The sequence below is a fragment of the Marmota flaviventris genome, chromosome 2, assembly GCF_047511675.1.
Source record: "Marmota flaviventris isolate mMarFla1 chromosome 2, mMarFla1.hap1, whole genome shotgun sequence".
Classification (NCBI taxonomy): Eukaryota; Metazoa; Chordata; class Mammalia; order Rodentia; family Sciuridae; genus Marmota; species Marmota flaviventris.
Window position 1 is genome coordinate 72,280,876 of NC_092499.1, and position 61,347 is coordinate 72,342,222.

Here is a 61,347-nt window from a genome sequence, read left to right on the forward strand (position 1 = left end):
GTCAATTGCAGTGACATTGCATGAATGTTTGAGAGTTTTGATTTGAAAGGTGACCTTGCTCAGGGATTAGGGCGGATCCGGGTTTAGGGTGGATCCTGCTGGGAATAGGGCGTATCCTGCTGCCTCAGGCGCCTGCTCCTTGAGTTCCCGTTAAGTTCTCGAGGGATTCAGAGAGTATTTGGGATGCAGAGCCCGGTGGAGGTGTGGATTTTCCCCAGAACGTGCGTGTAGAGGGCCAGTGACAGTTCGGGAATAAAGAGCTGCTGTTTGAATCTACAAGGCTTTTGTGGTGGCTCCGTTATTTTGTGCCCAGCCAGACTGCGGCAGATAAGCTAATGTCATTTGTGAACAGAGATAATTTTACTTCTTCATTTCCAATTTGGATGCCTTTATTTTTTATTTTTTTCCTTGTCTAATTATCTGGCTCAGACTTACAATGCTATGTTAAATAGAGGTAGTGAAAGCAGGTATCTTTGACTTGTTCCTGATATTAGAGGAAAAGCTTTTAGTCTTTTGGCATTAATTATGATGTTACCTGCAGGATTTTTCACATATTTATTATGCTAAGGTAGTTTTATTCTAGCTCTAGTTTGTTGAATGCTTATTTTTTTTAAATCATGAAATGTTGAGTTTTTTAAAAAAGAAATTTTGTATTGAGATGATCTTCTGTTTATTTTGTTTGTTTGTTTTGTTTTTCATTCTGTTAATGTAGTATGTTACATTTATCAATGTCCATATATTGAACTGTCTTTGCATTCCAGGATTAAATCCCACCTGGTGATGGTGTATGATCCTTCCAAGGTGCTGTTAGATTTGATATGCTAATATTTTATTAAGGATTTTTGCATCAATATTTACTAGGGATATTGGTCTGTAGTTTACTTGTAGTGTCTTTGTCTGATGTCAGTGTAATGCTGACTTCATAGAGGAAGGAAGTGTTCCCTCCTCTTCAACTCTTTGAAACATATCAGAAGTTTAAATGTTAATTCTTTCTGAATGTAGAACAGAATTCTCTAGTAAAGCCATCTGGTCCTGAGGTTTTCTTTGGTGGCAAGCTTTTGATTATTGATTCTACCTCCTTACTAGTTATTGATCTTCTCAGATTATCTATTTCTTTTCTTTTTTTTTTTTTTTCACATCCAAGAACTTTATTGGACACAGCTGAGTGCCAGGGCCTGGTGGCTGGCATTCTGCCCCCAAGGGGACACCAGGCGCAAGGGGAGGTTCCATCCAAGAAGTCTCAGCAGGGGGGCCTCACAGGGCAACACGTTACCTAAAGAGTACTATATAATTGGGAGACAAGGGTTGCTCCACAGACACATGAACAGGTCAAATCTTTTATAAATAAACATCCAGTGAAGAGAAAAATGACAACTCTAATTCATCCTTATACACAGAGCACTCTGTGTATAAGGATGAATTAGGGCAGAAGGCGGGGGCCGGAGGCTGGCATGCTCACTGGTCCAGGGCCTGGATGGGAGATGAGTGGGCCCAATGTCCACAGCACGTGGAAGAAGGAGCCAGGCCGGGCAACAGAGATGGGCACTAGGACACTGCGCATTTACAAGACCAACTACGGAGGGAGTGGCTGCCCTAGCGTGTGCGTCTGGCTGTTCGTTCTGGAATGAGGAGGGGGTGGTCTTTACATCGTGTTCTGTGGCTGGTGAGCTTGAGGCACTACTTTGTGGAAAGTATGAAGGCCACCATGAGACCTTAGAGGCCAAGCACCTCAGCAAAGATGAGGATCAGGATCATGCCCACAAACAGGCAGGGCTGCTGGGCAGTGCCCCGAACACCGGCGTCCCTCACAATGCCAATGGCAAAGCCAGCTGCCAGACCACACAGGCCCACGCTCAAGCCTGCACCCAGCTGGAAGACACTCCTGTAGCGGTTAATACCATCATTCAGGGAGTTGGCGATGAGGACTGCCACCACCAGGCCGTAGATGGCGATGATCCCAGCATGACCACTGGGATGATGGACTTCATGATCAGGTCCGGCCTCATGACTGACATGGCTGCGATGCTGGTACCACTCTTGTCCGTGCCATAGGTGGCACCCAGGGCGCTGAAGATTATGGCAGATGAAGCGCCCATGACCGCCAAGGACAAAGCATACTCGGGGCTGTTCTTGGTCTCGGACGTGTCTGCGGCCGGGGTGGGGCGGGGCGAGCTCAGTGGGTCCCGACAAGGTGAAAACGGCAGGCTGAGGAGCGGGCGCAGAGGCGAGCCAAGGCCTCAGATTATCTATTTCTTTATGTCTCAGTTTTGGTAGATTGTATACCTCTATTCACCCCTTTCTAGGAACTGATCCATTTCATCTAGGTTATCTAATTTGTTGGCCTACAGTTGCTCATAGTATTGTATTATAATCCTTTTTATTTCTGTGGCATCAGGATCTCACTAAATTGCTGAGTTGCTGAGGCTGACCTGAAACCTGCAATTCTCTTGCCTCAGCCTCCTGAGTCAGAAAGATTACAGACATACACCACTGTGCCTGGCTTTGGTTTGTGGTTTCACAGACTTAAGTCCATGGTTGGCTGGCTCCATTTCTTTAGGCCTAAAGTGAGGCAGAACATTGTGGCAGAAGGGCATGGCAGAGGAATATTGCTCAGCTCATGGCAGCCAGAAAGCAGAAGAGAGAGGGAAAGCAGCCAGGGACAAGGTGAAGTACCCAAGGGTATGCCCCCATGACCCACTTCCTCTAACCACACCTCATTTGCCTACTATACCACCCAGTAGTCCATTCAAATATTAATGCATCAAGTAGATTAATCCACTGATGAGGTTATAGTCCTCATATCCAGTTGCTTCCTAAAAGTCCTACCTCTAGACATTGCTGCATTTCTCTTAACACATGAGCTTTTGGGAAACATTACAGATTCAAACAGCACTTTGTTTTTATACATTGTGGATTTTCTGCTCTCAAATTCTATTTTAATTCCATTGTGATTGGAAAAGATATTCTATATAATTTCAGACATCTTGAATTTTGAAAGATGTGGCTTAACATGAGATTTATCTTATAGTATCCTTTGTCTCTTGTAATATTTTTTTTACTTGAAGTCTATTCTTATATTAGTATAACAACCCTGATTACTTTATTTATTTATCCCCAGCACTATAAAAACAAAAAATGTGTAAAAATGGATGTTAGTAGCTATGCATTTTTATATTTGCCTGGAATCTATTTCTGTCCTTCCAACTTTCAGCCTATGTGTATCCTTAGATCTAAAGTGAGCTTTATAGATAGCATATAGTAAGATGTTGTTTTACTTTGCCCATTTAGCCAATCTTATATTGGGAAATAAATTCATTTGCATTTAAAGTAATTACTGATAGGGAAGGACTTACTGTTGGCACTTTGTTTATTGTTTTCTCTATGTCTTGTTTCTTTTTTGTCCCTTCTTTTCTTTTTGCCTTCTTGTGTTTCACTGATATTTTGTAGTGACAAGCTTTATTTTTCTTATTTCCTTTTGTGTGTGTGTGTGTATGTGTGTGTGTGTGTGTGTCTATCTCTGAGATATTCTTCTAGTTACTATTTTTCTTTAACTTTTGAAGGAGAGTTTTGTTGAACACTGCAAACTTTCTTGGTTGAAAGATTTTTGTTTTTCCCTTCAGGCCTTTGAATGTCTCGTACTATTATTCTGGCCTGCAAGGTCAGAAATCCCCTGATAATTTTATGGAAGTTCATATATATATATTCTTATATGTGTGTATTAAGATGTTGATGAACCTTTATTTATTTATTTATTTATTTATTTATATGGAGTGCTGAGAATCGAACCTAGTGCCTCACACATGCTAGGCAAGCGCTCTACCACTGAGCTACAGCCCCAGCTCCCCATTATATATTGATGAATTGCTTTTCTTTTGCTGTTTTCAAGAGTTTCTTTGTCTTTGACTTTAAACAGGTTACAATGTATCTTGATGTGATTTGGGGGGCTGTTTTATCCTCCTTGATGTTCTTTGAACTTCTTGAATTTGTTATGTGCTTTTCTTGGATTTTAGAAGTTTTGTTGGATGTGGTAGTACACACATATAATCCCAGCCTCTTGAGAAGCTGGGGCAGGAGGATCCCAAGTTCAAGGCCAGCTTAGGATACTTAGCAAGAGCTTGTCTCAAAATAAAAAATAAAAAGGGGCATCTGGGTGTTGGCACACACTGGTAATCCCAGGAGCTCAGGAGGCTGAGGCAGGAGGATTATAAATTCAAAGCCAGTCTCAGCAATTTACTAAGGACCTAAACAACTTAGTTAGATCCTGTTTCTAAATAAAAAATACAAAGGGCTGGGTATATGGCTCAGTCATTAAACACCCATGGGTTAATTTGTGAATACCAAAAAATAAAAATATAGCCAGGCACAGTGACACATACCTGTAATCCCAGCAGCTCGGGAGGATGAGGCAGGAGGATCCAGAGTTCAAAGGTAGCCTCAGCAAAAGCGAGGCACTAAACAACTCAGTGAGACCTGTCTCTAAAATACAAAATAGGGCTGAGGATGTGGCTCAGTGGTCAAGTGCCTCTGAGTTCAATCCCTAGTACCCCCCAAAATAAAACTATAAAAAATAAATTAAAAGGGCTGGGGATGTATCTCAGTTGTAGAGCACCCTTGAGTTCAATCCCCAGCACTATAAAAACAAAAAAAATGTGTAAAAATGGGTGTTAGTAGCTATGCATTTTTATATTATTGGTGTATTTTTCTGTGTATTTGGATTGTATTATAATAAAAATTACATTGAGAATACATGGGAGATTAGAATATAAAGATGTGGTATGCTGAGAACTCTAGAGAAGTTTTGCTATGTAGGAGAAGAAATGAAACAATAGCTAAGGAATGATATGGAGGCAAAGGTCTTTTCCCCCCTTTTTGCTTCTTGCTTTATTTATCTTTATTTTTAACCTTATTAATAATATGTTTTATTCTTTTTAGATATACATGACAGTAGAGTGTATTCATGTATGTACACGGGAAAGTTATGTCCAATACATTCTATTGTCTTTCTTATTCTTAGCACCCCTCCTTTCTCTTCATTCCCCTTTGTCCGATTCACTGAACTTTAGTTCTTCCCCTCCACCTCTTGTTGTGTGTTAACATTTGCATATCAGCCTTTGGTCTTTTGGGATTGTCTTATTTCACTTACACGATAGTCTATAGAGCCATCCATTTACTGGCATATATCATAAAGTCATTCTTTTTATGGCTGATTAATATTCCATTGTGTGTGTGTGTGTGTGTGTGTGTGTGTGTGTGTGTATCCATTCATCTGTTGAAGGGCACCTAGATTGGTTCCATAGCTCAGCTATTGTGAATTGAGCTGCTATAAACATTGATGTGGCTGTGTCACTGTCGTGTACTGATTTTAACTCCTTTGGATATAGACCAAGGAGTGGGATTACTGTGGTTATCAAATGGTGGTTCCATTCCTAGTTTTTTGAGAAATCTCCATACTGCCTTCCAGAGTGGTTACACCAATTTGCAGTCCCACCAGTAATGTATGAGTGTACCTTTTCCCCCATATCCTCGCCAATATTTATTGTTACTTGTATTCTTGATAATTGCCATTCTGATTGGAATGAGATAGAATCTCAGTTTAGTTTTAATTTGCATTTCTCTAATTGCTAGAAATGTTGAACATTTTTTCATATATTTGTTGACTATTCGTATTTCTTTTTCTGTGAAGTGCCTGTTCAGTTCCTTAGTCCTTTTATTGACTAAGTTTTGTTTTGTTTTTAATAAATAAACCCCAACCCAAACAAACAAACAAACAAAAAAACTCCAACATTTTCTTGACTCTTAGCCTTTGAAACTGTACTTTTAGGATTAAGACCCTTTTCCTAAAGTAAATAGCAGTCCCAGATTAGTATTGGTTTCCATTTTTGGTCAGTAAATTTCCATAATATGAAATCACATGTAATATGTTGTAGTATTAAAAGAACAGAAGCAATTTTGAAACATTTCCCTAAACTCTTCTTTAGCTTTTTGAGAGAGATTGGCTTACTTAAACTTAAGTCACAGTGATTTTTCAGGAACTTAAATGCAGCAATGAAAACTGGTCTTCAAAGCAATTTCTAAATTTTACCTCCTTTGTAACATTTTTTTCTGGATCAAACTAATCAGTAAAGAAAGTCTTTTGCTCAAAGGCAGATTTATGATGGAATTACTGAATCTTAAGTGTTCTTTGACCTTATTCAGGTGTATTCACAAAGTTATACTATTATAAAATTTGCAAGAATAAGATATATTAACTGCAGACAGTTAAAGTCAGTTGTATAAGGTTTTATTGGAGTGGCCAGTGGTACTTTGATGTGGACAGTTGAGTTTAGGCGCACATTTTCTCTGAGTTTAATGGGTTGTGTGGAAGTTACTTGCATCCCTATCTAAGGCATCTTCAGTGTGTTCCTGTGGCCCACTGTGCCTGCTCAGCCAGCAGTAAGACTGGAAGGTTCAAGACCAGAGTCCAGAGCACCATATGAAGGGGCTTTGAAGACAACTTCCATACCTTTCTCAAGGGTTCTACCTCCTGGTATTCATGCCCTGTGCAATTTGCTTCCCTTGAATTGGGATGCAGTACTCAGGGGTCCCTTCCAACTGAATAGGATGAGATGTCACTTTTGTGATTAGGTTACAAAAGAGACAGTGTCTTCATCTTTGTTACATATTCCCTCTTGCTTACATACTCTGATGAAGCAAGCTGTCATGTTGTGAGATGCTCAGGGAGAGGCCCATGTTAAAAGAAATTTTTTTAAAAAATAGTAATCATAAGAAATAGAATTTCTCAGATTTACCTGTGACCACAAACCTATAGGAAACTTAAAATGTTTAATATATCTCTTATAGCTGACATATGAAAGAAATTTGATGGAGGTTTTCTAAAATTTTCCTATAATAATGTAGCAGTAATATATTATAAAGGCATTTCAAGTAATTAATGAAAAAATTGTTTTCTAGACTTTGTAAATTTTGTGGTCTTAAAGCTTGTATTTTGTTGTTATTTATTTTCTTACTTTAAATATTAATTCTTACCTATTAAAAAAGTAAAATAAGAAAAACTTTACATTGCTGAGGAATTTTATTATTCAAGGTATTATGTTTAAAAGTGGAGTTATCACTTTTTAAGTGTTTTGAATGTTTGAGGGAAAATGTTATGAAAATAGCACATTTAATTTTTTTAAAAGAGGCCCAGGATAAAATATAACTAGGGGTATTCCTTTGTATATGTAGAAAGAGCTCAGATATCATCATTTAACTTGTCTGGCACATAAAATTTTCTTCACATTCATACATGCAGAAAAGAATGAGAGAATTACTCTACACGGGATCATGATCTGTCTTTCACTGCTACAGATGCATCCTCATTCATACCCTTTGTCCAAAATACTTAACACAGTACTCTGAGGCATAAACAAGAAAGAAAATTAAAGTCAAAAGGCACAATCTATTTATTTTAATCTAATCATCAGTATATAAGGTTTTCTGAAAATAGAAAGTCATTTTTGAAAAGTTACTAATCTCATAGCTGTAAAATAGCATCATACAAACAGAAGAAAAACAAACAGAATTTTATCTTTAAAAAAAAAAAAAAAAACTTTCCACAAGTAACATATTTGGCAAGTTCAATCAGACTTTAGTTTTTTTTTTTTTTCCAACCAAGAGATTTTATTGGGGGGGGGGGGCTGCCCAAAGGGGAATAAAAGAGAGGAAGAAAGCAAAAAAGGAGAGGAAGAGACCAGCAGAAAGGAGAGGAAGAGAGCAGAGAGCTCAGACGTTAGTTTTGATTAAATGCCAGCATTATGTATTCAGGGCTATAAAACAAATAGCTGTATCTTTCTATTTGTTGTAAAGCTGCATGATGTTCGTTAATGCTGTAGATACTCTTCTGAATTGGAATACCACTTGCCTAGAACAATTTATCCAATGATAAACATAATTTCCAAATACTTTTAGAATTATATTGATTTTTACCAAGATCCTAGTGTTGATGTTCATATTGTGAAATGAATATGAATATATTCCTTTTGAAACAGAAGGCCATTATAAGACCTCTCTTTCTTGCCTTTTTGTATCTAAATAATCTTTACCTACTAGACATGGAATCATAGTAAAACTAATAAATTTTAACATGAAACAGACATAAAATATAAGGAAAATAATAAGTTTTATTCAAAAACCCACAAATTTCTGAAAAAAGCTGCAAAAGAATGTTGCAGGAAAATGGTTAATAATTAGTTATGTTAGGTTTTTAGCAAATGCAAAAGGAATATTAATATAACTATTAGTACACAGCTCTCATTATGCATACTTATGTCAATTAGCAGAACTTATCAACTAAAAGGTGAAATTTTAGTAATAAATGATAGACTCTGCTGAAAAATCAAAGATAATGAGCTACCAAATATCAGATTTTATTAATGAGCTTTATTTGATGCTAATTTTCTCTAATTATATTAGAAAGAAAAAACTAATTTAGTAATGGCTCCTGGAACATAAATATAACTATTCATTATATTTCTTTAAAAAAAATGCATTAGGATGAAAAGGAAAGGTATGTAATTTCTATACTTTCAAGTTTAAATTTGAATTTTGAGCTTTTTATCTATTTTTAATGATAATAATTACCTAAATATTAGGGAGTAAGATTAAAATATTTTATTTCAGATATTTCAAAAATTTTAGTTATTTTTCCTAGAGGAAAAGCAATAGATATAAAGGCTCTAAATTTTCCTGATTTAATGCTGTTCCAACCTACTATGGATATATAGAAATTTAACTGATAGATTATCATTGCCAGTCTCACTTTACTCTATGATTTTTAGCCAATGGCAAATCAAATCTCTACATAGCCCACTGAAAAGCTGAGAATTTATTAAAAGGAGGGGCATAGGAATGAAAATGAGAAAATGAAAAGTTATACTAATCCTTCAAATTTAAAGAGTTAAATTATAATCATTTAAAGAAAAACAACTAGAAAAAATAGGTCATAGGAAACTAATAGTAGATACCTTCTGATTTTAATAGATTAAATAATTCATTCATTCTTTCACTAATTTATTGTTCAATAGTATGATGTGAACACTTCCTACTACTGTGCTAAATTCTGGGATTATAGTGATTATAGTGATCTCTGCCCTGGTAGAACTTCAGCCTCATGAGATGCTTTATCTGGAGCCTCGCAAACTGCAGTTCTAAAGAGTGCCTTATTATTTGTATTTGGAGACAAATATGATATAATTTTATAAGTTCAATAAAGGTCATCACTTAGTTTTTCTCAAAAAACGAAAGAAACAACCTATTATTCTAGTAGCCATACTTGAATTAGCAAAGAGAACTAGCAGGGAGACAGCATGAGTGTGGCCTAAATAAGGAAGATAGATCTGTACTTCATTGTATTCCTACCATAGACTGACCGAATCATCTCAGAAAGCAAAGAAAACAACCAGGCTTACATTTTCTCACTCATAAAGTGGTAGTTCTTTATTATTTATGAAGACTTTTAAGAAAAGTGAGATTATATATGATTGTCCAGTTGAGTCATCTACTTCAATCACTATTGTACAGCACATTTGTTTATCATTGCTGGTCAACAGGAAAGATAAGGAAGCAATATTCTGAAATAAACTCAAGCTCAATTTTTGTGTATGTAGGTTCAGGTGTTCTTCATAAAAAACTGGGGCTTTTAGCTCACTCTCAGACTACCAGATACAAAAGTTTTCTAGCTGCTCTGTTGTGTTTGGTGGTGGCACAGGACAACAGAGTGGGCCTTCTTTCCTCTACAATGTGATCTTATCTCCATCATCACATGCAGACTTGCAGGCAGCCACATTTCATAGACATGTATTAGAGAGAGTCAAAGGCAAAGAATTAACACCTGCAGAAAGGATGCAAACCAGGCCATCACATTAAAGAATATAAATTGATCAAATGAAAATGTAGTAAATGACATCCTAATGGTCCCTATTCTGGCTTCCTAATTCTCTGTGTGAAAGATGCTTTTATGCACCACTAAAGTAGAGCCATCACAACCTCCAAGTAGCCCCAGTTAGTTTAATTACAGCCTAATGCTCTCCAAATATACCTGGCATAAAAGCCTGTATAACTGCCTTTCCTTAATTTAGATGGGTCATATTGAGCACTTTTAAAAATCCAAACTTTAGTATAACTTTATAGTATACACAAAATATATATTCTTATCAAAACTGTGTACTCAAAGTATCCTTGGTATGATAACCAGATAATTTGCAATACTAAAGGAGTTTAAGGATTGAAATCATGTGACTAAACTGCTATAAAAACCCTAAATGCAAAACTATCTAATCTCTAATTATTTTTAATCACTGTGCAGTTTTGTCTTAAGACATGGAAAAAAATGAGTCAGGTGATTGTTTCATCTTTTTATCAATATAATAATAATAGCTAATAAGCACTAATTTCTCTACATATGACAACTCATTTAATTCTATAAAAAGACATATAATCATAATGAGACAGAGACTATTATCACTATTTTAAAGATGAGGAGACCAAAACATAGAGGGATTAATTAAATTACCTGATATCAAACAACATGTAAGTGGTATACTTGGGATTTGAACTTGAGCAGTCTGTCTCCAGGTCAGATATTTTTAACTACTACCTCAGACTGGCTGTACAAATATGTAAACACAAGTCAGGTCCTACTGTACCAGTAAGAATTCTTAGATTATGTATTAGCACACAAAATGTCCAGGAAGGTCAGAGAGCCAGGTATGGAGTCATTCATCCAGGAACAGTGTTGAAAAGCCTGACAAAGACCTGGTCCCTTAAAGTCACCTTACTTCTCCCTCTGGGTACAACATCACATGTAAACCACTGACATTAGCCAAACTGAATTCAGGCTGCTGCTGCTGGAATTGATTCTGCAAAATCCCTACTTATTTGCATTAAAGACTTGCATCTAAGTCCAATCTCCATAGCTGATAATGATCACAGAGAATATATCCTGCAAAGATATTGGAGGCAAAACATTTGTTTTAGATGAAACAATTATATAAACAATTATATTTTGTTTCTGAGAATGAAAGCAATTTTAAATTGTTTATATGTGTCACCACTGAGAGGAATTTAAAGTCACCAAGAACATTTTAATTAATTAGGCACAATCAAGTTGTAGAGATAATGGAAAACAAGAGTGTTTCCTCAAGGATGTATTTTCCATTCCGATTAGCAAAAGTATCTCTGAAAATCCCTACAGGAAGTGAGAGAATAGCTACTGGGTCTACATCTTTCTTTGCACGGCAGAACGTTTCACCTCATATGACGCTAATGGAGAAAAAATAGTTTGTTGTTTGAGTGTAAAGGCTAAATAATGATAAATTGGTTGCCTGAAGTGCAGTAAAGAAGAAACAAATGGATGTGTGGCATTAATAGAGTTAATTATAGATGCAGATTAAAAGGCAAGATTAAGTAGTGGAAGAAAAGCAGAGAGTCACCTTCGGCCTAGACCCGCCAAGCAGCAGCGGTCAGTCACCTAGCAACAAGTTTCCTATCCCCGCTGCGCTCTTTAATTCAGCAAATCTGCTCAGGATGGCGGGCTGTTCTCCTGACAAAACGCATTATGTAGGAGACGGAGGGATACAAAAATCCACTGTACACAGCACTCTGCTCCCTATTGACCACTGATCCTTTCTCTCAATCCACAAAAGAGGCTCACATAATGCCCTGAAAGGAGAAGAGTCTCCACAGAGAAAACATTTGCTTGTAATTGAGATTGACTACATAATGAAAATGATGTTCTTTTTAAAATTCTGCTTGTTGAGGCCACACTTTTTGTCTCCTGGCACTCAAAACACATCCCTGCTGGGAAAAGGGGCAAACATTGTAAAAACTCAAAACTGTGATTTTTTTTCTTGCATTGAAATAACCCATTCTGTAACAAAATGGCCAGGTCTCTCTCCTTAGAACTTAAACAAGTGATAAGAAGGTAAACAGGAAAACTTCTATTCAGAGTTGCTGTCACAAACACTTGCTTTGCTGAAGGCACACAGGCAATGCATGCTCATTGATTTGCACAACTGGACAAAAATGGCAGAGAATTTTGATTTCTTGATTGTGCCCTCTATGAAGAGACCAAAATTGCTAGTCAAAACTCAGTCATCATTTCAAATATGGGGATTTAAACACCCGTTAAAATTTTAATTAGGCTGAAAAGAGGGAAAAGAGGGCAAGATAGCTCATCTTCTTAATCTAGAGAGAAAGAGAGGGCAAGATAACTCATCTTCTTAATCTAGAAGACGCAATTAAAGTGACCTGTGTAGGGCTTAAGTTGATTTCCTATAAAAAGATTATGTAAGTGTCTTTATGAAGACTGATTCAGATCGATCACACTTCTTTTAAAACCAGATCACTATATTTATTCATTTAAAAAATGATGAAATTATTCTTAGATTAGCAAGCATTAATATATATTTCTGTTTTCCTACACTTCAAGGATTTTATCATACAAAATGACTTTCATAAAAAAATAAATGGTTTCATGCACATGAACAAAGTACAGTTACTGGAACATGCATTCAACAAACGTTCACCAGGCACCTACCTGTGCCACGCACTATCCTAGACGCCAGGGATCCAAAGACAGAAAATATATAGTCCTAGTCTCAAGAGAAACAGAAAAGCATTACACACTTACAGCGTGGACCAAAGGGTGCTGAGATAGAGTTTGGCACAGGGAACTAAGGGAACACCTAGAGTGATAATAGGGTCCAGAGTGCAGAGGAAGTGGCTACAAGATTCCAAAAAGAGAAAAAACATGGTGCCTGACTGAGAATAGTTCAAGATGATTGGGAGCTGAATGGTGGAGAGTTTTGTGAGCATAAGAGGATGCACAGCCTCAGAAGTCAGGCTAAGGGCTTTTCTTAATGGGAGATTGATCTACAACATTGGTAGATCTCAATCAAGGATATAAAGTTTGCAGTGACATTAACAGGTAGCTATTTGTGATTTTAATTTTCTTTTCCTGAAGAAACTCCTAGGTAAAAGGAAAAGTAAGCTTCCCACTATAGATCATCATTTAAATTAGATTATGGAGTTCAGATTTGACTGAAAACCCTGATGGGAAAACAGCATTGTTGATTTTATTGATTATTAAAGGGGAAAGATAATACTTCAATTTTCCAGGCATACTGAGTCTTAATATCACTGAGGCTACAGTACATTGGCAAACAGACTGATACAAGGCAGAAAATAGTTTAGGCATATGTACATCATGGTTTTGCTTATTAATAAAATTATGGTAAAGTCTGAATCTGAGCAACAGAATAAAATAAGTTATCTTCTGTCTTGACATGTCTTAAAAGTGAAAGTTGCTATGTCCTTATGATGAAAAACACTGATATTTGGTTGTGTTAACTATGTACCTCGGCAGAAAAATGCAAGAGTATATAGAATACAAAACAGACCTCAAAAAACCATTCTATCATCTACACAGAGACATGATTAAAAACACGTCAATACACAATATAGCAGTTCCCTAGAGTGTGTCATAGAAGGCAACAATATGTACCATCTGCAACCATGAGCACCTCCCTGCCCTTTTTATACCCCCATTCTATCTTCCCACATCCTCAGAGTACAGTTTTGTCTAGACAAAGCACATGAAAAATCAGAACCAAGGATGAGCCAGTTCTAAATAATGATTTTATTTCTCTGGTAGATACCACATGCCTCTATTTGCCACATTGCTGATGGCACCCAATAAAAGGCCCAGCACAATGCATTCTAGGTTTAGCACTTCTTGCTTGGATGGTTACCTATTGTTTTTTTTTTTTTTTTTTGTAGTTGTAGATGGACACAGTGCCTTTATTTTATTTGTTTATTATTATGTGGTGCTAAGGATCAAACCCAGTGCCTTACACATGCTAGGCAAGCACTCTGCTACTGAGCTACAGCCCCAGCCCCTGGTTACCTAATTTTTTGAATGGTATTTCAGTACTCAAGAGGCAAAAAGACTATGGGAAGTAACAATACTAAAATTCTCAGTATTATAAAGACAGGAGCTGCTTTATTAGCAGAAAGATACCTCTTCCAAAAGCAAAGCTGCTCTCTCCTTCCTTCACTTGAGGAGGTTTTTAAAATATATTTTGTGGTATCATTGGCCTAGAATCTTTCAAAAGGCCCTTCCACCATTATATTGCAGCAGAAAGTCCTTTGAGATTTAACAGTTTCATCAAAATAGAATTTATGTTCTAGGCTTTGTTCTTGTTCCTTTCCAGGGTTTGTTGGTTCTTTATTTTGTTATTGCAGTAGAAATAAGTGGTTTCGAATATCTCTTCACTTATTTAAACTAGAACTAGTTTCTTGGGCAAGGAGAGGTTCAATTTTTATCCTGTTGCAATAAGCAGTAGCTAAACTGATGCTGATAGGCTCAGCAAGCTGCAGCATTCTCTTTCTCTCCTTTCCCAAAGCATATCCTTGGAGAAGTTTCATGGTGGGTATTTCAAGGGCTACTCTACAGTGGCTTTCTTCTTTAGTAGGCAGAGTCATTGGGAAAACAGAGTCACAAAAATGCTGACCTAGGGGAATGGGCGGGGGAGATCAGCTCTCTGTAAAAGGTGAATTTAAACTTCCTAATGAAACTGGGCCATATCAAGTCCACATGATGAACCACAGAGAATTTATAAGAGAATTATGTATAGAGTTATGGGAATGCAAGAGGCAGGGAGTCTCACTCCAATAATTTCTTTCAGAGAGCGCACTTAATAATTTCACAAATATTATCTTCTCACATTTATATCTAATCAGTTAAGCCACATTATCCACCCTCTTAGCTCTCTCGAAGAAGATTATCTGACATGTAGCATTCACCAGTTTTTCTGAAAAGGTTAATAGTTCACCAGCCAAAGTTAGAACTAAACAGAGTTGATCATTCCTAAAACTCTTGGTTGAAATGTGAGGGCTTTGTGTTGACAGCCTACGGGTTGTAATGAGTCTCCAGTACATTCTTAAGGCCTGTTTCTTTTGCCTTGTGAATGGGGAGAATAAAATTATAGTCTCTAGGTGTTTTCCACGGTTCTTTCACATGCAGGCTTCCCAACACCAATTAAAGAGATTATGTCATCAAGTGAAAGGAAAGCTATAACTTGTATGTTAATGCTGTGATTACTTGAGACAGGGTCACAGGACCCAATAGCATAGCAGCTGACCTTAAAAAAATTAACTTTGAGCTCAATTCCTAATTAACCTTTTTCAATACAAGAAAGTGTAATTTCAGGCCATTGGTCCCCCAAAATACCCACTTTTTCTTGTACTATGAGTGTGTTACCAAAATCAATTAGTAATTGTCACAAGATGTTTTCCTTTAATGATGTTATCTGTTATCTTTGAGGATGAATTTTTATTTCCACACCAAATATATTCCCTGTGTTTTTGCAGTGAATGAATCTGCAGGAAATATACTTAAATCTTCATAATTTTTGAGCATACAAGTAAGCTCATGTTGACTTGCAAAAATATCCAGTAAGTACAGTCATCCCTTGGTATCCATGAAGGATAGGGGGAAATTGGTTCTAGGACTTCCCCAGTGTGGATTCCAAAATCTATGGATATTCTGGCCCCTATGTAAACTGATGTAGTGTTTCCATATAACCTGCACACATACTCTTGTATACTTTAAATCATCTCTAGATTATTCTTCATACCTAATACGTAATGTTAAATACATAAACACTGTATAAATAGTTATATTATTTAGGAAATAACAAAAAGAAATAATCTGTACATGTTCAGTACAAATGTAATTTCTCAATTATGTTCCACCTGTGACTGGTTGCAGATCCAAAACCTGCAGATATGGAAGGCCAACTACATTGTATTTTGCCATTGCATTCTTAACAATGTAGGATTATCAATCATATAGACATGAAAATATATGTAAATCTTTAAAGATAATGTTGAAATTAAAACTTTTCATGACTTGGAATTAATGTTCTCTGTAATTCTTAAAACTTGGCTCTGCTATATGAAGCATACTTTATTCCAGAAATTGCTCTCTGATAAAAGAGCTCTAATTATACTAGCTCTTAGGCCTGAAGTTAATAGCTGATGGACTCCACATTTCTTATCCTCTCTGGTGCCTCTGGCTGAACAAAAGAGCAAGTTACTTTCAAAGTAGTGCTGTATAATGTCTGAAGAGTTTTCTCCTGATGGTCACAGTTTGTCTCTGGAGATTATAAGGATTCTCTGAATAAGTGACTTTTACATCATTTAGTAATTACTCTCCTTTGACTGCTATATTAAAGCATTATTTTTCAAATTTTAAATCAAAATTTAGATTTAGAAAATAAATGTGACTTGAATGTAGATTCTACTAACTCATTCCTTTGACTACTTTGACAGCAGGTTGTAAATAACATGGGCCAAAATATTGATTTGTTAACAAATCATTCAGAAACTATCCTAGCAACATGTGTATTTTTTTATTTTAGATTATCCCTAGTTTTGCTATTGTAGCACTTTTTATTTTGTTAAAATTGGACAAAGATGCAAAAAAATCTTATAATATTTAATGGAAATAATTTATAATGATTGCCCTTCTAGTTATATGATCCTAACATTCAGGACTGAAGTGATTCTGTGGTAGAAATAGAGCAATGAACTTTTTTTTTTTTAAAAGGGCCCAACAAAAGCCCTGAAATACACTGGCAAATATGAATTTCTCACATATTCTTTGCCTCATGAACAATGTACAGAGGAATATACTGCTGTTTTGTTTATTGGTTTTATTTCTCTTGGAGCACTCATACATACCACGATTGAAAAGAAGAGCAAGGACTAATAATGAGACACAATTAAAGTATTGCATAGGTTTCGTTCAAATCTGAAAAATGATACCAAATTTATGGTAGAGAGCACAATAGAAAACAGTTAGAACACAGCTGGAAGAGTTGCCTTGATATCTAAGTATGCAATTGGCATTGATCCTTGGGCTTTTAGGATGAAACAGGGAAAAAAAAATCTCCCAGCTTTCAACCCAATCTATAAAATAAAGAACACATGATGTTGGAAAAAGCAAACCAAAAGTGCACAGTTTAAAGCAAATTTTATATAGGTATAGCATTATCTGTATGTGACCCCCACCCTTCACACACACACGAAACCAACCTGGAGGGGATGGTTCAGGGTCTATTTATAGTGTGTGTGTGTGTGTGTGTGTGTGTGTGTGTTCATGTCCATGGGGGAGATTGAGCACAGAAGGAGTTTAATATGGTTATGAAATGGAATTTGTCAAGGAAGGCAGAGTAACTTTTTTATTTTTCTGTACTGGGGGGTGCTCTACCACTGAACTACACCCAAGCCCTTTTTTATTTATTTTTTTTTTTATAGACAAGGTCTTACTAAGTTGTCCAGGCTGGCCTTGCACTTATGATCTTCCTATCTCAGCTTCTCAAGTAGCTGGGATTATAGGTACACCACTGCCTGGCAGTAACTTTTAAAATTACCCACATACTTGTTCAATTCCTGGTGGATTCTCTTGTATTGTTTGAATTGGTTCCTTGAATTCATTTAAAAAGGAATAATGTTATGATAAAATTTGAGATATGCTAAATAACCCCCATTCTTCAACCGCTATCTGAAATGAATTAAAGATAAGAAATTAGCTAACTCACACTATTAACACTTACCCTTTATTGGGTCAGCTGAAATATAAATCAACTTAAAAATGTATTACAATAAAGAACACATAATGTTGGAAAAAGCAAACCAAAAGTGTACCACTTAAAGCAAATTTTATATAGGCATAGCATCATCTAGCAATGTTCAATTATTAATATCTCTACTAAACACTAGCAGCTAAATGTGTCAAAAATATTTGTAACACTAATGTAACTTGTAACTCTGCAAGTCCTTTTGAAATCATTTTTTATGAAAAAAAGACAAAGTATATGTAAATAGATATTAACATGTACCCTTTCAGTGTGCTTTTTCCTTAATCATTTGATTTATGAATGTCTATGAACATATGGCAAATCTCATAAAAAAAATCAAACTTGAAGTAAAACATCTTCAAGTTCCTAAGTTATAATGATAGAAAGCAGGTGACACACTTAGTTCCTGTCTCTTATGATCTAGTTCCTTTTGTTCAAGTCAGAAGGTATTTGAGACAAATTTGTAAGATAACATAGGAAATTGGATAATCCAATGAAATTGCCATGAGATTGACCCTCATACAAATGTATGTATACATCTATATAGGTATACAAAGGCAAATACATGTACTTATGGAAATGAGTGTATATACATTTATGTACAATATTCATTTCTAAGGTTATGTTTTAAGTAAAAATTTCTGCAAATGTTTGGGTGGAAACCCCTTCTAGTCATTATTGATCCTTACCAAGGATGCATGAAAGCAGCTGAAAAAAAAATTAGACATAAGAGTTTGGGAACCTCAAGGTTTATAGCTCCTTGAAGTCACGGCATAAAAACCAGCCACGAAGAAGAGGAGAGAGAGCTCTGGTGGGGAGGGTGGCTTCTCCATCCACTTCCTTTAGAGCAGCTCAGGAGACAGCCCCCAGGAGTGTGGTATTAGAGCAATTCCTTAGGTTAACACTCCAGAGCATTAGGCTAGGAGTTAGAAAACTGGTGCTTTCCAGTGAACACTTAATAAAGACATTCCTGGACCTAGACAGAGCTGCACTGTTCATGAACTCAGGCCGCATGCAGCTAGTGATTACAAAGAGTTCCTTGACAAGAAACAAACTTCAGTGAGTAGTAAGCCAGCATTTCTAAGTAGCCCACTGAGAAGAAAATGCAGTTGAAACAAACAAACAAACAAAAGCCCCACAATACTTTGCAAGTATTATTAAATTGCTAAAGGAAAACAAAATACCTGCAATGTATTATGTGTCAGTGTTTAGTTTGACTTAAGTCTTTACCTTAAATATTATTATTGCTGATATTTTATTTATTTTTTTACGTTTATTTATTTATTTATTTTTTAATTGTAGTTGGACACAATACCTTTATTTTATTTTTTTTTATGTGGTGCTGAGGATCAAACCTAGGGCCTCACACTTGCTAGGTTAGTGCTCTGCCACTGAGCCACAACCCCAACCCCTATTGCTGATATTTTAATGAAGCCTTGAATGCTAAATTACTTGAACTGATTGAAAATTGTCAGAGGTTAGTTTTCAATGACTTAAAAACCACTGGAATGAATTTGGAAACAAGGTTTGCTCTGCCACCTGCTGGCTGTTTCAAAATAAGGCTCTCTCAGGATCTTGCCACATTCAACAATGAACCTCAGCCCCGCCTTAAAAAAAGGATGTACTATATTGCAGAAGAATTCATCTGGCCTGTAGATGGTGGAAATAGCACTGGACTGGACCAGAAACTCTGGGGTGGAGAGGTGTAGGTGGTTTGCAGGAGTCCCAATTTTATCACTTCCTGTATGGCCAGTTGCCTAAGTCTTCAGACACTTCCTCCATCATTAGAATTGATCTTCTTGTCCATGGCCACCTTTACCCAACAATTTAGTGGTCTTGTCTCTAGGTCAGGTGTTATGCGATATCTCCCTTACCTCAAATAGGAAAGTGATTTTAAAACCATTGGGCAGTGGAAGAAAAACATATTTTTCAGAATTATGGGTGGAAATAGCATGAAGTCAGTCCCCTGGCTTCTTACAATCTGTAGTTCATTGGGCATTGTTACAAAGCTTTTTATCAAGGTCACAGTCTAACTGGACCAGTCACCGTAAATTATCTTGAGAAAAATGGAAAAGTATAAATGTGTGCATATTTGCTTAAATACTAAACCAGTTTCCCAACTTCGGCATATCCCCTGACCTTTAACAACTTTACCTCTTCCAAGAACACATATTCCAATTAGAAGTCTCGAACATTCCTAGGTTTGTGCTTTGAATAGAGAGGGAAAGCATCTGTAATCATAAAAACAAAATTACCTTCCCCATCTTTTCTAGTTATGCCAAATAGTTTTCAATGGTAGCCTTAATGGAACTCAGGGAAACAAAACTGTGATACACAATATAAAAGCCAAAATTGAATCAAGTTGCCACATTGAACTTTTTTAAGAAAACAATTTCTTGATTTCCCAGCTGTGGACTATTCCATTTCTTTAAACCCTAATAAAGTTTCCACAATTCACTCTTGTGAAGGATTCTGTTATTGAGATTTAATATAAATTTGCAGGCATTTACAAAAGGAAGGTCAGGCAAAATTACATCCTCCCCAATTGCTTTATTCTTCACATAAATATCCCTTAAAATAGGTTGCTGGGGTTTTTTGGATTTTTTTTTAAATACTCCTGAACAGTACTGCAATCAGTTTCACAAAACAAACATGGAATTCTGAAGTTAGGCAAGCTCCTGAGTTTGCTTGAGGGAGACAATGTCCTCCTTGTCACTTGGTTTTCTTTTCTTTCTTTCTTCCTTTTTTTTTTTTTTAAAGGAAAGTTTTTTTTTTTTTTTCTCCCCTGTCCTGTTTGTAGACCACCCATGAACCTTTTTATTTTTCTCATTTAATCTGAGAAAGGGGAGAAAAGGAGACTTGTTGCCCTTAGCAGTTCTTGGGCTTTTCTCCCAATAGGGTAAGTTAATTATTTTAACCTACTGATGAGGGGTGGTCAGGTCAGTTGGTGTGGGAGGGAGGGGGAAACAGGTGTTTCACACACCTGCACTTCTAGGCTTAATTGCTCTGAAATCTTCTAGGCTCTCAACTGCATTTTCCTTTCTTTACAGAGGCTCAGGGGAGGGGTTCCATTTGTGGAGTTCTTAACTAATGGTAGCATAAATATGCAACCACTTTTGACTGAACAAATTATTTCCTTTAAAATGAACTCCAGGTAAATTTAATTAGAAAAAAAGGTGATTGACAGGTATGACTCTGAATGCAAGGATTAAAAGTCTTAACTGCTGTTAAAAAAAAAAAAAGGCAAAGTCAGGAGTCAGCCATATTCTGTTTTCTTCTCACAGCAATGAGTTCAGGTAAAGAAAACGAGGATCAATGGTGATGGAATTCTTCACGTTGTGTGTGATATCCACCACAACTAAATATAAAAGTAGCTTTATTTTTTTCAATAGAGTGCATAGAAAAGTCAACTTTTAAAAAATGCTGAGTTAGGGCTGGGGCCATGACTCAGTGGTATAGTGCTTGCCTAGCATGTGTGAGGTCCTGGGTTCAATCCCTAGCACTGCAAAAATATTAAAAAATTTAAAAATTGAGATAATTTACGTATCAAAATGAGTATTTAATGTGGTATTTTTGTATTCACTTTAACTGCTTTCATAGACATAGCATATAATAATTGTTTATCATGTACAATCCACTCTGATATGTAGTTTTATTTAAACTTGACACCAACTCTGTGAAGTAATTCTGATTATTAACTTCATTTTACAGGTGCTGAAGCTGAGGTAGGAGTTTATTAAGTTATCCAAGGCCAGTTAGTAAGAGGTTGGGTGAGGATTCAAATATAAGCAGCACAGTCCAGAGGCTATGACTCCTAGTATCATTCAATCTCTAGAAGTCAAGAGCAATCAAGTCTCCCAACACCAAGCTGTTTTCCCGGAGCTCATCTATTTGCTTCCTAAGGGAAGGTGAGGCAAGATAAAGATTAGAACTTCAATGCTGAGCAAAAAACTCAAGAGTTCATTGCGTAGTTGAGTCAAAAGAGCCACAGGACACACAGTATATTTAATAAATGGTATAGAAAAATTCTAGAAAAGGCATAGAGCTTCAGGATGTATCAGGCCTCAAGTAGGGAAATCTTGATTATAATTCTAAGTTGGAAAATTGATTATTTTGGAACTAATTCTCTTGTTCAATGAATAAGTAATCTGTGGGAGATTTGGTCAAAGTTTCACAACAGGGTCAGAGAGTAATAAAGATTGAAATCAAGAAACACTGCTTCACAGAGTGCCTTTTAATTTCTGGGTAACCTGCTTTTCTTCCTCAGGTAAGGACAATTACACCAGTTAATTATACCAAAAATTCAACAACCTTGCCATGTGACTGACTTCTTGCCTATTGGTGAAAAGGGCAACTGAAATGGAAATATAGTCTGTTACACTGACATGAACGTTTCTCTTTGGGCAGCAGCTAATATATGCTCACTCGACACAGGAAATCAGGTGTCAAAACTGGCAGACTACGTCAAGTAAATATTCTAGTCTCAGAAAAAAGAACCTCAGTCCTTGCTTCCGCTTTCCTTTTTGCCTGCCCTTTTCATTTTTCCTTATTCATTTATAGGGTGTGGAGGTGTGGAAATAGGAAAGGGGGAATCCCCACTAGAACTGCCTGGAACCTCTCTTTGCTTCCTGATGGATCCCAGACCCTTCCTTTCATTATGCCTGGCGCTGGCACCAGTTCCCTTTTGGCCATTTGTTTCCAGTTGCTAGAATGACCATAAACTCACCTTAGAAATGGACATTGATGAGACATATTAGAATTTTAGGTGGAAGGACCCTGGGGGAGAGGGGTGTAGCTCAGTGGTAAAAGTCGTATTTAGTATACTAGAGGCTTTAGGTTCAATCCCCAGCACACACGAAAAAATATGAATGGGAAATGGTGTGCAATTGTAGCATAAGTCATCTGTGCAAAATTCCCCTGGGATACACTAGGTGTTAGTGTAGGAGGATGTAATACAGAGCAAAAGTTTCAGAGAAAGGTCTACCCATGTGTTGTGAGTTTCTTTGACCAATAACCCTTATCCAAATAGAGTTGTGACCTAATTGTCTTTTCCACCCTTGCATTACAGTACTGGGTATTGGATAACCTTCTATTGGATAATACTTCTCAAACTTCAGATGTGCATAAAAGCTACCTGGGGATCTTGTTAAAATAAAAGATTCTGATCTAGAAGGTTTCAGGTGGGTCCGAGAGTCTGCATTCCCAATGAATTTTAGGTGATGTTGCTGATTTGTAGACTTACTTAGAGTATCAAGGGGTAGAGTAACCTCGCAGGTTTAAAGACAAATCTGTTCCCTTTTTTTGTATGAATAAAGTTACAATTTTAAGAAAGTTATTTTTTAAAAAATGCTAATTTTTTTGTATGCCGGACTTCGCCTATCATTGTGTGTTTTATTATGTTTGACCTGTGTTTTTCAGATAGTTGGACTAGTTAAGAGAATTTGAACAGCAAAATTGGTAAATCTAATTTACTAGATTTACATACTTAACAAGTTTGTGTTAATTTTTATGTATAAGTCTCCCCTTTAAGTGTTCCAGGTGTTTGAGAGAATCAAATATGCTTGAATTTAAAATTGTGTTTTGAAATGTCTAAGGGGAGTTCAATAACTATGTAAGAAGTATAAAAATTTAGGAAAATTTAACCTTTCTCATTTGACACAATTAAACCCTGATCAAAGAATAAGACAAAGAAATACATGTATATAACTTGTTGATCAAATAGGAAATTATAATGAAAATGAGAAAGTATTGAGAATAGGTGACAAAATACTATATATCAAAACTTGTGGAATAAGGTTAAACTGATAATTATAGAATAATAATAATAATAATAATAATAATATTATTATTATTATTACAGTGCTTAGGGATCAACATGGGGCCTTGCACACACTAGGCAACTGCCCTACCAGTGAGCCATAACCCAAGCACAAAATTCATACTTGTTCATAATTAGAAAAAAGAAAAGCTGAACATTAAGAGTTAGAACAAGAACAACAAGAAAGAAAGGGAATTAAATAATAAAGATAATAGGAATTAGCTGAATAGAAAAAGTAGAAAATAAGGAGAATCAACAAAGCTAAAAATCTGGCCATTTGAAATGACTTATAAATTACAAACCTTTATAAAGACAGAGTGAAAAACTAGAGGATATATAAGTTCAATATGAAAAGGAAACAACTATAGGTGCTGCAGGAATTTTAAAACATTATGGGGATGGGACCAATTGTTTGCAAGTGTATTGGAAAACTTAGGAGAAATGGACAGATCCTAAGAAAAAAATATATCATAAATGTCGCTCACAAAAGAAAAGTTGAATAGTTTTATAACCTTTCAAAAATGGAATTAGTTGTTTAAAAATTCCACAGATAGTGTGGCTCAGCAGTAGAGCACTTGCCGGGCATGTGTGAGACACTGGGTTTGATCCCTAGCACTGCAAAAATAAATAAATAGATAGATAAATAAATAGTAATGAAAATAATAAATTAAATAAATAAAAAGTTCCACAAAGATTAAACACCATTCTCTGTCACTTTTAACAGTTTACCAAATATAAAAAGGTATAGGAAAAAAGAACACTCCAAACAAAGTGTAAACAGAAATTCTAGGGGGATTAGAGACTTAGATGTAAAAGGCAAAACTATAAGCTTTTGGAAGATGAGTGTCTTTATAACCTAATGATGGAGAACTATTTTTAAGACACTAATGGCACAAACTATGGAGGAGAAAAACAACAATAAAGAACTTGCCTAGTATGGTGGCTCACACCTGTGGTCCCAGATACTTAGGAGCACGAGGCAGGAGGATTGAAAGTTTGAAGCCCTGGGCAACTTAGCAAGATCCTTTATCAAAATAAAATAAAAAGGGTTGGTGATGTAGCTCAGTGGTACAAAACTTGTCCAGAATGTATAAAGCCCTAGATTCAATCCCCAGTGACACATACACACACACACACACACAAAAAAAAAAAATAAAATAAATAAATAAATAAAATAAAGAATAAATTGTGATATAGTCATATAGTGGAATATTATATAATATTAAAACAAAATAATACAAACAATATGAATATTAGGAATACAGTATCATAGAATATCTAAAGCATCAGCAAGCATTTGGCCCACATTCCTCTGTCTAGCAATCAAATCATTCCATAATCCATAAAGCCAATTTAATCTAGCCAATCTCATATCCTTCCCCAAAGCACATTAAGTCATCATGTCTACTAGGCACGGCTTTTTTCATAGTTCCTCATGAATGTCATGATTCTGCCTTCTGCCTTGACTTCACTTAGATTGTCACTGAACTTACAGTGGATGCTCTCTCCTGATTCACCAAATCCACCTGGTCTTCCAAGCCCACCTGGACCTCCACCTCCTTAGGAAGCCTTCTGTAACTGCTCAAGGGTTCGAACTCCTATTGAGTTTACAGCCAGGTCTACGAAGTTTTAGACTAATGGTTCTCCAGGAAAACTAAATTTAACAGGTATATACTGAACTCCTATTATTCGAAGAGCCTGTGTGAAGTGTGGCAAGAGGGCATAAAAGAGATTAATTTAAAATAGTCCTTACTCGTGGGCATGGTGGCACTTGCCTGTAATCCAATTACTCAGGAAGCTGAGGCAGATCAATCACAAGTTCGAGGTTAACTGGGCAACTTAGTGAAACTCTGTTTCAAAATAAAATAAAAAGTGCTGGGAGTGTAGCTCAATGGTAGAGCACTTGTCTGGTATGTGCAAGGCCCTGGGTTCAATTCCCAGTACTGCCAAAAAAAAAATAAAAAATAAAAGTTCTTACTCTCCAGCTCTATGGAGTGATCTGTGAAAACTGGGGAATGAGGCAAAGTTTTTTTTAGCTACCAGCTCTTGAGGAAGTGGAGAAGCAACAGGTATGGCAGTGTTTTGGCCATGGGCTCCACAGACCTGAGTTTTGGTTCTGACTCTCCCATAGGCTAGCAGTGTGACCTGGTACAAAGTTATTTTTCTGTGCTTTAGATTTCCTATCTGTATAATGTGCACTGGTGCTACCCCATGCCCTATAATGATGTGCTAAGGGTGGAGCCTGGCACAGTAAGCAAAGAAAGAGACTCTTAGCAACAAAGATGGCTAGGGTTTTAACAGTTGCAGATGGGGGTAAAGTATACAAGGTTTAGAGAACAGGCAGAGCTTGTAGGCAGCATGAGTTGCCCCTGTAAACAGTGTGGTGTGCTGGGGCACAGAATTGAGGCAAGAGGGGTCCAGGGGAGGAGAAGGAGGAGGGATCTGAGAAGTGTGTACTTAATCCTTGGGTGAGAGTATTGACAAACAAGAGGCATGCTTGCCTCTAGAAAGCCCTGGGAAAAGAGAAGAATCAGGGAAACTGATTAAAACCATGGTAAAATTTTACTGGTTTTGGCTGTAGTACAAAAATAACAATAGAAGTAATAAAGATTTCTTGGAAAATTGGGAATGGAACCACCATTTGACCCAGCTATCCCTCTCCTCAGTCTATACCCAAAGGACTTAAAAACAGCATACTACAAGGACACAGCCACATCAATGTTTATAGCAGCACAATTCACAATAGCTAAACTGTGGAACCAACCTAGGTGCCCTTCAGTAGATGAATGGATAAAAATTTTGTGGCATATATACACAATGGACTATTACTCAGCAATAAAAGAGAATAAAATCATGACATTTGCAGATAAATGGATGGAGTTAGAGAAGATAATACTAAGTGAAGTTAGCCAATCCCCAAAAAACAAATGCCGAATGTTTTCTCTGATATAAGGAGGTTGATTCATGATGGGGTAGGGAGGGGAAGCATGGGAGGAATAGATGAACTCTAGATAGGGCAGAGGAGTGGGAGGGAAAGGGAGGAAGTATGGGGTTAGAAATGATGGTTGAATGTGATAGACATTATTATCCAAAGTACATGTATAAAGACATGAATTGGTGTGAATATACTTTGTATACAACCAGAAAAAAAAAATAATACTGTCAATAAGTAGTTGAAAATTGTGAGACTGGGGTTGTGGCTCAGTGATAGAGTGCTTGCCTAGCGTATGTGAAGCACTGGGCTTGATTCTTAGCACCATATAGAAATGAATAAATAAAATAATGGTCCATTGACAATTTAAACAAACAACTAAAATAATTTTTTAATTTAAAAAGATTATAAAATATTGTTTATATTTTGCATCAATGAAAACATAAAAAAGTAAAAATTGACAGATACTTATTGGGGATCTATAGCTCTATAGCTTTATTACAATAATGTTTTGACACTTTTCTTTGTTTGTGGTGCTGGGGACTGAACCCAGGGGCATTCTACCACTGAGCTACACCCCCAGATCTTTTTACTTTTTATTTTGAGACAGGGTCTCACTAAGTTGCCCAGGCTGCTCTCTCAAAGTTGGAATCCTCCTGCCTCAGCCTCTTGTCTTGATATTTATTTTATTTCTAAAACTATAACACAAATATAACAAAGAATTTTTATCATGAGGAAAACTGTATAACTCTCAGTTATCAGTGACAAACTGGGGTAGTACATCACTGATACTCTTCTTTATTCTAGAAATGGGCAGAGAGAGGGGACATATTTAAAACAGGAACTTAAAGTGATATTTTGGACCAAAATAGTTTGTTTTCATCTTTAAACAGTCATGACAAATAATTTTCAAATAATGTAACAAATTAGTTATCTAACAAAAACATAGGCAAATTAATTTAAAGATTAAACTAAATGGTTTGTGGTCTTTGCAATACCTGAAAATGTTCATCCAATTCACTTTAGTACCCAGTCTAGACTTTAAAAAAAAAAAAATCCCTGAAAGATTTTTCTTATCTTTATCAGTCAAGGAAGAAGAAAAAGTATTTTCCTTCTACCCCCTGCCTACGTACTTTACTCTGGGCCTTTGAGTCTCTTGGTGACCCTGCTAATAAAGACACAGATAAAATAATTAGGAAGAAATATCATGAAATCAGTTTCATTTGTGACTTTCTGACAAGAGCCCACTATAGTTTAGACACCAGGGGCAGTGATTCTGCGATTTACTGATTCTTCATGCCATGAATATAGACAATGAGGAAGATTGTCTCTTTCATAACTGATAAAGAAGTCAAAAGCCTTTTCCATTGTCTCTAAATTCCTGACTTTTCCTCCCAACAGTTTATGGTGAAGTTTCACTCACTGAATTTACAAGTTAATAAACTTAGAAAATGAATTGAATTGTTCATGATGGCACAGCCCACTCATAAATAATTCTGATGCATTCTATACCTCTTTGGACTACTAAAAACAAAGCAAAACCAAAAGCTGTTTGTTTTATATAACCATAAGTTTATTTTTAAAAATCTGGAAGAGTCAATTTTTCTAAGTACAGATCTTGCTTCTTTCTATTTTCTAGGTATTACCCAAAGAATGTACAGAAGACATGAGGTTTGGTGGTGCACGCCTGTAATCCCAATGGCTCGAGAGGCTGAGGCAGGAGGATCCAGAGTTCAAAGCCAGCTTCAGCAAAAGTGAAGCACTCAGCAACTCAGTGAGAACCTGTCTCTAAATAAAATACAAAATAGGGCTGGGGATGTGGCTCAGTGGTTGAGTGCCCCTGAGTTCAACTGCCGGTACAAAAAAAAAAAAAAGAATGTACAGAAGAATATTTATAGCACATCAGGAAATGCTAGTATACATGCCAGATATATAGCTTCACAAAGGAAAATATCCCTTCTTAAAAATTAGTTTGGAAAGATTTCTACAGTGTGATGCTACAAAAAAAATTAATTGATAATCACCATGGTATCCTTTCTTTAAAAGATATAATTTACAGATATTTCAATTGCACCATCAAATGCCACAGCTTATAAGATGGTTCAAAATGCTATGCAATTAGCTGAGTTCCACAAATACTTCCTGGTAATGGGAATAATGGAAGTTGATAATATTTCCTACTGAGGTGGGATGCCCAACACCATTGACAGCACCTGTCACATGTGTCTGAGAAGTGGGAACTTGACAGAACCACAGACAACCTGAGGACAAAACATGCTGCACTGTGAGACAGGCTTTATTACTAATGATAATTGTTGCTCCAATTGAAGAAGCACATACCCACGAGAATATAGAGGTATTACAATCAGAGTGCAGTCACTTAACGTTAAGAGCATTCTTTTTTGAGTGTGTTGTGAACAAGAATTTCTCCTATTTTATTCATAACAATCTAGTAAAGTAGGGACTCTATCATCTTCATTTTATAACTGAGGAAACTGAGGCTATGCAAGAGAATCGTCACAAGTGAGTAAGATACTTAGGGGCATCAAATCTAGGTCTGCTTCTGTCACACCCAGACTCCCAACTACTGTGCAGTGACCTCTGCTGCCAAATTCTGGCTTGGATTGGACCCTCACCCTGTGTGGTAACAGGATTCAGCACAGAGCAGGTAGAGCTTATGCCATCCGCCTCTGTTTCTAGAGATGGTGGGGTGTAGAAACGTCAGGCAACAGAGCTGGGACTGCACCTTTTGCTGTCCTCTCTGCCACTCTTTGCTTGACACCACACTTCTCTCTGCCTTTTACAAAGTTGCTGACTTCTTTTGTAGTTGCTCTAGCAGCTGTACTATTGGCAAAGCTGGTGGAGTGGGAATTTTACCATTGGGTCAAATTTGTAAACCAAGAGCCTCCTCAGTTCAAGTCCCTATAGATGAAGTGTTAGTGTCACAGGCAGCAACATCACCGTGACTAGTTCAGACCTTCTCTTTTGGAGAATGAGAATTAACAATTAGTTTCCCTGTCACTGAAAGATTGGATGCAAGATGAATTGTTTGTTTAGATGGTCCAAAGCATTTCCGATTTACTGTACCATAATTTAATCATTTTGTGCGTCTGAATTTGACTGCTGTTTCTCTTTGTGGCACATGAGATCTCTGGAAAGTGGAGCTAAGCCACACCCATGCTCTGTTGCTGCAGCCATTCAACAAATGGCAATGGCTTTTCTCCTGGACATCAGACAAAGACTGTTCTTTTTTTTTTTTTTTTAATGTTTTTTAGTTGCCAATGGATTTTTCACTTATTTGTTTATTTATGTGTGGTGCTGAGGATGGAACCCAGGGCCTCACACGTGCCAGGCAAGTGTTCTCCCACTGAGCCACAACCCCAGTCCCTCTTATTTTTTTTTTAAATAGTTATGATTCCCACTCTTATGGGAGTATATTTTCTGAGGGAGAGAAGCCATCAAGCAAGCAAGTACAACTAAGTAAAATAACAATAAGGGAAATTTGAGGGCTTTACGTGGGATCAGGGGAAGGGCACTCATATTAAAACTGAGAGATGCATTAGTGAAGTCTCCTCAGAGGAAAGACCTGAGACCTGAAGGAAGAACAGGGATTACTCAAAGAAAATGGCCCAAAGAAGGGGGAGGGGGAAGGTAAAGACAGGTAGAGGGAATAGCACCATGAAGGCTCAGAAGTGAGAGAGAGTATGGAACATCCATGGAACTGGAAGAGACACCCAGAGCTATTTGTATTCCTGACTAACAGAAGGGCAGAGGAGCCTGCTGTGAAAAAGATTTTATCCTTGTCCAACTGGAGTTTGGAAATGCACAGCCATAATCAAAACCAAATTGCAGGAGCCAGGTATGGTGGCAAACACTTGCAATCCCAACTACACAAAAGGCTGATGCAAAGGGATCCTAGGTTCGAGGTTAAGCCTCAGAAATTTAGCAAGACCCTGCCTCAAAATAAAAAATACAAAGGGCTGGGGATGTTGCTCAGTGGTAGAATACCCCTAGGTCCAACCCCCAGTACCACAGAAGAAAAGGAAAAACAGACATCTAAAACCAAATTGCAGGAAACATAGTAAGAGTTCCTAAGAAAATAGATCACCCCCTTGCCAGCTGGAGAAGGCTGAGAAATGTGAGTTGCATGCAGATGACATCACTAGCATGGTTAGATATGAGCAACTTCTGGAGGATGGAGGGGGTACTCACTATGTGTCTGTCAAGATAAAAATTTATAAATTTTTGGCAATGTAATAAATTATTGCATGTCTTTCTGTTTGATCATTCTGGAAGGAAAACCTTCAAGCATGAAACGTGAGAATTAGGGTGACACAGAACGAGGTATGTATATCTCCAGGTGTGTGCTGAGAGAGAAACATGGTGAGTCTCTTTGGGATATCTGCCAATTGATCTATCAATTTACTTATCTACTTCTCTGTATATATCTACTCCTCTTCCCGCTCCCTCTCCTTTTATCTCTCCCTCTCCCTCCCACCCCTAGATATCTCAGTTCTGGTGATGGAGCCCAGGGCCTCCTGCATGCTAGGCAAGGGCTGTACTACTGAGCTAAATTCCCAGCTCTTTTTAAATTTTATCTTGAGACAGGGTTTTGCTAAGTTGCCCAGGCTGGCCTCAAACTTACCATCCTCCTGCCTCAGCCTGCCAGGTAGTTGGGGTTACAGATGTGTGCCTGGCTATTATTTTTTTTCATAAATATATTTGGACAGAAACTAAACATTTGAACTGGTAAAAAATTTAAAACATTTTATATTAGAACAGATAAGACTATGTTTAGGAATAGCATTAAAAGCACATTGAATCTATTCATTCTATTAGTGATATGTAAAACTGAATATAAAATAACTGATTTCAAAGAAATTTCAGGGTTGCAGCAGGACACTTAAAGCCTTCCTCCTCTCTCCCCTCCAGGATCTATATCCTCACTGCCTTCTGCCAACAAGTGGGAGTCTGATGAGCCTTGGGGGTGAGAGTGAGGGTAATGGGGAGATAGGAGTGAAGTTTCTAAATAATAATAATAATAATAATAATAATAATTTTCTATTCAGTGTTCTTTCTAATTAATACTAATAATAATCATTTTCTACTTATTAATCATAACAATAGCAGCAAGAACAACATCGGTTAATGTTCAACAATTGCTTACTAAATGCTAAGTACTTTTAATGGCTTCTAATTTGATGCCCCCCACCAATACACATACATATTTTAAAGCCTATATTATTAATGTGTTGATTTACAAATGAGAAGCTGAGGCACAAACAGCTGAAGATATACAGAGGCTGTGCGGCGCAGCTGGCTCTCAAACTCAATCTGACTTCAAAACCCACATTGAGCAATGGATGCTCAAGATGCCAGTGAGCTATGCTGCCCCCTGCTGGGGGAAATAAGCTCTTGCCCCTTAACCCCAAACGCCTTTGGACTGCACCAGCACCTGAGTGGGGGAGCCTGGCAAGAAAATTCTGCTCCAAAGGGATGCTTTGTATTGGCAATATTTAACGATCCTATTTGTATTTTCTTGAGTAAACTATACCGTAAGACAATCAGAAAGATTGCAGGGGCAGAGGCAATGAGGAAATAGAAAGGAAGCAAAACAGGAATAAAGAGGGAGAGGGTAATATCATCAGAAGAAAGCCGAGTCTCCAGTGAAGCCCTGTCTAAATGATAGAGTAACCAAGTCCCAGAGTTGTCTCTGAGACCTCACATCTTCTGTGGAACCACCTCACATGGTGGGAAAGAGTACTCTGCTTCTCCACGAGGCCTACTAGGGACCTCTGAGATGGTCTCCTGGTTTCCTCTCTTCCCTCCCCACAAAGTGTGAATTTCAATAAACACCCAACATAGCTGGGCACGGTGGCACACACCTGTAACCCCAGCTGAGAAAGGAGGATAGAGAGTTCAAAGCCAGACAAAAGCGAGACACTAAGCAACTCAGTGAGACCCTGACTCTAAATAAAATACAAAAACAGGGCTGGGGATGTGGCTCAGTGCACTGAGCTTATCCCCACTGCCCCTCCCCCCAAAATAAAATAAACACCCTGCATATGTGGTGGTTTCAAGTTCTCTTCCTTCTTTTCAACAGGAAAGTCCAACACCCTACCAATTTGGGTGTAGTAGGTTCTTGGACAAATCCCCACTGCCTTCTTCTGTTGGAACCTCCTGTTTCTTCTCAGTGAGGCAGTTGTGGTTCTCAAGTGACAGGTGGTACCACACTGCTGAGGGTGGTGGGAATGGGGGGGACGCTTGTGGTTGTCACAAAGACTTGGAGAGGGGCATATTGGCATTGAGCACACAGGAGCCAGCAGTGCTGAATATTCTGTAGATTCCACCAAAAATCCTGTCAAAAAATACTGGATGATTAAGAGTCTATATGGGGCCGTGGGGTGTGCTCAGCGGTAGAGCATTTGCTTGTATGCAGGAGGCCCTAGGTTCCATCCCCAGCACAAACATTTACGTGCAGTTTCTTCTTAAATATAAATAAATCCACTTTAGACTTTAAAGTTCAGGTTTCTTGGAGTAGATGTTAAAGGGAAAGTGATAAATAGCTCATGATTTTTATGGAGCTTTTAAAACAGAATTTTCAATTCTGGGTGACTTTCTAAAGAAACATTTTTGCTGTGACTGGAGGATTTCTGGCACGTTTCTAATGCCTCCGAGCTCTGAAGATTGAAAGCCATGATCACATTAAGCAAGATGTCCTATGAGTCAGAAAATGTTCTGTTGATAAAATTGTATGGCAGAATTTTCCATATATATATATATATATATATATATATATATATATATTCCCTTAAGCATTAGGTACCTGGTTTTATTTATCTACTACCGAGGGCTAATGGAATATTTGATTTGGCAAAGTCTGACTAGAAGGTATGTTGTGAAGGAAACTTTGTTCGGGGCAATCACAGGTGCCTTTGATTTTTTTTTTTTTTTTTTTTTTTTGGTTCCCGGGATCATATAGGAATCTTCTACTTACATTTTAATCATTCTTTTTTAATGTTATGGTTTCAATCTGAGATGTTCCCCAAAGTCTCACTTCTCTTTTGGGAGAAGTCTCTCACTTCACGTTTGGGAAGTGATTGAATCATTAGGGCTCTGACCTCATCAGTGAATCCACTGATGGATTACTGGGAGGTGGGACCTCGTTGGAGGAATTAGATCACTTGGAGTGTGCTCCTGAGACTTTATCTTCTCCTAGGACCCTTCCTCTTTCACCCTTTTCTTCCCAGCTGCTATGAGCTGAGCAGCTTTCCTCTACCACACATTTCCACCATGATGTTCTGTCTCACCTCAGGCCCAGAGCAATGGAGCTGGTCCACCATGGAATGAATCTTCTGAAGCCAAGAGACAAAATAAATTTTTCCTACTCTAAGTTGTTTTTGTTAGGTATTTTGGTCCAGCAACAACAACAACAAAAAGACTAACACAACTGTTATTTTTATTGTATCTGAGTACCATGTATATTATAATTAACTACGTATTTTTTATCAACTCACTTTAAAAAATACTTGTTTACCTCTGAATTAATTTCTGTGAAGTGATAGATAAACTACATTTTAAAATATATGTAGAACTATTTTAAAATGTCCAGTTCTTCCATATACTTACTACCTTAAATAATCTCAAGTAAGCATAACTATAACCATATGTTATAGCAATGATAGAAAGGGTTTTTTAAAATTAGAATTCTACATGGTTAGCAGAAGAATTAAAAAAGAATACCTGGGGCTGGGGATGTGGCTCAAGCGGTGGTGCGCTTGCCTGGCATGCGTGCAGCCCAGGTTCGATCCTCAGCACCACATACAAACAAAGATGTTGTGTCCGCCAAAAACTGAAAAATAAATATTAAAAAAAAAAAATCCTCTCTCTTTCCCTCTCTCTCTCTCTCTCTCTTAAAAGAAAAAAAAAAAAAAAGAATACCTGTACCAGGCATGGTGTTGCAAATCTGTAATCCCAGAGACTCAGAAAGCTGAGTCAGGAGGATCCCCAGTTTGAGGCCAGCCTGGGCAACACAGCAAGACCATATCTCAAGAAAACAAAAGTGCAGTAAGGTTAATAAATTATGGTGCTAGTGAGGTTGACTACCAGAAGTCTTGCATTTTTCATCTGACCTCAGCATTCCTAGGAATGGAGACAGGAAGTTCAGGTTATTCAATGACTCACAGCCAAATTCCCAATTATCCACAGACCCGTATTATCTGGGGAAGATCCACATGTGGACCAAAGCCCCCTCTACCAGATAAATCCATAAAAAGGAATTAGAACTTTCTCTTTTTCTTTCAATATGTGTTCTTTCATCCTTGCCTCTTTCTTTGAAATTACTGAATAATCTGTTCTTCATGGAAGGAGGTCCAGCAAGGTGTCAAAATTCTATGTCAAAAGGAAGGATTCTATTTATGGGAAACTAGTGCTAGTCCATTGTCAGGTCCACAATCTCCATAGATTTTATTCATTTAGCTTGCTTCTTGTAAGTTCCACATGGGCAAAGATCCTTCCCTGTTATGTTCAGAGTTGGAGCACCTAGGCTCAGCACATATGAGGCTCTTAATAAACATTGGTTGAATAAATGAATGACCTCAGCTTTTCCCCAGTGTCATTGAAAAGTGCTGTAAGACTTTTGAGAAGATAAAGAAGCCTTAGACCCTAACCTTCTAGAATGAAGGGGTCAAGGAGAGGTGAGGGGAGCAATAAGCTTTTCATGGACTCCAGCACACAATAGCAGATAGCATGAATTTAGACACGGAATGCACATACCACCTCTTGTAGTCACCCTTGCAGCCCAGTTCAGACAGCCCCTTAGCCCAGGAGTGCTGAAGGTGCCTATGCACCCTCTCCTTGGATAGCTCCTACTGATTTGCAGATGGCTGTCTGATGCTTTGTTGTTTGGCCTTACCTTTTTAACAGTCTTTGCAGCTAACAAATTATATAGTATTTCATGATTATTCAGACCTTAGAACTCTATCTCTCCCTTTTTGCTCCACCCCAAGCCAAAGCAGGCAACCTAATACCTGCCCCAGATTGCAGGAAGCTCTGCCGACTTCTACAATGCTGTCCAATTTCATTTAGTTTTATTTTTTAAAACAAATATTTAAAAACATTTATATCTGAAAACAACAACTTTCATAACCTTGTAAGATTTCCCCCATCTAAATAAATCTCCAAATCAAAAGAAATGACACTGGGCAGGTCCTGTCTTGATCTAGGGTTTGGAAAATAGGTTTACTATACTCAGTTCTTGGCTGTGACCCATTTCTCACAAAACCAGCACTAGGACACGGTTGGGCATCCTTGTCGCAGTGCGTGTCTGCCATCCCTAGGTATTGCAAGGTGGATGCGGGGAGACCGGCTCTTCGCACAGCTCAGCAGGCACAGGATACGTACCGGCGCGGGGAATTAATTATCTCCCCTGGGAGCTTATGTTGGAGGGGGACGCCAGGTGTGGAGGTACATGACCTTGGAGGAGCCTAGCCCTTCCTCCACCCCCGGAGGCGGGGAGTGGGGGGAGGGTAGAGCGATCCTGCGTCTCAGCCCCGAGCCGCGCGAGCCAGCGGGCTGGACTCCCGGGGCTGCGCGGGAGGCAGCCTTTTCCCGGGGGTCCTTCCCTGGGCGGTGCCGTCAGAGCCCGCTGGGCGGCTGCACCCACGCCCAGCAGCCCAGGGCCTAGCGGCCGTCCAGGGGGATTTGTCAGCGCGCCCTATATAGCCGCAGACAGCTGCCATCTGTTATGTTTAGTAACACCACCGCGCGCTCCCCCTTCCCGGTGAATAAGCCCGCCTCGGCCATTAAGCCGGGAAGATATATTTTAACGACTTTCCGTTGCAAGCAGGCCTCGTTCATCAGCTGCTGAGACTGCAGCAGAATCGCCCTTTCTCTCTGCCTCCTGGGCGCTTTTTGTGCGGGGAGTCAGGTCCACGGTGGCCAGGGCCCTACAGGCAGGTGCGTACAGGAAAAGACTGAGAGCTCCTCCCTCCGTGGGCTCAGCGAAGAGAAAAATCTGTGATGTGTGCACCCTTTAAATGCATCGCATTTCAGTTCTGCAAATTCTAAGTGTAAATTGGGCTAGAATATGATTGTGAATTAGACCAGACGTCATGATTAATTTATCAGCGTGCTCCAGATACATCAGTTAAAATAATAAGAATTTAAAGAATGGTTCCTCCTGCCTTTGTGTTTGCTCTAAGGAACAGATCACTAGAGAAATAAAGGAACTAAGATTTCACTCCCTGCTTGTATTAGGAGAGCATGAACAGAATTAAACAGTCTCAGCCAGATTTTTTTTCACAGGGTTTGAAATTGAATCTGCCCACTTGGCATTTTATATTAGCTGTTGAATCACTTTTTAATATCTTTTTCTGTGGGGCTAGGATCAAGACCAAAACTCACACTCTACTATTGAGCACACCCGCAGCCCGTGTACCCCTCACATTAACAAACCCTGAGCTGCTGGTAAACATTGGAGATGAGCAACACTGGAGATGCCTGAAGTTCTGATTCCCAAACTGATAGTTATTGATATCCAGGGCCTTGCCACTCCCAGTGTGACCCATGAAATGGCAGCACAAGCATCACTTTTGAGATATTTGGAAATGCTGAATAAATTTTTAGCAAGACATCCCCACCCCAAAGTTTAAGAACTGATCTAGTTTTCTAAAACCACCTATACTTTTGCCCATACATCTGTACATATTTAGTAAGCATCCCAGATTCTTACAGGTGGAGCAGTCAGGTGTGGAGGTCACTGGTCTCTAAGGTTTAAGGCTGAGTTTTCTGCTCATGACCTCAGCCAAATTTATTGAAACAGTTGAACTGTTTAGTTTTTATTGTTTAGCCATCCATGCATTACAGATGCAAGAAAGTTTATTAATTACAGCATTTGGTTAAGTGACAACATATCTAGTGTTCTCATTATGAAAACTCAAATCAGGAAGATTTTCTCCTTATGTAACTCACTGCCAGACTGTAAGCATGAGAAAACCTTTTGCTGGCCATCAAAGGCCCTCCCCACCCCATCCAAGTAGTCTGACTTTATTTATAACAGTACCTTTCATTCAGAAAGAAACAAAAGTCCTTTATGTGGATGCTCATCATTGTCGAGGGCTGTACTACAGGACTGTGTCCAGTTCTGGACTTCTTAATAAAAGAGAGGTATGGAGATCTTGGCAGAGGTTCAGAGGAAACTCATAAAGCTGATTTTTAAATTCAAAGTAGATCTTCAAATTGTGGAACATTATCTAGAAGACAGTCATCTGTCATGATACAAATGACATAAAATGAGCCCTTTACTATAGTTGAGATAGTTCTACTTGAAGAGAAAAAAAAAAAAAAAAAAAAAAAAAAAAAAAAAATATATATATATATATATATATATATATATATATATATATATATATATATGTAGTGATGAGTGGAGGAAGGGAAAAGAATGCCCTGGGATTGCACAAGTTCTAACCTTGGCTGCACATTTCAGCCACCTGGGAGAGTTTAAAAATCCTAGTGCCCATACAATGAGAATCTTTGTGGGTGGGACCCAGCATTGGTTTTTCAAGGTCACTGGATAACTCCAATGTGCACCTCCCAGCTGCTGCTTCAACTATAATATAATACAATATCACTAGTATCACCAACCTAGAGAGTTTGTTAAAAATGCAGATTCTGATTCAGTGGGTATAGGGTGAGGCCAGAGCTTCTGCAATTCTATTTTCTTTTCTCCTTTTCCTTCTTCTTCTTCTTCTTCTTTTTTTTTTTTTTGTACCAGGGCTTGAACCCAGAGGTGCTTAACCACTGAACTGAACCACATCCTCAGCCCTTTTTTCTTAATTATTATTATTTTTTAAATTTTGAGACAGTCTTGCTAAATTGCTTAGGACATTGCTAAGGGCTGAGGCTGGCTTTGAACTTATGATCCTCCTGCCTCAGCCTCTCTAGAATTACAGCTAGGATTACAGGTATGAGCCACCCTGCCCAGTTTCTGCAATTCTAAGAACCATTCAGGCGATTTCAAAGCTCTGGTCCATGGATGAGGCTTGAGTAATAGCAAGGGAAGAGAAAAGCTTGAAATTAGTCTAAACTTTCTTCTAGGAAGAGTCCATGATTTTATTTTTAGGCCAACTTAAGTCCCTATGGCTTTATGACATTTGTCAACAGCAAAAGAGATACCTTAAAACCATCACATAAGTCAATGAAAAGAAAACCAGAGCTGGGGTATAGCTTAGTGGTAGAGTACTTGTTTAATGTGCCTAACGTCATGAAGAACAATGTCTTAGAACAATTTAAAAATGGTATTTCACTGAATTGAAAATTATTTACAGGAGAATTTAAAAGATAGAATTTTTTTCTGGGCTGTATTGCCATTCCTATTCTTATGTTACCATTTCTTTAAGATGACCTCAGTAGTAACAAAGCTGTTATATTGTGTATCTGGAGCAGATGGTCAAGTACAGGGGCACCTGGGGTGTTGGCACTGCTGCATCTATGTTAGTAACATCTGGTTCAAAGCTGAGCCACCTCAGAATCTACAGGTTTCTCTGAGTTCTGGGCATAATTGAGAACCAGCCAGTTTGTCAAGATATCCCATTCAACTGTCAATATGATGGGGCAAGCAGGTAAGACAAATTTTAATTTTTGTGTGTGTTTGTGCCCTACTGAACTTGGGTTTCACATATGCTAGGCAAGTGTTCTACCACTGAGCTACACATCCAGCCACCAATTTAAAACGTTTTAAACTTTAAAATGTCCACAGAAGGACTGGGGATGTAGCTGACACTGCAAAACAAACAAACAAACAAACAAACAACAACAACAAAAAAACCTGTCTAAAGTAATATTTATAGTTAGTCGAAATAACATAACTTTACATGTACTATCTCATTTAGTCCTCTTACCAAACCCATGGGTAGTTACTAGTATTATCCCTATTTTACAAATAAGATCACAGAACTCAAAGCACTTGCCCAACCAGAAAGTGGCAGACCCAAGATTGGAATCCACTTCTGTTTGATTCCAGAATCTTCATCCATGTGATAATACATCTAATTTGTGATTCTGAATTTTCTATAGATATTTCTCCTGTTATAAGTAGTGTGTCTATGTTTTTCTTAGTCTTTGATCTAAATATTTTTCAAGAACAGACTTTTAATTTTTAAATTAGCTTGGTTCCCCAAAGATAAACTCTTTAAAGGTCAGATGTTAACTTAATCCTCTTTGGGTTATCGTTGAAAAAGATCAGCAGAATTGACCTTGACGAAGCCGCCTCGGAGGCTTGGCACGGACAGTCTCTTCCATATCAGTGAACACAGACAACTGCTGTTATGGGAAGGGGCATTTTGTATGCTTTTGATAGCAGGCAAATTTGGTTTTTTTGACAAGACCCAGAGTATAAAGACTTAATATCCATCTTCAATGTGAATCGAATCGTGCCCTACTGACACGAGATCCTCAGCCCTAGGGAACACCAGGCTGGCAGCCTGGGGGCTGCATTAGGCCGGCTCGATGACCAGGAGAAGAAACAGAGCGTGACAGGCGCAGAATCACATCGCCAGGAAGCGGGTGGGGACACGGAGCGCAAGGCGCGCACCGGGTGGGCCTCTGGCGCTGAGCGGGAGACCACCGCAAAGGCCCAGGGTTCACATAACTGGCTTAAGGACAGTCAGGATTCCAGGATATCAACCGAACACACAAAGTGTGCCTACAAAGAGCAGATCTTTCAGCTTTGAGTCATCATAGTAACAAATAACTTTGCACATGACGGACCTAAGAAGGCATCTCTGTCCAGCAGGGAGTGGTGGCACACGCCTGTAAGGCCACTGACTCTCAAGGCTGAGGAAGGCGCATGTCGAGGCCACCTTCAGCCACTTAGAGAGATCATGTCTCAGAAAGAAAAAGAAAAAAGAGCTGAAGAGCTGGAGATGTGGCTCAGTGGCAGAGAGCCCCAGGGATCGACCTCAGTACTGAGGAGGGGGAAAAAAAAACAACGGAAGAGCATCACTGGCCGAGCCTCCAAAGATGGGGGCATGCTAAGGCAACCCCAGACAACAACACGGTTGCAAGGATGCCGACGGTGAGGTCAGGGCCTGAGCCTCCTGCATCCACCCTGCTGGAGTGGGAAAAGCTATGACCCACACACAGCCTAGCTCCCATTGGCTGAATGGGTATCCCGGCAGGTCCATCGGAGTCCTTCTCAGGCCTGCCTTCCCTCCCTCCTTCCTTCCTTCCCTCCCTCCTTCCTTCCCTTCTTCCTTCTTTCCTACCTTCCTTCTTCCTCTCCCTCTTCCTCTTTCTCTTCCTCTCCTTCTCTCTTCTTAATTGGAAGTCAAAAAAGCAAGCTCCCTCTCACAGTGTCCATAGTAGAGGGATTGAGGCTTGGGAGCTGTCAACATCCATTTTTCCTCCCAGGTGAAGGAAGCTAACCTGACCACCATAGAAGGTAAGAAAGGGAGAGAGTATGGAGAGGGCTGAGAGACCTGGTTCCAGTTGTTCCTGAGGTTCACCTGAATGCCTAACCAGCCACAATTTAGTTATGCAATTGTAGATATTTGGAACAAATAAATTCCCCCTTTGCCTAACCTAGTGAGAGTTGTTTCCATCACTGGTGGCCAAGAAAGTCCTGACTTGTACTAAGAAATAGGTAGAATTTGATTTTAGCCTCTCCCTCTTCCTTTCTATATCACCAAGCAGACAAGCAATACTCTCCTATAGGGAGAGTACTTGCCCTAGGATGGCTTCTCCCCAAAGAATTTGGTCCTTGATTTTAAGAAAAATGAATTTTGAAATCTCTTCTTTGAGGAAAATCTGCATATTTCCCCCCTAACAGTGTAAAAAGGAATCCATTCAACTTGATAAGTTTCTATGTGAGGTGAGCATTGGTCTTCCTGCTGTTGATCAGGTGGCATCATAATGTGGATCCTAGAGGTGAGGTGAGGGATAGAAAGGAATGGGCATGTACTGAACATTCATCATGGGCCTGATAATGTGCAAAGCATATTTTCAAAATAACTTTTTTCTATTAAACTTCCCAATCACAGATAAGAATTGCTAGTCTATTTAGTAAATATATTTGAGAAATATTTTAACTATTTTCTAATCCTTTTACCTGTATCCTTCCTCATACCATTCAATGTCCACGGGAACTTTTTATATGCCCTCCCTTTAGGGTACCATATGCCTAGAAGAAAGAAGGAAATTATTGGTGTTTGAATTCAAAGGTAAATTTGAAATCTATTGAAATAGCAGATTCAATTGACTTTCACCTGCAAGAGCCAGGCACTTCAATATAGATATTTTTAAATTCTAAAAGCTTGTTTCTGTTTTCTGGGGGTTGCAGGGTAACCAGGAATTGAATCCAGGGGTGCTTACCTACATCCCCAGCCCTTCATTTATTGATTTATTTTAATTTTGAAACAGGGTCTTATTAAGTTGCTCAGGGCCTAAGTTGCCCAGGCTGGTCTCCAACTTGAGATCCTCCTGCCTCAGCCTCCTGAGTCACTGGGATGACAGTTATGTACACCCACCTAAAAGTTTGTTTCTAAACGCTAAGGGTCAAAGACAAAAAGACCTAAGAGTCTAAAGTTAATACTACAAGCCAAGTGTCAGCAAACTGCAAGTGTAAAGTTTTTTGTAAATAAGGTTTTATTTGGTTTATTTTGGTTAAGTGTGGTCTATGGCTGCTCTCACAGAACAGCAGAGTTGAGTTATTGTAACAGAAAATGGTCTACAAAGTCTATTATATTTGCTATTTGACCTTTTCAGAAAGTTTCCTGACCCTTGCATAAACCATAGAGAAGAGGAAGAAGATAAGGAAGGAGATGGTCTCTCCCTGAAAAGGGGATAAGGGTTTTGCCTATAGTGGAAAGTGACTAGAGTCTAGAGCCTTCAGGGCCCTGAAGAACAGGAACAGAGTCAACCATCCTTAGCTTGAGTCCAAAAAAGGGAATAGGAAATAGAAACTACATATCAACTAGGAGGGAATAAAGAGAGCAGGAAAATCTTTGCTCTCTTAATTAACAGAGAATCTGAGGGTAACTTCAATGCATAGTGGTCTGTTGGAGTATCCAGAAGTTTCCGTTGTTCTCTACAAAGGGCTAGAGGCAACTGAGAAGGCTGGCAGACTAGATAATGTCTCTCAGGTATGACAATACCATTAACAAATGGGCTGGAACATACATGTGGGCAACTCCAGCTGGACCAAGGAATCAGATGGGACCAAGCCAATAGCTAAATGCCAAAGACAGAGATGTCACGTGGTCCGCCCTCAATGCCAGGATAATTCTCAGAGCACATATTTCTCCCTTAAAACTTAGATAACCCCTAGAGAAGAGGAAACAGAAGATAAGATCCTTGACTGAGTGTTTTCCAAAGGGTGTTCAGTGGACTCTTGGAGAGTTTATACTAAGACAATAATACTGGTGTCTAAGGAGCATAGTCTAGCAGAATTTTCTGCTATAATGGAACATTCTCTATCTGTACTGTCCAATATGGTTGTTACTAGCCCCACATGGCTATCAAACACTTTTTAAGTTAGCTAGTACAACTGAAAAGTTGAATTTTTGTTTTTATTTTTTCCACATTTTTTATTGGTGCATTATAGTTGTACATTTTGATGGGATTTGTTGTACATATTCATACATGCACACAAAATAACAATATAATTTGGCCAATATCAAAACATTGAATTTTTAAATTCAACTGATGTCCATTAGTTCACATTATAATTTAAATAGCCACAGGGCTGAGGGTATAGCTCTATGATAGAGCATCTCCCTGGCATACATGAAGCCATGGGTTAAAAAAGAAGTAGAAAAATTAAAATAAACAGTCACAGACAGTATAGATCTAAGAGATCAGATTCTTTTCCAGGTACAGCATGTTCTAGCATCACTTCAAACTAAAAGGGGGTAACTGAAGAACTCTGGTTTAAGGGACAGTGAACATCTTGACCTGTTTTCTAGTCCCCCCAGCATTGTCTCTGGAGTGCTTGGAGTGTTCTGGCAGGTTCTCAGGCATAATACAGAACTCAACTGATGAAACAAAGTACAAGTTGTTTGCCGTGACGATGCATCAAAAGCTTTTATTTTGCTCCTTACCACCCATCTGGTACTGTTGTGGGAAGACGACAAGAGACATGAGATGAGGAAAAACATAGATCATAAAATCTGTTGGCCACAGTGGTGCACACCTGTAATCCCAGCGGCTTGGGAGGCTGAGATAGGAGGATTGAGAGTTTAAAGCCAGCCTCAGCAATTTAGCAAGGCCCTAAGCAACTCAGTGAGACCCTGTCTCTAAATTAAATACAAAATAGGGCTGGGGATGTGGCTCAGTGGTTGAGTGCCCCTGAGTTCAACCCTTGGTTTAAAAAGAAAAAAAAAAAAAGTTCCAAAAAAGAAATCCAAGGTAAGGAGCTGTAAGGTCGAGTGGAGGAGGGAGGAGGAGATTAAATGTGCCTGCCACGCAGCATCTTCAGTTGTGGGCTTTTCAGCACCTGGGCCTGTCCAGATCCCCCTGAGCCTCCCTCTGCACTGGGCTGCCTCTGACCTGCCCTCATCTCTTCTGTCCTCTTCCTTTGAGCCTGTAATTATGGACACCAGGTGCACTGCTTCCACTCCTCAGTGGTGACTATTATTCACAGAATGATAATTTGCCAACCTTCATCCACATTTCTTTTTAAAAGCAGGATATGCTGGGTGTCATCACTTAGGAGCCTGAGACAATAACAGTGGAAATGGAATTTATCCAGGGAACAAGAGTCTGTAGCTTACTTTTCTTTAAAAGTACTTTTCTTACTTTTCTGGATAACAGGTAGGATTGACTGCTGGGCTCTGGGGGGGACCCTAGGCCTTGCCCAGGACTGGGGAGGGCCTTACTGCAGGGGAACCAGGAGGCGGGTGCTCAGTAACAGTGGCAGGTGGAGTTGGGGGGTGGGCTTTTGCTCTGATGCCAGATTGAGATCTAGGCTGTAGCTTTTCTACTCAACAGGTTGTGAGTGGGACCCCATAGTGCTTAGGATCCTGGATCCAAAACCACAAAGGCATACTCTTGGGTTCAATTTCTGACTTTATCAGTTAATAATCTTGTACCCTCAGACAGGTCACACACCCTAAGCCCCAGTTTTTCATCTGAGTAATGGTGATGATGGTTATCTGCCTGTGTTGTGGTGTTATTTTGTGGATTTAAATAAGATGCTGCTTGGGAGGCACTTGGCATAGGGCAAATGCACCATCAATGTCAACTGTGTGGCGATGCCAGTTGAGAGCCCTCCCTGGCCCTGAGTGAAGTGGCTGTGGAAGAGCGGGCACATCCGGGCACATCCCTCAAAGCCTGTTATGTTTCCTATCTTGAAGAAACTAGAGGTTTCCCAGATCTGGGGAGAATCCTCTCTGAGGAGGGGAGTCACCCCACCTGAAAGGCTGTAGGAAGGCCCCTGTAGGAGCCTCTCTCCAAGCCCCAGCTAATCACGAGCCTGGCTCTGTAGGGGCCAAGGACACCCAAGAAAACAAAACCACTTGCTGTTCAGGAGGAACCTCAAGCCAACCACTATGGTTTACAGCTTTGAGGAAATCAAAAGTGCCAAAAAGCACCCAGCTAGAGATGAATTGAATCCACAAATTTCAAGACTGACATCTGAGTTGTGTCCATGGAAGAATGGTATCGGCTGGCCTGTTGACAAGCTAAAGGATGGAGGACTGGAAAACTGAATTCACTTAAAGTTTCCTCAAGTGCTTGCTCCCAGGAAAAGAAGGGTCCCAGATATGCACATCACATTAGCCAAGGCAGAGTGTTTCTCTGGCTCAGGACAGCCTTGGGGAAATTGTTAGAAACTAGGATGACAATGACAGCCCTGTCAACATTTCCCTGGCCTCCTGGAGGTTTGCCAAAGCAACTGCACCACCACAGGCTGGCTGTGCCTTTCCTGAACCCTTCCTTCTTGGTCCAGCTTAACTGGGTGGGACACAGGAACATGCCTGGGAGGCACTGAGGTGGGCTTTGTCTGCATCTCCATAGTGACAACAATCATTCACTGAGCTTCCTTTATAGAGAGGCCCCTGAGTTAAACTGCATGTTTAGCTCAGGGTGGAACTCACATGCCATGTATCTTGTTCTGCCATTCTACTCCCTGTCCATTCACTGGCATGTCCCCTAATTGTGTACAACACCTACCACTGTTCCACAATGACAGCAATCAAGTCTTTTCCATACCTTTTTCTCCTACAAGGATGAGCTCAGGGGCTTGCATATACTATTGAACATGTTAAGTAAACCCTCCACTTTGCATATTGGGTGGGAGATTCTGCCATGCCCTATGTCAGAGGTTGGCATTTGAGTCCAAGGCAGCCATTTCACAAGCTGGCGTATGTGTGGCTATGAAGTGGTTTAGGGAAAGAGCTGGGGCAGCAAGGATTCTTTTTTTTTATTTTTTATTTATTTTTTATTTTTATTTTTTAGAGGGGGGGGGGGGAGAGAGAGAGAGAGAGAGAGAGAGAGAGAGAGAGAGAGAGAGAGAGAGAGAGAGAATTTTTTAATATTTATTTTTTAGTTCTCGGCTGACACAACATCTTTGTTTGTACGTGGTGCTGAGGATCGAACCCGGGCCGCACGCATGCCAGGCGAGCGCGCTACCGCTTGAGCCACATCCCCAGCCCCAAGGATTCTTGATAATAGATGTTGACTAGCCAACCAATCAGATCTTGGGGAATTTGGATTAAAGCTCTGTGGAAGAGTCCAGGTGGCAGCTAATATAGAAACAAATTGAATCACAAATGTGGTGGCTTCTTTTTTCTCTCTCTGTCTCCCTCCCTCCCTCCTTTTTTTTTTTTTTTTGTACTAGGGATTGAAGCCAGAGGTGCTTTACCACTCAGCTACATGCCCATCCCTTTTTTTATTTTGAGACAGGGGCTCACTAAGTTGCTTAGGCCTCATTCTTAGTTGCTGAGGCTGGTCTTGAACTTGCCATCCTTCTGCTTCAGTAATTCCTGATGGTCCCATGTGTCTAAGGGCTTAAATATGTGAGGTTGGTAAGAAACCAGGGGGCTTTGGGGGGTGTACCTCAGTGGTAGCCCTTACCTTGCATGCATGAGGCCCTGGGTTCCATCCCTAGAATCACAAAAACAAAACAAAATAAAAAATAACCAAAGAAAAAAGGGATTTGTTATTTCAGTAGAGATAGGGAATCAGGAACCAGGTTCATACTTCCACATGCAGCAACTGGGGAAGAGACAAAATATTGAAACAAAATTTCTCAAGACACTGGGCCATCAAGCAGTGAGGCACAGGGATCCCTGAGAGAAAAGAACATAAGCTGATGAATGTCCCACTTCCTGTGTGGGGAAAGGTTTCTGCAGGTGACACAAGGGACAGTGGACCAGGTAGAGCTTATAGGTTTGTGGAACAGATACAATCAGGAGTCTAGGGAAGACAGGGTTACTAGATTCTGGAAAAGGATCCTGAAAGACTTGAAGAAAGAGCTGCAGAGGTCCCTGAAAGCCTTCAGTTGAGTTCTAAGCAGCAAGAGAGGAAACTACCCAAGACCCAGAAAGAACACCCAGCACTGGATAATGAAACCCCTGCTACAGTTTGCAAACTGAGTGTCGTGGTTCTATTTAACTGGATAATTTTAGAAGTATCACGTTGGCTGGGATGTAGCTCAGTGGTAGTGTGTTTGCCTAGTGTGCATAAGGCCTCAGAGTCCATTCCCAGAGCGAGAAAAAAAAAAAAAAAAAAGAAAGAAAGAAAAATTCTTCTATTTAATGTGCAAAGACCAGCTAATGATAAAGTCTCCTTTTGCACTGGCTGCTAGGAAGACCAAAACGAAAGGAAGCATTTTATGTTCTAGCCTGACTCCAGCTTCTTGTTTCTTTTTCTATTCTCTTTGTGTGTGTGTCTTTATTTTATTTACTTATTTATTTTATGTGGTTCTAGAATCAAAGCCAGTGCCTCACACATGCTAGGTAAGTGCTCTACCACTGAGCCACGGCCCCAGACCTTACTTTTGCTATTCTTGCTTTCTTTAATCTCAATTCTCTCTTACAAAATCACAAGATTGTGTATTTTTGAAAAATCATCTTTTGGAATACAGTATAAACAAATAGTAAAATCAGGACTCATGTTTTGAGAAGAAAAATTCTAGTGATGATTTTTTGGGAAAGCTAAAGAGACAAAGATTAGTTTGTCTAAATCTTTCAGGATGGATTTAAAAAAATCGTAGAAGTTGACAAGGTGTAAATGAAAGGAAAGTAGATGTTCTCTCAAAGACAAAAATGCTTTCAACTGGACGTTGCCAATGTTCACTCTACTCTTCAGGGAATCTTGTCCAGATCCCAGACCAAAGATAGGTAGAGGAAGAGGGAGACAGGAAAGTTGAATGGGTGAAGATTGAGTAGGAGTCAGTCATCAACAAGGCTCACCACCAAAGGGGGGACCAACATGGGTCAAGGCTCAGGATAGGGGAAGCAATGGGGTGAGAATGTGTTAGGCACATTTGTAATTTTCAAAAGCTAAAAGTTGGGGAAAATATGGACCAAATGGAGTTTGGAAAATCAACTGATGCTAAAATGGGTAGATGAGAATGAAATAGACTATTTATAGTCCCTAATAATCTCCCCATGAAGAGATATTAATTGCTAAGGGAAAAACAATGACTTAATGGTGGAGAAAAGCAGCCAGCATCACCTTAACTGAGTGAGCAAATAATGTCACTAGTGATGAGACAAATGAATAATGTGCCTCCTGGTACGATGACTGAGCTGGGTGTGACATCAAGTCCATGGGGACTCTGGCCAATCCTTCACAACCTGAAGCTGATGACAGGAAAGTCTTGCACCAGCCCCAACCGAGGGATGTTCTCAGAACAACTGGTCTGTATTCCTCCAAAGTAGAAAGGTCAGTGGAGACAAAGGCAGGCAAAAGAACCGTTCCAGAACAGACGATCAAATGCAGCTCGTGATCCTGGGTTGAACACTGGAATGAGAAAAAAAAAACCAAAAAACTAGAACAGACATTTTTGGATAACTGATAAAATTTGAATATGGACAGTGGATGAGATAAGAATATTATATCAATGTTACATTTCCTGATTGTGATATTTATACTGTGATTATGTAAGAAAACATCCTTGTTCTCATGAAATATACATTGAAGCATTTAGAGATTTAAAAATCCACGACATTTATAACTTCTCAAATGATTCAGGAAATTTGTGTGTGTGTTTGGGGGACAGAGAGGTAAAACAAATGGGACAAAATGTGAACAAGGGCCAATCAAGGTAAATATATTTTTATTGTTCTTTCATTATAACAAATGAAAAATGTTTAAGGTATATAATAAAACACTGTATATTTTAATATGTATATAAATGTAATATTACCAAAGTTAAGTCAGATAGTTTTTCTAGGGTCACAGGATAAATGTAAACATAAGATGGTTTACAGTGTCAAAATGGACACACCAAATGGATGCAAGCCTGTAATCCCAGTGAATTGGAGCCTGAGGCAGGAGGATCACAAATTCAAAGCCAGCCTCAGCAATTTAGAGAGGCCTAAGAAACTTAGTGAGACCCTGTCTCAAAATAAAAAAATAAAAAGTGCTGGGGATGTAACTCAGTGGTTAAGCCTGGGTTCAAGCCCTGGTACCCATCCCCCCCCCCCCCAAAAATGGACACACCAAAGATCATGTGCTTTTTAAGAACCACCAGATTCCTGTCTAGCTACCAAGCTCAGTTTTCAATTTGCCTATGGAAAGCTATGTATGTCTTCACTCAAAAGACTAAGTTAAAATACACTAAAACTGCTTTCACAGAAAGAGAAGAGGGGGTTTGGGTGAACTTTGTGGAGCATCAGAAGTCCTTGAAGGACACCAAGATCCAATAAAGAAGAAATAAATGACTACCTCATTTAGGTTTGCTTTTTGTCACATCATTGACTGGAACTCCCCACTCCAAAGTGAAACTTTTGCTTTGAGTGGTGCCCAGAATAAGAGAAAGCATCCCCAACAACAAACCAAAGTGGCTAAACCTTTCCACCTGTACTCAACACTCAGCAGGGCAAATGGGTCTGGGATGTCAGATATTTGTGGGGTTTGGGAGCAAGACCAAGCCCTCCATGACAAATATATGCCCTCACTTTGTAACACAAGGAAAGAGGTGGGCTAATTCCAGGACTGGAATGATAACCTTAAAAATCTGGGGTTCTTACCTCCTAGGATTTTATGTTCTGAACAAGTGACTGAATATAGTGCTTCCTTCCAAAGCCAGATATAAGGGTCTAGAACTGTGCAGTCTAAAATGGTAGCCACTGGCCACATGTACCCAATTAACTGAATTAAAACGATAAACTTCAGTTCCTCGCGTTGGCCACACTTGGCTAATGGTGCTCAATAGCCACACATGGCTAATGGTTCCCATAATGAATATTATTGCAGAACGTCCTGTTGAACAGTATTAGTCTAAAAAAAAAATGATAGATCACTTTCAAAACTTTTTATTCTCATGACCAACGGTTTAGAAGCTTTAGAATTCTTATACCAAGCTTCAAAACCATGTTTCCAGTTGTCACTAGATCATTTGGAGCTCCTCATCCACTAGGAAAATGAAGTATTTTTTGAACCTAGGTGGGGCTGTGTGCTGTTATTGGTTGATGTATCATTCAGAGAAGACTGAATTATGCTTTAACAAGTGACTCCCAACTCTCAGTGGTTTACAGTAACAAAGTTTATTTTTCATTGACACTGAATGTCAATCATAAATCAACACTTTGTGGCTCTGTCTCTGTCCACGTACTCTTTATTCTGAAAACCAAGATAATGGGAAGTCACCTATCCAGAGAGGGCCATGCTCATGATGGGTAAAGGGAATGGCAGAACCACCATTAAAGCTTCTTCCTGGTAGTTTCTTAAGTTCACATTTAACTGGCTAGAGCAAATCACATGGCTAGCCTAATGGCAGTGAGATGGAGATGTTTCATCTACCCCAAAGGAGGGTCCCACAGGAAGTATCCTTTAGGAAGGGCCAAAGAAGTATTTTGAATAAAATGCAGCAGCTGGGAGGAGTGACCCATACCATGAGGGAAAATTGTGTTGCTGATAAAAATAGTGGTGTGCACCCATGGAAGTTTTCAGATATTTTCTCTTATTCTCCCCCTACTTGCCTAAGAGATGTTAGTATACATTACTGAGTGGGTCTGTGACAGGTCCACATCACAGAGATGTCCCTAGACTTCAAACAGGAATTGTCAACACTTGTGTGTTGTCTCCCTTGGGGTGGGTGGGGAGGCGGGGCTCTTCCATTTTTCAAAATTGCACTATGTGAGCCTGGAGAATTTTGGTGAATGACATGTATGGATACTGCGAAAACAAGGTGGAGCACAGCAGACTGTTGCCACAGATTGTTGCTCAACATTCATCTTTTCCTAACTGCACACTGATTCCCTCATATGCCAGTATGTGTGGTCTTGGTGCCTCACACAATTTTGGTGTCTAGAAGCCCAAAGGATGTATCTTTCCTCTAATTGCCTTGGCTCCTACCCATTTCCAACTGATTTTTCTATAAGACTGCCAGTTCCTAATGGATTTTCTAAAAGTTTCACTGTTTTGCTTACTTTAGCTGAAGTGAGAAATCAAAGAGACCTGGAAACAAAGAACCCTAACTGATCCATGCCTTGTGCAGTCAGTTCTCACAGCCACTGACCACTCTCCTGGGGAAGACACAAATGAAAAAAACTAATTGCTGGTCAGCAACAACCAAAGAAACTATTAGTCTTGGCTGATTAGGAATTTAAAATGGTTAGTGCAGGTGCTGTTATCAGCAGGAATCAGAATCGATCCTCACTAGCTAGGTAATAGGAAGAGATGTAGTAGTTTGCAAGCTTCTTGTCTCCAACCTTTAAGTTGATGATGTTGTCTTCAGCAAATGGTGCTGGGAAAACCGAGCATCCAGGTGCAAAAGAATGAAGTTGGATTCTTACATCATACAAAAACATTGACTCAGTGGACCAAAGGACTAAATTTTAGAGCTAAAACTATGTGATTCTTAAAATTTTTATAGGTGAAAATCCTCATGATCTTGGACTAGGCAAAGATAGTTCCCAAGTATGACATCAAAAGCACAGGCAATTAAAAAAAAATTGGAAGTTGCCAAAATTAAAAAACTTTGTGTGTAAGCATAAAAGGATACTATCTCCACAGAATAAAAAGGTAACCCATAGAATATTGCAAATCACATTTCTGCAGGAGATTAATATTCAGAAAGCAGAATGAACTCCTATAACACACACACACACACAAACCCCACTTAAAATGGGCAAAGAACTGGACTGGGGTGTGGCTCAGTGGCAGAGCATTTGCCCAATATATGTGGGACCCTGGGTTTGATTCTCAGGACTGCAAAAGGCAGGGGGTAAAAAAAAAAAAAGACTTCTAGATATTCAAATGGCTAAAAATCACATAAAAAAAGACTCAACATTACGGAAATGCAATGAGATGCCACTGCATTAGTATAGCTATTATTAAAAAGAAAATAATTATTGACAAGGATGGCAAGAAACTGGAACCCCCATCTACTGTTGGTGGTAATATAAAATAGCAGCTCCATACAAATGTTCACAGAAACATTATTCATAATAGCCAAAGGTGGAAAAAACTCATGTGTTTTTCAGTGGAGGAATGGTCAAAACTGTGGTATGTACATATGGTGAAATATTATCCTGCTTTAAAAAAGAAATTGCTATGTTACATTGATGAACCTTGAAAACATTATGCTGAGTGGGGCATGTAAAAGTTAATTGCTGGTCAACAAGAATCAAAGATTAGGAATTTAATGGGACAAATCAGAAGTAAAAGGACAAATAGTATATGATTCCACTTATCTGGAGTTATCTAGAAAAGGCAAATTCCTAAAGGCAGAAAGTAGAATAGAGGTTACCAAGTTCTGAGGAGAGGAAAGAATGGGGAGTTATTCCTTAGTATGTATATATAGTTCCTGTTTGGGGTGATGAAAGCTGTTTAGAGTGATGACCACTCTATAATCTCACTAAACTATACACTTAAAAATGGTTAAAATGGTAAACTTTGTTATGTATTTTATCACAATAAAATGACAAAAATAAAGCTGATGGGACCTTCCTTGGGAAGTTAATTGGGGTAGATAATGTTGATCAAAGATGTTGGAGGGAGTTGGGCACCTATGACTGTAATCCCAGTGGTTTGGGAGGCTGAGACTGGAGGAATGCAAGTTCAAAGCCAGCCTCAGCAATGGCAAGGGGCTTAGCAACTCAGTGAGATCATGTCTCTAAATAAAATATAAAATAGGGCTGGGGATGTGGCTCAATGGCCAAGTCCCTGTGAGTTCAATTCTTAGTAACAAAAGCGGGGGGTGGAGGCGGAAGAAAAAGAAAAAAGATGTTTGGAGGGGCTGGGGATGTGGTTCCATAGTACAGCATGTGCTTGGTATGGAAGGGGCCCCTAGGTTTTGATCCCCAGTACCACCAACACCACCCCCTACAAAAAAAAGTTTGCTAAATGCCTTTTTCAGCTTAAAAACTTCTCTTATAGTCTATTTTGAATAATGATAAGATAAACAGTATAATTTGTTAACATTCCTCAATTTGTACAATAATCTATACCACCTAACAGACTTTTGGTGTTTCCTGAGAAACAAAACTAACAAAAAAACAGTTTTAAAAGTTGTCCCCAAAGTTGGAGGATTAAGGTTTATAGGCTCTGAGGCAAAAAATAAAATTCCCAGAAGTACTTCAGAAATAAGGAACCATCATCTAGAGATGATAACACTGAAGACCACATACCACACATCTACTGATGCACAGTAGGGTACAGTTGAGACAGCAGCCAGTTCTTAAGTGAACTGCCTGCCAAGTCTCAAAGACAGAAACTCAAAATTGCAGGTGTGGATAGCAGTGAGAGGCCTCTGACAGGAGCAGCTTGCCCTGTGGCACATTTCGGGATTAGTGACAACGGGGGTTTTATTTGATATTGGTTAATGATTCTCCCCAGCAACACTGGGGAGGACAGTTGCAGTGGCTGTAAGGTGAGGGATCTACTATGTGAGCAGAGTGCTCACTGAGTTTGTTTTGTTGCTTAAACTCGCATTCAGAGAACTTTTAAAGAATCATGTTCACCAAGAATTCATTATTGTTTGATTCATGACCTAGCCACCACTGGTGTAGGTTGCTGCTTTAGTATGGGAGGGAAATTTCCTGATAGTCTTGAGACCATCTAGATCATCACATTCAGGACAAAGGAACTTGTTTTAGAAGCAGCTCAAAAATAAACACCCAACAATCAAAAGTCATTTTAGTAATAAATTGCTAATAAACCAGAGCTACTTCAAAGTTTAAAATGATAAAACATTTGCTGTCCAACTTAAGAACTTTGAAGAACGAGGAATGACTGTTGCCTGGGGACGGTAGAGGTCAGTGGCAGCAGTAGGGAAACCTTGACAACATTTCATAAGGCTTCAGGTTCTCTGCTCCCAAGCACCTGAATCCAAGTACACAGTTCAAATGACCACAGCTCCTGGCGCGTGCCGGCCAGCTGCTAGTCAGGCCAATGAAGTGCTGCTGTACTATGATTGTGAAGTTCATCCACTTCACGGAGAACCTGCTCTGCCAGAATTGATGCCCACTCAGTTCCTGTCTCTTTCAGGAGCTCCAGAACACTCCACCTAGGTGGAGGCTGTTAACAGGTCAGTATTCTTGATTGAGCAGTCAGCCAGAATGATTTAATGACTATTAAGGTGTGGGCCAGCACGACACTGGGTGGTGTAGACACAAAGAGCAACTCCTTCATGTATTACAGTGCTTCTGGATTTGAGGGGAAAGCTGACTAGAGAGAAGCAAAGGCCACTCTTACTGGGGTGTCTACAAACTTCAGTGAAAGCTGTTTTCAAGTGGGTTCAGTGACTCAGGAGGATAGGCAGGTGGATTGCAAGCTCAAGGTCAGCCTGTCTCAAAATAAATGAAAGGACTGGGAATGTAGCTCAGTGGTAGAGTGCTCTTGGGTTCAACCCCAAGCACGAAGACATAAACAGCTGACTTTTCCTTTGGGATGTACCTTTATTAAATCTCTCAGCCCTTGAAGCCCCCTTTGTAAAGGTAGAAACTTCCTGGTAAGGCCAGCATTGTCATTGGTCTCTGCTGCCATCTCTGCCCAATGTCTTCCTTTGCTTGTGTGTCCTCCTCCGAGGGGAGACTTCCTACTTGTCTGTGCCCAGGCAAATCCAAGCTCACCCAAAGCTAGGTGGCCCCACTTCTTCAGTTATCAGGAACACTTTCTTCATAACTATAAGCATTTATAATGTGACCCATTTCACATGTCCCAGCCCCTCTGCTTCCACCACGTATCTCAAATGTCACAGTTCAAAAAAGACCATCTCCTGGTGCACACACACAGTGGCAGTCTCATTTTCTCCACACACAAAGCATAGTCTTATTCAAGTGTATGCTTTGTCCCTGGTAGTGGTTAGGGCTTGTCCTTTCAGGTCTGAGAGCTTGCATGTGACCTGCTTTGAACAATGAAAATTTGAGTAGGGAACAGCAAATCTAAGTGTTGGTAAGATCTCAGTGTTTTGAGTGAGACATACATGTTCCGGGGACAGCTAGGATACTAGTGAGGTTAAAGAGTAAGGGAGATAAGTCAAAGAAATCACAGAAACCAGGTCTCATGTGGGGTGCTTTGTAAGCTACTACAAGGACCTGGGATTTCTGAGTGAAATGGTAGCCAGTGCAGGGGTCCGAAAAGAAGAATGACATGATCCAAGGAGGGTAAAGGAGGATGCGGGGAGTCACTGGGGAAGAAGAGAAGGCAACTTTTAATGTGACCCTTCCAACCTTCACTGCAAAAGGATATTTAAAGTTTTCCAGATCAATCAATCATGAGGGCAGGGCTAGAACCACTGCTTCATAGAACTTGGGGAACTGATAACAAAATCTGTATCCTTATCTTAAATCTCATTTCAATTCCTTTCCTAATCAAACAGTGATGGTTGACAGCTGATATTGCACCATCCCTTCATCCCCCTAATTCAGACCCTTTGAAGGGTCTAAGAAAGCCATAATGGTGGGAGGAAAGGAGACATGACTACTGCACCGACCAGTAACACAACAGTGATTCCTATAAAACATAAGGATGATATATGGTGCCTACATATCACTTTGAATTTCAGAAAAATAGAATTTTCTTTAACTTTAAAGTACAATCATTTTTTACATGAAGTACTCAAATTTTTATACCTGAACAATTGATTTCTGAAAAAGTGACATTCATTCTATAAATTAAAGTATCAAGAAAATTCCCACAGATTCACAGAACCAATCATGTGATCTTCAAAAATTGCTACTCCATTCTTCCTTATCTCAAGTTATGAAGACTTGCCCACAGGAAGTTTCTTTGTTGGAACCCTGCTCCTTTTGGGATGAAGTGTTTAAGGATATTGTGGTCTTGTCAGATGCCAGATCCATCTGGTCCTGAAGCAGGAAAAACTCTCTGAAGGTTAAGGTGAACTAGTAACACTACTGACAGTCACTGTGGAGTTGACTTTGAACATGGATATTTATACATGTACATGTAAATATACTTAAAACCATACTGTCATTCAACAGTTGGGCCAATATATAACATGTTGCAAAAATCAGGCTAGAGTACATGGCAAACAAACCTTTACAGTATGAAAGGATGAAGCATTTGATGATTCTGGACTTTTCTGTAGTCTGGGAACCTATATATTTAAAACAAAACCAAAGGAAACAAAACAAAATAAGAAAACATTCTGTAAACTTCCTGTGATTTAGGCACAAAAGCAGTTTCATTGCCTTTATTAAATGCTAAGACCACTTTTATTAAGGATTGTTGCAGTAGGGTATTTGTTGAAATATATCAAGAAATGTGGTTGTATAAAGTAAATTTACATGGATTATATGGATGTTTACTTGCTATGCCTAATGACAAGAAGTCATTTCCTATATGCCTCTATAATATTTACTCACTAGAAAATTTTGTTAGGAATGGAAACTTATTAGTTAAAAAGTTTTCAATATTGTAAATAATTGAGAATAACTGTGTTATAAGATGAATCTTTGCAAAAATATTTTCATTACACAGAATCAAATACACATTTAAAATTGTTATAATGAGAATTAGACAATCCATGGATGATTTCAGTACACTAATGGAAGGTACACATATGACCTTGCTGACCCAGAACAGTCACAAATTCTTCTGAGTAAACCCTGGATTTTTAAATACTACATAATTTAAGTCAGTTGTTACCAAGACAAATATAAATAGCAAAATATAATAATAATAAATCTTCAGAAAGGCTACAGCATGGCCCATAGCTTAAGTCAGAGTTTGACACCTGGAACAAAGAGCCCTCAGCCAGCTTTGCAAGGACTACATTTAAAGAACAATTATTTTCACATAATTCCTCAGTGCTGCCTCATATCATAGACTGAATTGGATCCATATATCTCTACGTTCCAATAAAATATTAGAAAGGAACATTCCAGTTATTCATATTATCAAATTTCATGTTTTCAAATAAATAAATATATGTAGTATAATATAGTGAGAGAGACAGACAGTATTTTTCTTCAGATCTGTCATCTGATTCTTAGGGGACACTCTTATAGATAAAACTTCCAGTTTTATAGATCAAAAATGGCTAGATATTGGGAATTGTCTTTGGAAAATTTTTCGGGGGGTGGAGGGATTTTTATTGTGTAACTATAAGAAAAGCCATAGGGGATGCTTTGGTCTGGAAGAATCATGCCTATTCCTAACCTACAGTAGAGAATGACACACATCCACTTTTTAGGTAACAATACAATTATTAACATGAAATACAATTCTATGAAAAGCTTTTAGGATACTCTAAATCACCTTATACAGGATATCAGAACCAATAAATATGAATCTTATGCAGATAAAAGGCAGCCAGTGAAACAAAATCTTTTATCAGTATTTGGTCAAGTGGTTAGTTTTGTGGTAAATTAAGTATGTTCTACAGAGGGCATACAAACCAAGTTTTCTAGGATAGTTCATCGAAGAATGAAGTTTTCAACTAGAATCAAATTTGATTTGATGGGAAGGTCAATCTAAGCTTTTAAGCAAGAACATGGAGAAACAATTAGTTATTTATAATTAGAAAACAAATATGAGTTTTTCAGTAATGGATTAAGAGAAAACACAACTGAAACAGACAAAAAACAAAATAGCTCCAACACTTAAAATTACAACTCTCCCTGTAAAAACTCCTGACACAAAAATCATAAACAAAACTGCAGAATACAAGAGGTACCAATTACAACAACAAATCCTTATTTGTCTCAACTTTAATGAGTTATAAGTCTTGCTATCTTTGGTTATTATTCCTGATTATTGTTTTCATTATACATTTTACAATAAACAAAATGAGCTCTTGCAGCTCATTGAATTTCACTTTTATCACCAGTTCAATTCTTAGATGTCTCTAATTATGGAAGTGAAGATCAGACTTAACTAAAACCTATAAGTCACTTTCAGACGTGGATGAACAAAGGACAGATGTTATATAACCAATTATCAGAATTAGTAGAGGCAGAAAACACATCCCTTCTGCACTCTAACCATACACGAATTTAAGTGCTATTATATAAGCAGGCACTACATCTTGGATATTAGGTGAGGAAGACCTTTCCCAGGCCATTCCCAATTTTCTGTCTCAACTCTTCAAGGAAGTAAGAAATATATCATGTGCTAGAAGTCAGGCATAAAAATATTCTTGCCTAAAAGGAACAATTACTGGCTTCTTTATCTCTGGAATGTTTTAATGACAATAACCATCAACCGAAACTTTCTGGCTTTCAGTAATCTTCCTAAATTAGGAATAAACAAGTCTAGTTCACATTTTGAATATCAGATTTATCGTTTTGGCAAATTTACCCAGTTGAAAAAAAAATCCTCTTAAAACCTTCCAATAATTACTTTCAAAATTTCCAGGTTTCTCAGTTAAACAAAAATGCTGCTTAGGATATTAAACAATCATAAATACACACATATTATGCAATTGCCTGTTTATTTAGTGGCACCAGTTTTGCAAACTAGAAATTATTTCTACTTTTCATCTCACATACAATCTGCAACCATTCATAGGCTGAATGCAATTTCTTCAAAGGACTTGAAAACAAAAGTACATTCTTAAAACTGAATTCACATATTTCTTTGGATCAGAAAATGATACATCATACAATATACACATTTATGGAATTTTTTCTTTGAAAGTTTGGATCACATAACCTGCAAAGTGGATGAGTTAATGTGGAGAATTTTGCTACACATTGTGTTTAAGAAAATTTCTGCAGTTAGTTGTCATAGTCTTATATTTGGAGATTTTTAAACAATTAATCTATATATAATGCAACATGCTTTTAACATGTACATGTCTCCCCACTCAAAACAATTATACAGTGAAGTGAAATTATTTCAGTTCTGAAACAGATCAGTACTGGGGTATTGTCACTAAAAGATGATATTTTCCTACAGATATGTTGTGTTCAGTTAGTCAGGGACCAACTAGGTAAGATAATAGTTACTACATTTCAAAAGTCCCCAAAATGCTAGGGCTATAGCTCAGTGGTAGACCACTTGCCTGTCATATACAAGGCCCTGGGTTCGATCCCTAGCCTTGTCAAAGGGGGAGGGGAAATTCCAAAAATGGACAATAAAAACTATAACTGAACATTCAATTTTTCAACAAGTGTCAACAATTTCATAAAATTTTTTATTGTAATTATTTTTAAAAAATCTTATTAATGCTATACATTGGTGGCTATTCATGTTAGATCCTGTTTTTAACATTTTGTATTAAGTCCTTAATTCCTTAGAATCTGAAATGAATTTAACATTTAATGAACTCTAATGCAAGAAAAATCAAATCTTAAAACCTGAGTAAGATATGACAGCTCTTGTGTTGTTAATATATTATAGCTGCACTGGGGAGGTTCAGAAAATTTTAGATATACTCAATTTCCATTTTACCTTTCTGTTGAATTTCAAAAGTGGCAAATCTTAGAGATATTATCCTCAAAAATAATCCAAATGTGATTTTTTTCATCTCTATAAATTCATTTCGCTGAAAGTCTTTCAATATCAGATTCAAACCATGCCCCATCCACCTATTTGCTATTTTCAAAAGTAAAACAATTCCTTAAAATAGACTCAAGTTATATTTACATCCTTGGAATATTTTTATGGACTATGCAGGAGAAAAAATGATGTCCTATTATTCTGTAATTTGGAATCTTAATTGGGGTTGACGGGTAATGAACCACTGCAACATTACAATTTTTAGGGAGTTTCCCCATGATTCATCTGTCTCAAAGGGACAACAACTCCCAAAAAGTTAAGAACCATTACTAAAATGAATTTCTGTCACCCATTGTACCGAGTTAGGACAGTACTAATTCTGTAACTACTCAATCTTACACATAATCTAGCTTACTTCAGAAAGTACCATACAAATGCAAATATCCCTAAACACTTTTTTACTAGGAGGAATATGTAAAAGGAAAAGAAAAATTTTCTAAACATTTAATGAAAAACCCATTAGTAGAAAACTGGTTTTAGGAACAATGAAAAGAACTGAAGGGCTGTTTTAAGGTAAAGAAATACTGCATGTTATTCTATGTTAAAGAATCAGCAACTTTTGCCTTCATCTTCCTTTAAAAAGTCAAAATTATTCTAGCAGTGAAAGGTGATTCTTGGTGGCTTATGTGGCATAATAGTTTTTTTGTTTGTTTTTTTTAAACATCTACAGCCAGGTCAAGGTTCCTACCACTCTATCCCAAGTTTTCTTATTTTCAACCCAGTTTAATAAAGTACTAATTGGCCTTAATGAGGTAATGAGTTTAAACTTTCTTGTTCAAGAAAATGGAATTGGCCTATTTGGATGAGGGCAGGGAAAAAAGGGGGTGGTGGTGGTGGTAGTGAGAGAGAGACACATACAGACAGACACACTGAGAGGAAATGAGGGCAATATTTTCATGCAGGATAAGAAAAAATGTCACTTTTTTATTAACTTAAACAACCTTTCCCCCCCACCTCATAAAAGTGTAAGCTGTCAACTGCAATCTGAATCTGAGTTTTTCTAATTAGCACCCCCACCCACTAGTTAATATAAATAGGAAACCGTGAGAGCAGAGGCCACTAGCTTAATATATAAAATAGATTAAAGGAAGAGTTTGTATTGAGGTGAACAAAAGTGGAAAATGCTCACTTGACAATAAAGCAGAGCCAATGCCTCTCCTTATTTCTGAAGAGCTTCTTAACAGTAATAACTAACACTTAGCTGATGTATTTTTTGACCAAATAATACAGTATCATACCTTTAGGAAATGTGTTCTTAAATATTTCAAGCATACTCTCTGAATATATAATTTAAAAACAAACACTAACCAAAACACATGGCACATTATTTAAGGAAATAAAGTAAAATTAGGCTTCTAAAATTTTAAAACATGAAGTAGACTTCCTGATGCCTAAAAACTGTGAGTAGTCAATTAAAAAATGGCCAACTCATCAGCAGTATTTATAAGCAAAAGTATATGAAACTCCCTAAGATCCCTTCAAAGAATATTTATATACTGAAATGTTTACTTATTCTTTCTAGTACCAAATCCTAATACAATACTAAAATACAAAGTTAAGCTAAAAGTATATGCCATGAAATTCAAAATTAAAATAAAACTAGAAGGAAATTAGTACCCAATTTCATCAGTTCTTTCAGAAATCACACATTGAATTCCCAGATGAACTTGTCCAGTAAAGATGGTTAGTGATTTTAAAATATTCAAATGCATGGTAATCATTTGGCTAAAATGTGGTATTAACACGGGCACTATGTTATTAAAAGAAAGAACACAAAA

The 61,347-nt window shown here is 38.5% G+C and overlaps 1 pseudogene; it reads right to left on the bottom strand.

The window, feature by feature from the left end:
* Nucleotides 1-1,677: 1,677 nt before the first annotated feature.
* Nucleotides 1,678-35,763, bottom strand: LOC114088104 (V-type proton ATPase 16 kDa proteolipid subunit c-like; annotated as a pseudogene).
* Nucleotides 35,764-61,347: the final 25,584 nt, after the last annotated feature.